This window comes from Falco cherrug, chromosome 13, assembly GCF_023634085.1.
Source record: "Falco cherrug isolate bFalChe1 chromosome 13, bFalChe1.pri, whole genome shotgun sequence".
In the NCBI taxonomy this organism is placed as follows: Eukaryota; Metazoa; Chordata; class Aves; order Falconiformes; family Falconidae; genus Falco; species Falco cherrug.
The window spans coordinates 8,236,905-8,297,852 of NC_073709.1; the positions used below are offsets into that span (position 1 = coordinate 8,236,905).

A 60,948-nucleotide genomic window follows, 5' to 3' on the forward strand; every position below is an offset into this window, starting at 1 on the left:
TTAAAGGAAATATGGTCCTGCATATTTTATGGGTCAGAACCCTTTAGCACTTTATTTTGAGGCTAGGTAAGCAAATAGACAAAAACCCTCTCACAAAGATTATTCACTACACCACAGACAAACAGGCTCCAGTTCTGATTCATTTGCCCTACAGAGCAGAAAACTTTTAAACTTGAATTCGTCCTTGTATGAAGTTCAGATGCAATGTCTTGCTATTACGGAGGGAATAAATGCCTTAAAGAGAATAAGTCTGAGAGAGCGAGGGTTTCTAATAAATGTCATTTGATTCTTCCTCAAGAATATTTCTTGGAAAATACTTTACTTGCTTTGCTTCTAAGAAAGTAATTAGCTAATGTTTGCCTGATCATCAAATTGATTTGACCTTCTGCAAATAATCTGACATCACAGCATGTTGCTGAGCCTTTTGAAGTGCATTAGGTTGTTCATGTAACAAGGCTTTCTCCTATTTATTCTGGATGGCTTCTTCACATAACCGATGGAGATGTTTCCAAAGTTCTAAAAATAACTTCACGCAGTTGATAAAAAAATTCCCATGGAATTGGTAATAACATATTTCAATGGACCTGGGGAGGAATAACTGTCTTCTGACAATACTTCCAATACTGTAAGTCTTGCAAACTATGGCCTCCTTCCCCCGCAGCGTGGATGGCTACTATAGAGCACATTACATTCGGGTTTTTCATTAGAATGAGTTGCAAGTGGCAATATTTCATCTGTACCCATTATGTCTTTGGAGAAACATCATGATGTAATTCAAGACTGAGCTGAACAAGTTAACTTAGCTCATACCTTGTTAATTTGGCAGGCATGTATGGACCAATGAAGAAGCCATCAATCCTGATATGGGAAGAAGAGGAATCAGACATAGACAGGTTACCCAAGCGAAAAACCTCTCATAAATGGAAGAAGGTTTTCAAGGCTCCAGGTAGGAACCGCTTACTGCAGTCAGATACAATTGCATGTATTGCATTTCTCTGACAATGTCTAGATGAGGGGGAAAATGTCTTTAAAATGTTGTAGCCAATAAGTTTTTTTTCTTCAACATAAGTTTTCAAAACTTCAAAAACAAAGTCCTTGTTCATTGCCACTCCTCACTGAGATTAGTCACCAACAGCTTAAAATGCGTGTTCAAAGTGTTAGCTCATATTCTGAAAAACTCTTACTCTCCAGGGCTGGGCTTGTAATTACAACCACCTGGGTAGGACTGAGCCAACACGTGCAGAACCAGCTCTGCAAAGCCACCACTGCCCCAGGGACTACCTGAGCTCCCTCCTCCTGGCATGGAAAAATTAAAACGCCACAGGCCCTGTCAATAAAATACAGTTCAGTAGCTGCCAGCACTGGGCCTTTATCAGACAGCAGAATTTCTCCTCCTGGTTAGCTCTTCACACAGAAGATACTGCTGCCTCAGCGTTCACTCAAAGAGGTTTGTTGTCAGGGCTAGCTGTTTATAGGAAGGAAGACTTCCTGATTAGAAATAACCTGCTAATTAAAGCATGACTTTATTTACATGCCACATTCATTTATAATTACTTATTTGCATTATAAATGTGTTGGCATTACAAACAATGTTATTTCAATTTAGACGCATGCTAAATCTCCTCTGCAAGGCTTGTCACTATCTGAAGGTGTTCTTCAGGCGTGCAAGAGCCTCGGCACTGGAGGCAGGCGCTGGCCCCAGGGGGGGATGGCTCTGGCTGCAGAGTCCCAGTGCACTGCACTTTCTTAGTAACTAGAGCAACGACAAAAAAAAAAAAAAAAAAAAAGCCATAAGAACTGAAAAAGTGGACATGTTCTCCTCCTTTTCCAAGTGACATGTATCAGGTGTGGAGTATATCATAGAAACAGAGAGGGTAAATAACAGACATCTGCCACCCACCTCCCCAGATCACCACCTCTACCATTACCCTCCACAAGCCCCCTGCTCCAGACCCCAGGCAGCCAGCACCGGGGGTCCAGCATTCATGGCCACCTGCCAACCGCCTGCTGCTGGCTACCATTCCTCTGTTTACGTTTGAGGGGTTCAGTGCTCACTCACACAGTGCAGAGGGAGCTCAGCTTGTGAGCTGCCCCTTCCCCACCCAGGCCCTCCTCCTGTTCCTACAGCCCCTGCACCAAGGGCACTGGTAGGGGTGGGACAGGGGAGCAGTGCCTCTGGGTTGTTCACTGTGGGAATCCAAAGCCCATAAATTATGCTAAAGATGTTTCTGGGTTTTTTTGGTTTGGTTTTTTTTTGTTTTGTTTTTTTGTTGTTGGGTTTTTTTTGTTTGTTTGGGGTTTTTTTTTTTTACACATTAAAGCTCTCTTTTGCTATCGGGTTAGTCGTTGAAACAGCTGCACTTTTCTGTTTGCAGCCCTCTGTGTCACAGTCCTCTTTAGCCCACTGAACTGTGCCCTGACTTCCCTGAAGAGAAGCCTGCAGCTCCTTGTGCCTCTGCTGAAGTCCAAAAACTGAGAGGTGAGATAGCACGCTCACAGCTCAGTGACACGCACCTGACAGAGCTAACCAGCATCTCCTGCAACGGCAGCTTTTCTTCTGCTGGGACACGGAAGGGTGACCCAGCCAGTAGGAGGAGGGCTGGGGGCGCAGCCCCGTGCCCCCTGCAGCACTGACACCTGAAGGACGCTGCCATCCTGCACCAGTCTGGCCCCGAGGAGTCCAGCCCGGGGCACAGACACATGCAACCAGCTGCCTGAGGGGCAAAGGCAGCCACGTTTGGCTTGTGGTCCCTTTACTGGTAAATGCTGCCCTATGCTATCCTAAACAGCTGTAAAACCACAGCTGTTAGCATTGGTGTGTTCAAGTACATAGAAATCTTATATCAGGTGATGTGACCCAAATGTGCATTAAATAACTAACAAATACCAACACAAAACCTTTTGCAGGGTCCGTCATTGGCTTCAGTGGTGGGTGTTTACCCAAAGCTCACTTCTGCCCTGTAAGCACGGCCACCAAAATCCCTGGAGAGCAAAAGGACGCGCGCTCCCAGCAAGGGGGCACAGGCAGTGCTTTAGAGCCTGCTGCTACGCGAGCAAATCTTCCGCTGAGCTCTGCGGCCAGAGCTGCAGTAGGTTTAGATTGGCAGCAAACAGAAGACCAGCCAGCTCAGCCTCCGGCGCTGAGGCAGAGCGTTAACTGCTCACCGGAATTTAAGATGCACGGTAGTTGCTTTTAAAGGGCAAAACCAAATATATCCTGTAGCTTGTTCATTGCTGGATCATCTCTCCCCCATTCCTGTATTCTCACTGCTTCAGGCTGTGATGGCTCTTGAATTATGTTTACTCCAGCCCATACTAGGAGAAAAACCAAAACAGTGTATTCCTCAGCATCCTTGCTTGAGACAAAGAATCCAGAGCCTTTAGGATTCTTTGATCCAGGCTTGGGGAGGTGGGGGAGGGGGTAAGATGGCAAATGAGATGGATCTCAAGGTATCCCCACTGCCTGGTCTAATCTTTTCTTGCTAAAGGGGAGAGGGTCCCTGGCTCTCCATCTAACACTACCTTCAGGTGTCTAGTTCTCAGTAGCAGCTTTGCTTTGACCTCTTGGAGTTTTGCATCAGGGCCATATAGCATGCTGTAGATGCTATGCTGAACATATAGTCACAGCATGGCCAGGGTTGGAAGGGAGCTCTGGAGATCACCCAGTCCAACCCCCTGCTAGAGCAGGTTCTCCCAGAACAGGTTGCACAGTCAGGTCCAGGCGGGTTTTGAATGTCCCCAGGGAAGGAGACCCCACAGCCTCTCTGTGCCAGTGCTCCATCATCCTCAAGGTAGAGAAGTTCTTCCTCTTACTCAGGTGGAACCTCCTGTGCTGCAGTTTGTGCCCGTTGCCCCTCATCCTGTCACTGGGCACCACTGAGAAGAGCCTGGCCCCATCTACTTGACACTTGCCCTTAAGCTATACGTAGACACCGATAAGATCCCCTTCAGTCTTCCCTTCTCCAGGCTCAACAGGCCCAGTTCAGTCTGTTCCCCCCACTGCAACGTGCGCACCGGCGGCTGCTGTAGCAGCAGTGATACAGGGCGGGTGTGATGAGTAGAGGAATGCAGTAAAATGGCAGTAGGAATGAGGTCAGATGAAATGATCGATCAGCACTGAAAAGCTAAACCTCTCCCAATGTCTTTCAGCCGGGAAGGAAACCCATAGAGCGCTACACGTTAATGCTGTCATGCCACAATGGAAAAACGCTACGAGAAGGAGCATAGCTGGGATCAGAAGTGACAAGCTCCTGGCAGGGGAGGATTACGAGCAGTGACTTCAATTGCAAGACAATGGAAAACTGTGGATGAAGACAGAAAGCACCTGCTGAACCATGAGACAGGTCTCCACTCCCTTGTAAGTCTAATCTGTAAGGAAGAGAACACAGAGACATTGAAACTGTGGGTTGTACAGTACAATGCTGTGCTGTACACACTGGGATGCGCACAGAGAAGAAAAACATCTGAGGTGAAAGGAAGCGAAGGAAGAACTCTGCTGGGAAGAAAAATGCTAGGGCTTGGTTTTCATTATCTAAAGCCACAACTCAGAACTGCCCAATTGATGATAAGAGATGTCACCCACCCAGGCAGCTGGATCCAGAGAGGAAAAGGAAAGCTTTCAAAACAGCTTCTATAAAGACATTAAACCAGCTTAATATCAACCCAGACTGAAAACAAACATTTTAATTCCAGAACATCAAAGCACTGGGAGAGAACATGCTAAAGCCGAAAATTCATTAAAAGCTTGGGGGTTTAGTTTTTACATATTTGGCAAGTAACCAGTTATATGAATAATGCTAAACCCATATATTCTGCAGAATGTCCCGGGAAAGGTTTCCTGTAGCCAGAACCCCATTTTGAGCCAAAGTTGGCAACTCCCTCAATGCATAATCCTATTCTGTGCACATAACCTTGTGCAATTTCAGCTGATAACCATTGTTTTCTCCTTCAAACTATTGCAGAGGATGTGTATGGGCTGCTACATGCCTACTGCCTTTCCCTCAAAGTGACCTTCACTCAAAGGATGACGCCTGCTTGAACACACAGTTGTACTCATGGTCTGAAATTAGAGACATCATGTGAGCAAAGCTTCTGAAGACTTCAGTGGAAGTTTTCCTTGCCCGAGGACTTGGGGATGGCCTACATTTGTTTATAAAGCTTTCCAGTCCATGGGGATACACAGAACTACTGTGTACAAGCATAAAATTATGGCTGTGAGGCAACACCACCATGAGATAAATTATATCTGTACTTAAAAGTGTGTTTAACATAAATTAGCTATATCAAACTAGCACTGAAGTTATAGACTGCTGAAGCTGACTAAGGGATCTGAATGCCCAGTTGCTTTTAATTTGAGTAGGAATGAGGGATTTGAATTCTTTAAATAGTCTTGAATGTTTCATCACTAATGTATAACCAAAAAACCATATATTTTTTAAAGTAACTTGCTCTTAAAGCCGACAAACCTAGCCAAAAGATTTTGCCAACATCTTTTGGAACACATTCCCCCAACTATACTTCCATTAAAATTAGAAATTTTCAGAAATCCCTGAAAATATTCCAAGTTTTGATGAAAAACTTGATGTTTTCAGAAAAAAACAATCCCAACAAGTGTTTTTCAATAGATAACTTGAATAATAAAAATGTAATTGGGCTACAAGTCTATTTAAAGAAAACAAACTTTAGCACCAAACCCTCTGTCCTCCAACTTAGAAACAACTGATCACCCAAGACCTGTTCCTCCTCCCTGACTCCAGCTGCAATACTTCATTATTTAACTTTTTTTAAGAAAGCACAGAATTGGACTTCAAATATAACAGGCAAACCCATAAAATTATTTTGCCCAGGCAAAACTGTGAAATTATTTCCCAACAGAACCAAAACGTTAGTGGCTATGGAAAAAACAGATAAGCTGGTTACACAAACACATCTTTTCACCATTTGAAAATACGTTAATAATGAATCTACAAGCCCATACTATTCCTTCCTCGGTGTCTGCATGCCTGTCAAAAGACACTAAGAGCATCCCCCTGGGTTAAATACTTTTCCGCATTGTCATTCTCTTACTAGCAGTCTCTCCCCATTTCGGGGACACTTTTCTCCAGACGTCCCTCTCCGGAGCAGAGGTTAGCTACACAGGCAGCTCCGCTGAAGCCAGAGCCCAGTGTGCAGGTACTATCCACCTCCACAGCGAACACTGGGAAGTGTTTCAGACAGCCAGGGCCCCTGAGGTGCAAAATTTCCCTGTATGTGTTTATTGTGTTCTAGGAGAAACATTCAGGCGAAGAGAAAGAGGGAAGAGAGGGCAGGAAAGCAATATAATAATGATTAGTGTAATAGGATTTGCTATTCTTGTTAATAGTTTAATCAATATAAACATTCACTGAACCCTCTTATGCACTTGTCTCAATCAAGTTGCTTTATATTTAGCTTTGCGCTCATAAGCCATGGTTAGCATTGTCTGCATCTCTACCACCTGCTTATTTCTGCACCAAAGCAAGCCAGGACTGGGATTTTCCACACCTAAAACCCCAGCCATCTACAAGTGACCTCCTCAGCCACGTGCCATGGCGTGTGTTCTGGTTGTGCTGGAGACACCAGACACGTGCTATGGAGATGACGGGTCCCAGGATACATGAGACTTGCTCTGTATGAGCAAGTTAATTGCATAGGTGCCGTGCTCCAAGGCACCACTTGTATCACACTCAAATGGAGCCACAGGTGCTTCTCACCTCCCCTGGAAACAGCCCAGCACTTCCAAAGCTTTGCAGTTCACACACAGTTGGATCCCACACTTCTCACACAATTTTTCCTTGAAGGAATGATTTATTAGCAGCCTCTGTTTTGAGAATTCATCAATTAGATACTGAAGATATGTAAAAGATATAAAAGCATACATATACAGAGGGACAAGGCATAACTGGTGGCAGGGTGGGACAGCACTAGTCCCACAGAGGTGACACAGAGTGCTGCAGTGGCTTTGCCTTAGAGCAGTTGTATTTGTTATTCCATACCATGGCATTATGATACGTTATTGGCATCACACCACAGGACTTAGCATATGTTCTAAGGAGCCACAGGCCTTTCTCACAAACTTTATTCTTTAGCTTGATTTTAGGCAGAAGGAGAGAAATATTGCCTAAAGTTTCGGTTTAATCTGTCTAAATAGATAGCGCTAAAAGCATGTAAAAACATCCTATTGGTGTATCAGCATAAAGCTAATTTAAAGGGCTTAAACTGGCTTTGAAATAAGCTGAGAGAATCTCCAAATTAACAACTGCAAAGGCAGATCTCCCTGCAGAATGCACCCCCCCCCAGCTGCAGAGCTCGAAGGGAGGGGGGGCACTTTCCCCCATCCTGTCCCCACGATCTCGCAACAGGGCAAGTTATGCCATTTATAGATGCTAGTCTGTGAGCAGACACGCATCGCTGTAACAGCAAATGCCACAGGCAGCAGCTGTCCAAGGAGCCCAGATACCATGTTCCAGAACACTGGAACCCTGAAACGCGTAGTCACAAGATTGGTTGCTATAATGCATCTAATTTATTTCGGCATTTCCTTGGGGGGGGTGGGGGTGGAAAAAGTAAAAACCAAGTATGGGCAATGCTGTTGTATCAGCTCTGAGAAGCATAAAAACATATCACTGCAAGAAACATGCCTTTTGGGTGGGTGGGTTTATTTTTGCCTTTTTTCTTTTTTTTTTTTTTTTTAAATAAGAAACAACCCACAACTTTCCATTGTGCCACTTGGATGCACTTTGCACTTGTGTGGTATCACAGGTCAACTCACGCCCAAGGCAAAGCCTGAAATACTGTTTCCCATTGGAATGTCAAGCCCGTCATCCCACAAACATATTCCAACAGCCGCAAATACTGATAACTGAGCAATACAGAAAGTTATATGCTTCTAACTAGGATGTGAATTAGAATAATCCTATCCTGCCTAGGGCCATACCAGAGCAACAAGCCTCAAACACTGATGAAAACCTTAAATGCCCACTGCTATGGCTGAGCCTTTGCTTTGGGAGCAGAGGTCTCCAACTCCTTTGCCTCTTTTCCAGTTGATGCAAGAACCTGCCCCCCCTGTACAGACAGCACAGTTAGACCGATAGGAGCATTACAGAGTGTGACACAGGGAAAAGAGAAAACTGAGGGGTCTGAAGTCCTAATCTAGTGTTCTGGGAGCCGTTTACGTGCCAGACAGGCTGTGTGTGACTCTGCTGACCCATCATCTCACAGTATTTGAACTCAAATTCTCTGTCAAGGCTCACATGCAAACCTGAACCTTTTCAAGAGTCTGGATTCAGGAAACTGAGGCCAAGCCAATGAGATGTGGGTTCTTCCACCAATTAGTCAGTTCTCCTAATGAGCAGGATTCAATAGAACTGCTTTCTTGGGAACTTGCCCATAAAGTGAGTTTAGAAGCTGAGCAAAAAGCCAGTGTGTTCTTCTGTACTTGTACTACTCTTCTTGAATGCATAAATGCATTTTCTTAGTTGAAAGACTAGTAAGTGCTCTTATGACAGATAAATAAAGGAATGAAGCAAGAAGTAGCCGACTTAAAAGGTCCTGGTAGATTTTAAAATCTCTTTTCTTAAAAATAATCAAGTGACTAGATGAAGAGAATTCCTGATACCTGCAGGTAACAGGAATGGAGCTTTCAAAGAGAACACAATCACAACGATTACAGTATCATGTGTGAAGTGAAGCAACTACCAGTTTCCTACTTGCACATTTAATGGAGCTGTTATGTGCAGACAGCTGTAAGAAAGAAATTGCCATTGAGTAAAAATAAAAAGGGAGTTTGAGAATCCAGAAATTAACTACAGGACGAGAACAAAAATTAAAAAAAAAAAAAAAAAAGATGCAAAATATTAAGCAGACTCTATGAAGAAGTGTAGATGAAATGAAGAAAAGCTGAAGTGCTGGCAATACTAATAGCATCTGGTGGACCATTAAATGCTGAAAATAACTGTACAGTCAACTTGTCTGTAGTATAGAAGGTTGTCATCTTCTGATGTTTAGAGAGCTGTAAGCAGCCTGCTCTGCATTAGTCTCTGAAACCACCAGCATTCAGGGTCTGAGGCAAAGTGGGATGAAATCAACAATTTTTAGTTAACACAGTAATTAACAAGTGAGTTTCAAGTTAGATCCTGTGATTTACTAGTTGCTTCGTAAACTCTCGTACCCTGTTCCTCCCCTACACATATAATACTTCTCAGTCCCAAAGTAGAAAACCTCTGGATATCTATTGCTGAGAAGTCAAGATTTCATTTCCATCAATATGAGATTATTGGCACTGACTTAGTTAAATTCACCTCAGTTTATATTGGTAGATTAGCGTAAGGTAACCCTGGTAGAATCAGAGGTCATTTACTCCATCCACCTGTGTAAGGCAGGACTTGCATAGGTCATTCCTGACAGACAGGGGTCTAGCTTATTTTCAAGGTGTCACAGACTCACCTCTCCCAGGGAGTCTGCTCCAGTCCTTCACACTCCCTTAGTATCAGATTAATTACTAAAAATAAAGTGCCCTGATTTTCCCTTGAAGCAGTTTAGCCCACAGCTTCTTGTCTTAATTGCCAGCTAACAATGTTTTGAAAGAAATTTAGTCTCCCCCCTCAGTCTCCCTCTCCTGAAGGATGAAACCCCCTCAGATCTCCCCTGGTAGATCAAGTCTTCTAGACCTTTGATCGGTCCTACTGCTTTCCTTTTCATACTCGGCTATTGGACCAGCTCAGTTTTGAAGTATGCTGGCCAAAAGCGAACTCTGTGCTCCTGCTTGCTGGCACAGAGCTGGCTCTGAGGATTATAGCACTCGCCATAGTGGCAACATACATTTGATGTGCCTTTGCTGCCACAGCAAGGCATTGTTTACTGACAATCAGCTTGTGAGCCATCAAAATCTTTCATCCTTATTGATAAATCAACTACACACTAGTTGTTGCTCCCCAACCTGTTGTAACTATATAATAACATATTAAGAGTTCATTGCAATACATAAATCTATATTCAGTGGAGAGACAATATACTGTCCCAGCTGAATGGCAAGCTGCTTTTGTTTTTTTTAACTGCATCTCTAGTTTGCGGAGATCATACTGAATTCTAATCCTGCCCAGCATGCTCATGGCCTTCTCCAACACCGCATCAGCTGCAAATTTAAACTTTGTACTCTCTGTTACATCAGCCAGATTACACATGGAAAAAAAGACATGCACACAAAACAGCCCCCTCAGAATCTCCCTCAGGAACATCCTTCTATCAGTTTTCCAATGAATTTTAGACTCGGATATTTTCATCCATGCCATCCTTAAAGAGTGCACGTCAAACAGCTCCAAAATTCAAACCAATCTCGGAGCGTTGCCCTGTTTTAGTGGGAAATTAGATTGGTTTGGATCTCTTGCATCTCCCCCTCATTTTCTTCTAGGTGCTCACAAATTGTTTGTTTGGTTATTTGTTCCAGTGTTTTTCCAGGAACCGAAGCTAAGCTGACAGGTCTATAATTCTAGACCCGCTTGTTAGCGCCACTTTTGTACTGATGAGCTCAAACCTGCACACAGTACTGCTGGGCTCTGCTCCAACAGACCACTTTAGCACATATTTAATTGCAGGAGCGAGATACATCTGTGGCTGTAGAGGGGATGAGTCACATGCTTAATGTTACACATGTGCTTATGCATTGGTTTATCTAGTTCCTAAGAATGGATCCATAAAACAAAATACCAGACAAAACGCACACCAAACCTAAGGAGAACAGAGATGTGTTTTCATACAATTCTTATGTCTTTAAGAATGCAAATGCCAACAAATGTTAAACATCGATCTGCATGGATGAATGGAAAGTAGGAATCATTCTCTGTTACCCTGTGATCATCTCTGCTGTGATGACTTCTTTTGCTACTGTGCTGCTTTATTATTTAATTTCATTAGATCTTTCTCAAATGTCCCTTAATACCTGTTACATTATGCCTCCAGCAAGTTTTTCAGCTCATTAGTCCTTTCTTCTAGAGAGTTAATGAATTGATTAGATGTCACTTCATCTGTCATGAACTGCTATTGACACCTCTCATAGCAGCTTTCTGTGCATTTCAACTGTATTTTTATGCTTTTGAAAGACAAGGTACTGACAGCTCTGGAGAGAAAGACTAATACCACTCTTAGATCAAGTCTGCCCAGACCAGTTCAAACCAACAAAGCTAATAAACTCCACGCTTCACCCCCCAACTTTAGGATTACCTGTAGCAATATCCCAGCAGGATGCAGCATATCAAAAAAGGTGAAACACACAATGGAGTCAGCACACAACAGTGGAGCTCAACAGGAATCCTCTGCTGCTCTGCAGCCTCTCCTCCAACTTCAGGAAGCCTTTCCTGCTGCCCATATCAGGCATTTAGCGTAAACGCAGCCCTGGATCTGATTGAGGCTGCTTTAGCAAATGAAGCACCTACACCTGCTGTGTTGCCTGTGGGCTTGACTCTCCGCACTGCTGGTCACTCAGCTCTGCTCCCCGGGAGCACCAGTCCTAGAGCTAATTGCCGTTTGAACAGTCACCTGGATAAGCAGGGGCTGAGCCCCAGCACCCAACCCCCGTCTATGCTTCGCTCTGCTAGGTTTCCCCTGGTTCTGTTCCTGCTTGTTGCTTGCTTCTGAGCCCAGGATGGACATGGCTACTCAGACTTTCTTCCACACCTCTTCTAGCTAATTTCTTCGTTCTCTCCACATAAATCATTTCCCCAGATCAGCGAAGAGACCTCAAAGCACACTGCTTACCCCAGACCAAATTTATCTTATGCATACAGAACTGGGGAGGAATTCCAGCTACCACAGCTCTCTTGCAAGCTAATTATTCTTCAGAGAAGTTCTAGGCAGTCCCAGGAAACATCTAACTACTGATTTTCTACTCTTTATAATTTCCCTGAAAAATTTAATCATTCTCCTCCCATCTTGCACTGTCACTTTCTCCCAGAACAACCTGGGAACAATAAAAGAATGGAATACAGGGCACCACAAAGAGCACTGTCAAAAAACCCCCAACCAACTCTCTATACAAGCAGAGTCTGTAAAAGCAAACCCAAGAAATGTATGTAGACCTTGTTTAATATTCATCAGCCAGGGTACTGTATAACTGAAACTCAAATGTAACTGTTATGAAAATTCAGGCTAGGAAGAGATCAAATAGAGACAGCATGCTATGGACTCTGGCATTTCAGAGCTTCTCATTTCTGGATTTCTAGCATAAAAGTACCACAGAGGGAAATGTTATTGAATACATTTGTTGCTTACAAATGGCTATATTTGTATGTAAATCCACCTCTTTAAAAAAAAAAAAAAGTGAAAAGGAGTTGGCAATGACAGACTCCAAGGAACTGGCCTAGTATAAATCTTAAGGCTAACATGTGATTTTATGGAAGAACAAAATAAAATTGGAATTGAGACCAGCAAATCTAAAGCCCCTGGTTTTTTGTGCAACATTAAGCTGGAGTTTTTTTCTTTGGCTCCCTGCACAACAAAGTGCCTGACGCGTGATTAACTTCACGAACATTAAGAACGCCTTTTGACTTCAAAAAGCTAGCACATTTAAATTTACCTGCATTCTGAACACTGAGTATTTAAGCAGATGCTGACTTCTGTGCTGGTGCTTGATTCCTCTGTGTTTGCTCTACAATCCAGCCTGCTTAAAGACACTGTTGAATAATTCTTCATCTCTGCCTAGTGAATTTGCCTGGTGAGGGACATGAAGCCTCTAGAGGGGCCAGAACCACTTTTATTATAATCACAAGACACAGTAAGGAAGATAAGGGCTTGTTAGGAGAGAACAAGGAGAGCAGGTTGGGCACAGAGTGATACCGCTTTGCTCACTTCTGTGCTGACAAAACTCTGATGTAACTTAAAGCCGCTCCCTGAGTGTTTTTAATCAGGAGAGGGCTGCACCAAGCCAGTTCAAGAAGCTGCATCTGGGTCTCTGCTTGACCTCTGCCAAGTCTCTGCTCTTCCCTTGGAAGTATGGGCACAACAGGGTAAAGAACTGATTTTTATTTCTTCCATGTCTAGGATTAAAACCCTGCAAGACTAGGGATGAATGCTGGTTCTCAGGCTTTACTGCCCAAACTCGAGCCTGGTTTAATCAGATTTTGCCAGCCCCTTTCCTTTAGATGTCAAATGACAGTTCAGGAGGGGAAATTAAATGTTCTGGAAAGTAGAACACACAATTACAGTTCCTGGTAGGGTTTTTTTTCTCATTTTCTTCAGAAATTTTCAAGTCCTTCCTAAGGGAAAATAAATTCATAAGAGAAGCTATTTAATGAAAGACAAGAAAAAGCTATTATCAACTTGAAAAATGTGGCTGAGCACATTTAAGTAAACTGTGTTCCACTGCTGCTGTGAGGCAGAGAAGCTGGTGCTCAGAAGACAGCTTCTTTTGTATGTCAACACTTAGCTATGCAGCCTGGCATTCATTATTTAACAGCCTCCATGTGACATAGAGCTTTCAGAAACACGATATACTTTAGCAACCCAGATAAGAACTCGGCTTTGAAATGTTCCCATTGCTAACTAAGCAATGGCTTCGATCCTCACTGATCTGAAACAGGACTGTGTGGCCATCCCTGTGCGCTGTCAGGGCAGTGCCAGCGGGCTCTGCTGGAGAGGACGCTGGTTTCAGAGGCAGAAACATCATCACAGAACTGAGCTGCTCTGCGGCACGTTGTCTGAATTTGAGTCAAATTCCTGTTCCCTGTTCGTCTGGTACTCTTGGAAATCTGCCAAAAATAATAAATCACCCAAACACCAGAGGAAGGGAACGGCCAAATCCACATGCAAAGTTTATCATTAAAACCTTAAATCCGAACTTCCAAATCCAAGTGCTTAAAGCTATGCCTTGAGCCCCCTGTGAGGAGCATTAAAAATGACCTGGTTTAGAGTGACTGAGCAGCTGGAGTCGTGTCAGCAGACCTTGAACATCCACCGCGCAGCTCCAGAGCATCTCCTTTTCATTTGAGGGCCCATTCAAAAAGTGGGCACTTGCACGATGGCAAGTATGAAGCAAAAGGACCTAAGCAAAACCAGCCCTTTCAGAATTTAAAATACATCTATTTTCACTTCCCTAGCATTAACAAGAGCACTGTCTTCTACACCTTTGGGCATCTGTGTGCCAAGAGACGAGGGCAAGACACACAGATGCTGCAAGCCAAAGGAAAAGATAAGCTGGGAAGAATCTAGGCTTCACCCAGGAGCAGAATGACATTTCAGTGCATTACGCTTGGGAGGGTGCCAGTCCAAATGATCTCCTACGCACTGCCTAGGCTGGAAAAATGAGCCCCCATATTTCTCTAATAATGCAGTTACAGTTTCTCACCAGTGATGCAACCGTTAGAGGAGGCAAAGATCCTGAGTCAGGGAAACCGCTCAGCTGAGGGCTATAGGTAAACACACAGCTTCTGAAAAATGGCTCCCGTATTTCCTTGTAAAAGCAAGACTATATGAGGAGGCAGGGAAAAGGGGTCAGAAACTGCGCTGAAGAATAACTTTTACATCCTATTATCTACAAAGACCTGCTCCTGCCAACCCTGTACTCCCCCCGAGCCCAGAAGCTGGCCCTACATACTGTCCCACTTACTGAAGGGCCAAGAAGGTAACCCCATGCGGCTGCTCAGAGATGGCATTCATGGCAGCATTTCTGGCAGCTGGAGACTGAACTGTATCAGAGAAGCCAAGCCCTCTTTTTGTGGGCTTTTACATTCCAGGAGCCCAGACCTATTGATTAGTTCCTTCTGCATTGTGTAAGTGAGGTTCGGGACCAAGTGCAGGTGGGTGAGCAGTAGTTGCTGCCTCTTGAATCGTTCTCTGTGGGGCTCAAATTGCATCAGTGGGGTTAGCAGCAAATTTCAGTGTCTCTATTTCTTCTATTAAAAGCCCTTCCACCATTTACAATGCCTCTCCTTCTCTGGCACCCCTCCAACTCTACCATGGAGTTGACTTTTGACATCTATTTTACAAAATGCAAACCTTCCCATATTCCCATTCTCTGGGCTTTTCCTCTTTTTTTGGTGGGGGGAAGGTATTAAGCTTGTCCGGCACATGGAGCAACTCAGATTTGTAATTAAGGAAAGCAGGCTCCTCTGTCCTGCTCCGTCTCTGATTTGCTCTACGCCCTTAGGCCACTTCTCCTCCACTTACCCATCCCTGTGCCCTCACTACCAGCTGGCACACTGCTAAGAAGAGGCAAATGATACTCAATAAAAAATTGCAGAATAATTTCCATAGAGCTATTTCTAGTAGAAATCAGTGTCTAGACTCCTCCAGTCCAGACCAACTGGCAAATGATGTGTCACGTTCCGGGTTGTCCTTGAACAATTGAGCACAAGGGCCATAGGACCTTAAACCACCATCACTCTTTCTTACGCCCTTAGCTAGTGAGAGATGACAGTAAAATTATCCACACCCTCACCTGTACCAGCACTAAGTCCTTAGGACAGCATTTTGCAGGCTGACAGACCTAGATGCTTACCCAGCAGACCAATGGCTGTGGCTGGTCATTGCCTAAAAGCTCAACCTGCCCTTCAGGTGAATGTTGCTTTAGTCCAGGAAGATGTAGCCGTCCGGGGTTATTCAGTTGCTAGCCTCACCTAGGCCTTTGTCCAGGATGACCGAACACGTGTCCTGCTGAAGCCTGTAAGCTGATGGCACCAAGGAGCAGAGAAGAAAGATACGGCTTTACGCTAAGTCAGGGAAAGAGCAGCACCCTCCTGTGCTCATGCATATTTATTGCACTGCAAACTCAAGAGCTCTTCTGCCACTAATCAGCACGAAGTATTTTTTGGCCATCTGCCTCCTAGGTCTCTTTCATTGCATCCCCACTCCAGACTCTTTTTTTAGGAATGTAACTCCCCTGCTATCCCTCCAAAACATCCCAGCTTGTCTGGTTTTTCTGTGGCATTTCCATGCTTCTCAGCACATCTCACCTGCTTCCCACCCATCAGATCCTGCAGCGCGGGTGGGAGCTGGCACATCTGCAGGGCTTAAACCTTGCACAGTGTGCTGGCCAGGGCTACAGAGCAGGGGCCACTTTTGCCTGCAGAAGGAACACGGCACTTGTAGAGGGCAATCCTCTTTTCCTGCAGGTATAAACAAGGCCCATTTTTCTGCTGCACAGGCTGCCATCTCGTGGGCACGGTCTGGCATATGCATTTTCCTGGAAACAGCAACTCCCAAGTGCAAGGAACGCGGCACTGTCGATACTCGGCTCAGCTGATCTAAGCAAACCGCAAACTTTCAAATCCCTGGCTTTGGAAGATTATGGAGGGGCAGAGATGATGGAGTTGTTCAGCTTGTAATGTGGTCGGTGGGATAGATTTTCCACAAAACCAAGAGCTTTAACAGGCAAATCTATAGGTGTCATGTGGAATACTAAGGTCAGAAACAGCAAGATCAGCATACTTACATAAAAGCTAAAACCGGGCTGCCTATGTCCCCATACGAGCTCCGTGCTACTGCTGTTCTGTCACTGCTTCGATACGGTGCAGTCAGACATCCAAAATTTGTATTGACTTCGCTAATTTTGGCTCTGGTTCAGATGAGAGGCAATCAGAGCTAGGTGCAAAATTGCTAATGGACCTCGGTGCTTTCATGAGCGCTCTGTCCTTACAGGGGCGAGCTATGCCCTTGGACAGGAGGGAAGGCACTTGTTTTTTCTTGCCAGTCTTTTAGGGTACGGCAACTTGAGTCGTATTTCATGTTCCTACCTCTTGCACTGTGAGAATTTGCAGTCAAATTTGCAGTCAAATCAATGTAAATGTGTCATCTGCTTTTTCAGGCACTTATCATACAATATTAATCAAAAAAGATAATTCTGGGCAGATTTGGAGTGGGAGATTTAGGGCTTGGGTAAAATTCTTTTAAAATTTGCTAATGCTTACGCTGGATCAGTTTATTACCATTGAACTGATCTTGTATCTACTCTGACACCACTGGAATTTCCCAACAACCCAACAGTTAGGGCTTTTCATCATATGGAGATGCTCGGGAAGAGCCACTGTGTTCCAACATACACTCTTTCTCAAACTGTGTTAACTTTTAACCAGAGGTAAATCCTAAACTCATAATGTTGTGCGTGTTTTCCAGCAACCCTCAGGTTCAAAACAGTTTACCTGATGAATCTAACTATGTCTGCACTGCGTGGCTGAGGTGAAAATATGTGCTGGAGGAAACTGCTTTGATTTCAGCACTTTCTAGCTCTGGTCACCAGGAGGAGGAGACTTATCTCCCCTCACCCTTATCCTCCACCTCCACTTGAAGCTCTCAATTCGCTATGCTGCAGTAATCCTTCCATGATAGAAATGGGCATTAGTTTGTGTGGAGAAGCAGTCTAAGCATTTTTACTCCCTTAGGGTCATTTTGTGGTAACATTTCCAAGTCAGATTCATCCAACATTCGTCTTTCAAGTTAGAAATGAGACAAAACAGTGTTTAATTTTTTGCTTGTTTCTGGAATGTAATAATTGGAATGCATACGGTGTCTTTTCACTTTCCACACTGCCCATGCACAAGGACACACCAGCTGAACCTTGACATATCTGTCCCCAAGCCAAGGGAGTTCCAGTTTAAAGAGGATCACTCACTTCAGGTTAAAGAAGAAGGTGGATTTTCATGCTTCTAAGAGAATTTCCCTCCCGTTTCCCTTTCTTTGTTTGCTACTACTCCAATATTGCCAGAAAGGACTTAATCCTAGGGACTTAAAAACCTAACTTCTGACAAATGGAAGACGTCATCTCTGGAATAGACCAGACATTGTATGCAGTGACAAGGAGTTGAAAATATTTCATGGGTAGAGATATTTCTGCCTTGCCCTTTAAAAGGAAGCCATCTCCCTTTTATGACACACTAAGCAATACATGTGGCATCCTAAATCTGTTTTGTCAACTGAGTCCAGGGTTTTTAAAAATATGCAATAAGATTTTAATACAGCTCATCACATTATACAGAACCAGACATCCTGCTTAGTCTTCAAAGACTTGATATTCCCCATGCACAGCCCACATGCAACTGCTCCTATCTAATTACATGCAATGACAACCTTCACTTGGCTCCCTTCCTTTGACACCACAGCAGAGCATTCACTGGCTGAGTCCTGAACTAGGACGCACAGCTTGCCAGCTCTAAAAACTGCAAGCATTTATGTTCAGAATGTCTTTGGCTGTCTAACTGCACCAAAAATACACTACTTTAATTTTCTTCCTGGAAAGCTAGTTTTCTCAATCCTGAAATGCTTGCCTGCAGAAGCAGATTTGATTTCAGCTTTTGGATAGTTGCAGCAAGCAGTGTGTCATTTGCATGTTAGCATTAGAAGGCAGGAATGGATTTTGCTAAACTTCTATCCAGATGGGCTGGTCAAGATGAGTTTCACGTTTCTTTCTGTTAGATCAGCATCACTTTCACTGTACCAGTATCAAAAAGTCCCAGCTAAGGTGAGCAGCATGCTATGCTATTCACTGTACAATAGCAACAGTGAAGCTGAATGGTCTTGGGCCCGAGCCATCAAGACACCATGGATGGCAAAGAGAAGAGCCGCACTCTCCGTGGCTGTGTGTAACACAGCCAGCTCCTAAGGGTCAGAAATCCTGAGCCTGCACCCCAGAAATCATGAAACTGGTTTCAAAAGCACGAGAATGCTAAGCAAAAAAGGACTCTGTGTTTACTGTTTCCTAGATTTGCTTGGTTATTTGGAGCTTTTAGGAGGCATTCTGTCACACCCTCAGCATTTTTTTGAAGCTCTGACAAAGAGACACTTTGCAGCAAGTGACTCTTGTGAAACCAAGGATGGCTCTGCAGTTACCTGAAAAGACATCAGGGTTCCATCTTTGCTTCAGAAAATAAAAATAATAATGACTTCCATGTGATGCTGGAGAGTTCAAGCTGTAAGGAAGACATCAAATATCATTACTCCTCCTACCCACTACTGAGAGTGGGTACCACTGAGCATGACAGATGGCAAATTTTGAGACAGCTCCAATTCGTGGTAAGACTGCCAGGAGGGGTAGAGGGATGGGCGGCTGAGGGAACAGGAACCAGAGAATGGGTAAAATAAACACAGGTGAGTAGACATGAGAAGAGTCAAAAGGAAAAGATTAAGGGCAGAGGAAAGCTACACTGCCTCCTCCCCTCCCTTGTATCTTGATTTCTGCTGGAGATATGCTGGACAAAGATCTGTGGTATTATTTAAATGTCCCATAGTAAGCTCTGCTCCTCACAACCAGCCTCCCTTTGCTCAAGAACTAGGTAAAAAGCAGATATTTCTTCCCTGAAGTCAAGCGGGAAGTCCTGGGGTGCACAGGAGGAGCAAAGGCCATCTCAGCTCTCCTTTGTTGTAGTCTTTTCCCAGTCATTGCCTGAGAACAGACTGACAGTCCTTCAAAAATGCACTCTGTGCTTTGAGGGTAGGGATTACATGGCAAGTTGCCTGCTCAACAAAAAAGTTATAGCATTGTTTTTTCCATCTACTTTGCTTTGGACCAAGAACTAATAGAGCTAGTAAGATCCAAGTAGTATTTTTCCCAAGAGAAACCTAATCTTAAATGCCTTAAATCTATAGTTTGGCACTTCTGGAAATGGCTCAATTTTCCAAGGTGTGGAAGAACTGCAGCCACTTTGGTCCTCAGGAAAGCAGCACTTCTGAATATCTGCTTGTCTAATCACTCAGGAAGAGGTTACGATGCCTCTGGGAAGCTTGTTCTCCACTTTTTTAACTGCAGCAACTTGTTATTTCACACTGTGAAAGGTAGTGGCTGACCTAGAGGAAAGCTTTAAGCATAAGCTTCACAGGTTCAGGTTGCTGTTCTCAGAAAAGCTCTCAGGAGGAGTGGAAGATCCCTGGGCGTATTCTAACTGCAGACTTGTCCAAATCCTCATCAGTACCAGCCTCTAAGCATCTTCCATTTCCTCATCTACTTCCTCAAAATCCAGACTTCTGCTTCAACTTGCTACAGGTAAACCACAACTGACTTGAATTACTTAAGAGGTAGAACAGATTAAGATAGAGATAAAAACTTAAAGAGCTTTTAATGAAAGTGAGTTCTAAAGATGAAAAAGGGATTTCAGAAACTAGACAAAACATGAGTCATAAATTCAATACCAATGTTAACACGTATGCATGTGTATGTGTGTGTGTGTATATATTGGAGTTAGGAACAGAATAATATAAACCAGAGGAAAATAATTCCAACAAATAGAGAAATGCCACTGCAAATACTGCACTGTGGACCTAAGTGGCCTCATTTACTGGCCTAGGTAGTCATGAAGTTGTTTCTGTGAAGGATGCAGTTCTAATCCAGAACTTTCAGCCTAAATTATTCTGTTGCTCTGACAACATACTGCCTCTGTTCTCAGATGGCAGCATGCCACATTTTTAATATCGTTTGAAGTTTATTTGGAATAGAGACAGCATAAGATTTCAGAGGTTAGTTGGGTCACCTTTTATTCTTTGGGAGAATGGTTTTGTCACTGTCTGTGATCTTCATGTCATTAACGGGACTCAAAAGCTGAGAGAGTAGAGACTGGCAGACGCAGAGGAAGAGGTGGGTAGGAGGCAGGGGGGAGGTGAATCTGGAATCCCTCCCTATCTTTTTATGCTGGAGGGAAGCAGACAGGGAAACTGAGTGGAGGACAGGCTGTTATCAACTCTCATGATTTTAAGGGTTGCGTAATATTTTTTAAATGTAAAGACAAAGCTTTGTGACTCATGTAGTTGCAGGAGACCAAGTGATCTTTTGAAGGCTAAAAAAGGGCAGCATCTCCCAGTGTGATGGAGCACAACCAGATAAATCCTACTGAGGACAAGTATCTGGGTATCTTTGTTTAGGTTTAACCATCCTGCTTCCTACTTTGTCTCCCAGCAGCAATGCATAACCCCCTTTTCCAAGCCACTTGAGGCTTTAGTCCTATTACACGATGCCTACAGGAGACCTGTGCCATGCAGAAGTCCTGCTGCTTCCTCTGCTGCTGTGCATATGTCAACGAATGACTCTGGCCCCATTGTATTTTCACAAGCCAACTTTAAATCGCAATTAATAAAGGCATCTGGTCCTTTCAACCACTTCATTTTACCCAAAGAGGCAGATATGACATGCTATCCCTTCCAACAGCTGCTTGGAGAGTTTCTCAGATGAAAGAAAGGGCAGCGAAAACACCACCTAATCAAATTTCTCCTCCAACCGCAGCTCCCGGGGATGGTTGTTCAGCAATGCATAACTGTCATGTTAGCCGACAAGAAGCAGGCATTCTCCATCATGGAGCGTCTAACAGGCGCCCCAGATACAGCAAAGCAGAAACAGACCCGGGCGATACGAACACCTGTGTAAATTCAATACTATAACACATACAGAACAACCATAACGCAACACTGCAGCGGGCTGCGGAGTGCTCACGGCACGGCCGCGGCCACACGCGGGATGCTCTCGCATCGACGGCTCCGCTGCAGCGCCGGCCGCAGGCACCAGAGCCCCGCCGGGCACAGCCCGCCCCCCCGGGGCTCGGTGCCCCCCCGCCGGGCACAGCCCGCCCCCCCGGGGCTCGGTGCCCCCCCGCCGGACACAGCCCACTGCCGAGCCCCGCCGCCCCGGGGGCCGCCCCTCCTCCCCGCGGCCGGTGCGGGGCGAGGGCGGTGCGTGCGGGCCGCCGCCGCCCGGGGAGGGGATGGCGGGGCGCTGCTCTCCCTCCCGCCCACACGGCGCGGCGACGGCGCGGGCGGCATGTGGGCCGCGGCCCCTCTGCTGCTGCTGCTGCTGCTGCTGCTCCTGCTCCTGCTCCTGCCGCGGCTGTGGCGGCGCGGAGCGGCGCCGCTGGAGCCGGCCGGCCGGGCCGTGCTCATCACCGGCTGCGACAGCGGCTTCGGGCACCTGCTGGCGCTCCGCCTGCACCGCCTCGGCTTCACGGTCTTCGCCGGCTGCCTGTGCCCCGGCGGCGAGGGGGCGCGGCGCCTGCAGCGGGAGGCCGGCCCCGGTCGCCTGCGCGTCCTGCGGCTCGATGTCACCCGCGCCCGCGACGTGCTGGCCGCCAAGGAGCTGGTGCTCAGCCACCTGCCCGAGCGAGGTGAGGCGAGGCGAGGGGCTGCTCGCCCCAGAGGGGCGGCTGGACGGGCACGGCGTGTGGCGGGGGAGCACTGGCACTGGCTGTGCTAATCCAGGACCGCTAGTGGTAGTATCACCGGTATTTTATATTAAATAAATGCTCCGGTGCTTGGTTGAGCGGTACCAAAGCGGGGCCTATCCAAAGATGCTGACGGGGGAAGTGGGTGCACATCCCTGCACCACAGGTGAGCACCTTTAGCACCTGGCTAAGAGAAGAGGGAATCCCCATGTGCCTGGGGGGTCCCTAGAAGCCCGTCCGGCTGGAGGAGCAGCAGGGAAAGCAGGGAACAACTGTGCACGCCGTGGAGGCGGCGGGAAAGTGATGTATTTCTGGGCACGATTTGTGAACAAGGGAATAAATAAAGGAAACGCAGTGAGGGCAGCGGCCACGCTGTACCAGACCAGCTACTTCTCCGTACAGCTTGAGGTTTGTCCAGCTAATCCCGAGAGGGGTTAAAAGGAAACCCGTCAGTTACACACCCTACAGAGAGCATACGCCTAGGGGAACAGGCAGACTTCAGGTTGCAATGAATAACTGCAGACAAGGTAAATCCTGGGTTATCCCCTCAGAGCACGTGACACAGGGCAGGTAATGGGGCCACGGTGACCTCCTTTCCCACGTCGGCTGCAGGGCAGGAGCCACCCGGTGACACAGGGGGATGCACCTGGCGCAGAGCACGCTTGCCTAGGCTCAGAAGTGAGATCCCCTCAGAATTACAAAGAAACGCTTCATGCTCGCACGGGGAATGTAAGCGGAGGATAAAGCAGGCGGAACGTTAATGCAGTGTATGGCCTCTGCCTGCCTGGTTCATTAGCACATTGGGAAGGGGGCGAAACAAGAAGCAAAGGAAGAAAAAGCCTAGGCACCGCTCATTAAGTATGTGTATTTATGGTTGATCTTGATGTTATCTGATTAGGAGGCAGAGCCTTCCCCTCTCAGGCTCCTTCCCAAGCTGCAGAGACAATGCAGGTGACTTACAAGAACCCTTATAGGCTCGATGGGGACGGGATCCCCTGAAACTCTGTGTTACTGATAATTTATCCCGTAATTCTGGCAGTTTACGCAATGGTTGTGTTCATGCTGTCATGTAGACTCGAGTCCACAGTTCAGCACGAGGTGGCTGGCCGTCCTCGCTGCTCACAGATGTGTGGACATGCCTTTAGATCAAGGCAAATCACGCTGGAGACATCGGGGCTTGCTGGAGAGGCCAGGGAAAACACTTGAGCACAGCTGGTGTTGAAATGGAGCACGCACACAGCCTGTGCACGGTGGATTTCCTGGGTTGTCAGTCAGGCCGTTACACCTGTATCACGGCTGGGCATGCACTGACAGAGCACGCATTTTATGAAACCTTTTTCCATTGGTCAGCTCTGCTGCTGCAGCATTTTGAGGGTACTCGGCAAAGGCAGAAAAGAAATTTTATAGGTCCAGATAGCACTCACGCCATTTGGGAAAATGGCAATTATCAAGTAATCTTTCTCCTAAGTTTATTAAATAAAAAGGACCACAGGAGTTATTTTAATGTCTGATGTTAATGGAGTAAATGCCACAAGTCGTCTTCATAATTTATACTATACAGGGGCATAAATATTTTTATCTCAAATGTAAAGAAACTGTGAGGATACTCTACTTACGTAGAGTCTTTAAGCAAAAGACTTCAGTAGGAGTGTTCCTTCTTGGCACCTCTGAAAATAGATGTGTTGTTTTCTTTGGTATTTTAACTTTATAAAAACAGTTTAAATTTAATGATTCAGTTGAAGGTTAGCTCTCATATTAACCAATTTTTTTTGTTAAAGATAGGAATTGTATTTTTTTTAATTTGAGTCAAAGGTTGTTTTTAATGAATTTTTTTTCTATTAGGAAAGAGGCTGCAGTTCTACACTGCAAAGCCTGTATTTTTTGCCTAGAGTCCCAATGAAAACTTAACCACCTAATTGCAGACTCCACTGGTGGCAGGAGTCACACTCTCCCACTGGCCCAGTTCACTGCATGGAAAGGCGTAAGAAATTCCTGGTTCTGGGGAGAATGAGTCCAAGGAGTCTCACTCAGTGATTGCTGGTGGCAAGGGGAATCATGGAGGAATATGGTGCTCTGGCATTTCCGGGATAAGCAGACTTACAGAAGACTGAAAGATAAAAGACCTTCTGCTTTAAGTAGACTATTCAGTATAAAATGTAGAAAAAATGCGTAAAATCTCAGGAATAAAACACAGCTCTTCCTACACCTTCTAGTTATGCCGTAACCATGAGATAACTAGCCACAGCTCCGCCTTGTCTTGTCTCTCTCTGTTAACGCAAGAGTAGAAAATCCAAAGTACTGGTAACACACCTGCCTGGATATTCTGCCACTTCATCGTTTATTCCCATGTAAATACTTGCTCAGTGCTAGACTGTGAAATTACACCAATCTGAAAAGGATGGCAAATCAATTTCCCATGGTACCTGGCTCATTCTCTAGGGCTAACTAACTTCCCTCCATGAAAATCTGATGGCTCTGATGCCTTTCTTTTTCTTTGTTTTGTGGCTTGTACACCCATTAAGGTGACTTTATTTAGAGTCCTTTCTTGCTTAGAAAGAAGAAATGTCTTGCACTTGCGCATTAAAGCCAATATGAAGTAGACTGGGACTTTGTAGCATGTAAATTTGCAACTCTTTTTAGGCTCTACAGCAAACCTCAGTATTTTTCTGATTTTCTTCTGCTTAAAACAGGAATTTCTCTTCTTTTTCTTGCCTCTTGTGAGTGGGTGACATGGAACTAGCTGGAAGGGAGGGATATTAGTTTTAGTCCTGCCTCCTACGCCATTGAGTACTCTCCTCCACTTAAGATTTCCTATTCACGTAATCCACCCATAGGCCCATGGTACCATATTTTAGCCCAGACTTCCTATACAAATGGAGTCATCCTTGCAATGAAGACAGCCACAGCATAATATTCCAAGCAAAGGATGGTGACTCATGAATGTGCGTACCTAAAACTCAGGAGTCCCATCTGGCCTGCTACCACGGACACCCTGCATTGCCACAGACAGATTGGTTTGTTCCCTTCTTCATTTTTCAATAGAAATATGGCGAATCACACTCCTTCCTTTGGCTAGTTTCCTTTGGTATTGAATTGGAATCTTTCAGGAAAGAGCCTGACATTTTTGCATGGGCTCAGGTTTATATGAGAAACTCCACAGATCACTGATACCAAGAGTACACGTTTGAGTTCAGAAAATCTGGCGGAATTCAGATATTATCTGTGTCTAGGTACCTACACAGAAACGGCCTGATTTTCAAAAGGTTTTGCAAGCACACATCTTGATTGACTTGAATAGGAAGAGGACTTCTTAAGAGTTTCTGGAAAAACACCAGGCATCTTTTGGGGCTAATAGGGACTGTGGATATGTGCCTTTCAGTCAACATGTCTTGAAGCAGAAATTATCTGGGAAGTTATGTGAGAGCTAGTGTTCTCCTGAAAGCCTCACTAATCTTGTTAGGCTTCCTAAAGTGACTTTGTAGATCCCTGGCTGTATCTTTTATTTATATATTTATATTTTATATATTTTATAATTTATTTATATTTATTTATGGTTTTTAATCTTTGTCCTCAGGATCCATTTTCCCAACACAGAGATCAGTGAAAATCTCTCTGATTCCCAGTTCTGCTTTCCAGTTTATTTATTCTTGCCCACTGTAGCATAGTTCTAACACCCTTTTTCCTAAAACGTGCTTGGGCTCGGTTCTGTTTGGGCAGTCTGAGTAATTTTTCCCTTCCAGATCCAACATCAGCTGCTTTTTCTTAATGTGTCTGTGCACAGACAGTCCAAGGAAATGCAGTGTCTCTCCACTTCAGCTCTTCGATTCTTACGGGTGCCTTGTCCTTCTAGATTTCCATGTAAGGACTGTATTTCTCACGTTACCTGAGCTGCATTTCTCTAAGCAAATATACAATAGATTTTGTATGCACATTTATGACATTAGTTTTTGCCACAAAAATTTCAGGAAAGCAAGATCAAAGCAGATTTGAGGTCCCCGAGTACATAGCTGGGCAGGTTGTTTCTCAGGGGGTAAGAAGTTTTCTGAAAAAGTGACATAAGGGAATAATGAACTGTTTGTTATTTGGGGGAACTTTGTGAATTGATTCAGCCAAAGCGGCAGGAAAATTTTTGGAAAATATCAGAATGTTTCCCATTTGAGAATGCTAAAATGTTCTAAGAAACAGTTATGTTTTGCTTGAGGGCAAACAAAATACTTTGAGCTGACACTGAGCAAAATCTCTTTCTATGTTTTACTTAATCTTCTCTTCAGAGAAGTCTGTTTCAGTTTAACTCAAGCCAGTTTTCCCTTTCTTGACCTTTGATTTGGCCACTGCACAGAAAGAAGGAGCCATTATTCTGGGAGCTCTGGCTGTTTACACACACAGGCTGGCCTCACCGCTAACAACCTGGAGTCTTTGAAGTGCATGAGACAAATGACTAGAGATAAAATTTAAGCCTTGCAAGCTAAATTCTGTTTCACATTTTAGAGAAAGAGGAAGAAAATCAATTGTCTGAAGTCTAATGACTGTATTTTTGAAGCCCTAATGAATTCAGGGATATGTGGAGCAAACGTTCTTGCTGTGCAGGATGCAGTGGCAGAAGCAAAATGACATATTATTTTTAATTAGAAAAGGTGAAACTGAGAAGATCAGGGAACAAATTTTTTACAGTGGTGCCAGTCTTTAGTTGGTGGTGTGTTAAGAGTTGGGTTATGTAAAAGCAAACCTGAATTCAGAGACCTCCAGCCTTAAGCAGAAACAGATGGGATGTGCAGCGACTCAGCCCACCTGCAGATCAGATCATGTGCAAGTACAAAAGTATTGATAATTAGCTTTTACAAAGGACTCTCTAATCCATTGATCTTGAAGCATTTTATTGGGAGGTCAGTCCTATGGGGCCAGTTCCATTTTAAGAAGGAGAAATAAAGCCACAGAATGATAGAAGGCCCTGGAACAACAGGGCAGTGGCAGGGGGAAGAAGAGAGTCTAGGATGGCCAATTCCAGCAGGCAGTTTTTTGGGCTGTTTCCTCTCCTCTGTCTGCTAATATTTAGGGCAGTGGAAAAGAGGCAAGTAGACAGGAATTACTCCATTACTAGGACAGCAGTCAGTCTGCATCCAAAGTTACAAGACATCCAGTGTCAAGGATTGTTGTGTGACAGACTGCTCAATAATGATTTATCCTCTTTGGAGGACAGAGTTATCCAAGTTCAGTGTAGTAAATTCCTGATTTTAAGTGTTTTGCTCTGCAAATGAGACATTCACTGAAAGAACTTTTGTTTCTTTCTCTGTTTAAACACCAGTTTCATTATGTAATACAAGTAGTGTGTATATATGTTAGGAAAGCATATAGAGATCTGTTTTACAAAATAATTTAAAAAGTCGTCTGTTTCAGCTTTAACTATTGTTATGAATGAAATCTGGTATTAGCAGTTCTTGGTACGGCTCTGGAAGGACCAAGATACCATGAAATCATCACAGTGGCTTTGTCAGAGAAGATCAGAAAGAAAAGTGTTCAGCCCAAGGGTTTCTGCAGGGCCTTCACCAGGGTGACCGCAGGGCCTCTGAGTAGGTCTTTGCCACCATGGGTACAGGAGGCTACAGCTGGGGCAGCATCACACCCATGCCCCAGACTCTGTGTCCAAAGGAAGGAAGAGAGGCATTGTTACCTGCTGTGTTTCATCAGAAACCTAGGCCTGGAGATCCTGTAGAAGGCATGACAAAACAATCATTTGCTTCAGACGTGTACAAGAATTCTTTTAAAAAAATGCATAAACAAAACTGTCAAAGCTGGCAGAACCAGGCTGCAAACTTAGCTATTTCAATGCAAGGCAGGCTACCCTATGTGCTTCGCTACACTGCTGGTCACCCTAGAAATAAATCTCAGTCAGGATTTGAGGACAGAAACAGAAATGTTTTCAAAAGCACTGTGTCACTCACTGCTTCACTGTACATCTACAGATATGTGCCACGAAGGCAAGAACAAGTCAGCATGGCTTAATCAGCATTTAGTCAGCATGTCAGCTCCAAACTGCGCGCACTCTACACTTCAACAAAAAAAGCATTTCCCTCGGCTGAGGTTTTTAGCACTGTGCAGTGCTCAAACGAAGCGTTCTGTGGCTTTGGGCTAAAGGGCTTGCACTTTCTGGCAGAGAGTTGTGTCAGAACAAGCTTTGCTGCTGATAAATTTCTGCTTGTAAACACTGGAATCTTACTGCATTTCAGGGGGCTGGGCTCCTTAACCCCAAAACCTGTTGTTATGTGAGGAATAGACTTGTACAGGAGTACAAAATCAAAGAAAATACTGTAGCCACTGACCTTACTTGGTTACTTTACCCAGTGCTACACCCGTGTACCCGATTTTGGCAGATGTCAGAAGGAATCAAAGCTCAAATCCTGGAAAAGGATCCAAGACTTAGGCTCCTAAATTAGTTGGGCACTTTGGAAATATTACCCCCTTAGCCTTTAGACTGCTTAATATAATTGTCACAAAGCTGCTCATAGCACACAGTGGGATTAAAGTAATTAAAATATCATGGTACACGACATTGCAAGTAAGATGTAGTCTCCCAGATCATATTATTCATAAATAACTTAAGACGACTATAAAGTGAGTGATTATCAAATAGCACTGAGACTTACATAGTCCAGATAATGGCCCCAGTTACATACCTTCATTAAACAAAACATGCCTGCACTTGTAAGTAGAAAAGACAAAAAGGTAACACAACTAAAAAATTGTTTCCAAGGGTCCAAATCCCTAGAGGTTTTTGTGTCGCCTAATGGTAGTTGTTTTGCAGTGAAATATGCTTACTAAGACATTTCTCTTCCATAGGTTTCTGGGGGCTTGTCAACAATGCAGGAATATCAACATTTGGTGAGACAGGGTGGCTGTCTATGGAGAAATATGAAAAATTTGCAGATGTGAATCTCCTTGGGAGCATCAGGACAACCCTGGCATTTCTTCCCCTTCTAAGGAAATACAAGGGTAATGCTAATCCACTGTTACTTAGAGTTGTAGAATAATTAGCTTACTATAATCAGGGTAACGTAGCATCTATAAAAGAAGCCTTAATTGTCTCTCATTGAACTGAAATGACAGCCTCCTTCTGTGTGGCCTGAAAGAGCAACTTGATCCTGAACAGAGGGTAAAGTCGTGATGGGAAAAAATAACCTTAAAGATTCTGTCTTTACAGAGAAATACATAGAAAAAAGTATTCCCAAATAATGAATTAACTCACTGTTTGACTCAAAAAAGAGGAAAAAATGCTTACAGCAGATCATTAAGCCCAGGCAGCACTTTATAAGCACTGCCAATCAGAAAACATGAAGATCCAATGAACTCCTGCTTACCTTTATTACTTAGACTCTACTATTTTACTGTTTGGCAATTAGGAAAGGAGGGATGACCCTACAGAGGTGAACTAGAGACATCCAGCTTCCAGTTCCAGGCCTAGCAAGATCCTCTCTATGACGTTGGGCAGGAAACTTCAAGTATGTGAAACAGTGCCGTACAGAGATGCATGAATATCCAATGGGATAAACACATTTGCATGGACAGCCGTACGCGTGGGCTTTATCCTTTCTTCTGAGAAGAAATGGTTCAAATAGCCCTCTGCGGCATCGCAGCATGCCTCAGTTGCTTTGTAGTTTGTTCCCTACCTGTCCCCGTCTGTATTTTGGAAAGGAAGATCCCCTTTTCCTTTCTCCCCCTTTTGCTTAGCTTGTCTACTTAAGTTCATTAAGGTGAGGATTTCTTCTGTGTGCATACAGCACCAAGCACAGTAAGGGCTGTGTTTCATCTGGAAGCCCCCAAAGTCACTGTAGCATGTTGGCCAGATACAAGCATCCCCTTTTTGACTGCTCTGCTTCTTGCTGCTTGGTTGCCTTTGGTTGATGATATTCTGATGCAAGAAAAAAGAAAACTTTTAAATACTGCAAGCCAGATGTGTTTTTGTAAAAGAATGTGCTATTGCATATATCCAGTGAGTGTGTTATGTGGCCCTTCGATGGGGAGACATCACTTCGTTTCTGTGATGTCCTACTTACTGCTAAAACTCTGTAATGCTTATCCACCAGAGGCATTTGTCTGACTTCATGAACTGCAGGGCGTTACTTTGAAGTGAAAGGGTCTAATTGTGTGTATGGTATTAAGCACATGCATAAACTTTTAGAAGATTTGGGCCTGGATAGCTGCACTTACATAGTACCTTAGCTCAAAAGAGCATGCTTCATCTCACACCTGGTTGTCAGTGGTGTCTATTAACTGCCTGCACTCATATTTTCAAGTCCTGCCTGTGTAGGAGAGGAGGCCAGGGCACTTTGAGGAAGAATTCTAGGTTTTCTGTCCTTCCTTGCAGGAACAGCCAGGACAGCTAAAGCTCATGTTTTTGGGGTCAGCAAGTGGCCTCTCCAAAGGAAAAGCTCGAATTGTGAATGTTAGAGCATTCTCCTAGGAAAGCTGAGTTTCAATTACCTTAGGCAAAGAGAGAAGTCAAATGACATCCCACATCCTGGGTGTGCACCCCAAATCCCTTAGCTACTGGATAAAGGCAGCAGAGGTCATCCTACCATCACTTACCCAGTAGCTGTGTTCTGAAGGAAAGGGCTTACTGCCATTTTAGGATGAGCACCTGTTCCAAGAAAAACTTCGAGATTATTAATACTTGTGAAGGGAGGTACTGCCCTCCTGCCTAGAATTTAGACATCCTACTCTGAGTAGAGCAACATTTCCTCATAACTTTTCCAGCTGGCCAGGCTAGCCAATGTAGCATCTTGGTCAGCAAGCTGGTAGTTGTTCCCTGTTATTGTATAAAAGACTTACTCCAGACGCTGTGTAGGAAGACAGGGAACCTAATTCCAAATGACAGATTTCACCGCATTCCCATGATATCCTTTTGATATGCCACAAGCCTATACAATTTGGTCAGATCCGGGGCCCAGACATTATCTGCATCTGTGGCAGCAACAGGCATGTGTTCTCTGTGTTCTCTGCATTGTTAGCAACGAGGCCATCTTCTCTCTCACTTCTCGCATTTATGTATCCATGTTCAAACATTTCTTACCCTATGGTATGACTTTGTGATGGAAGTTTACAAGTAAACAATGGAAATGAACCACAGCCCAGCGCCTCAAATCAGAAATTTCTTGCTATTTAAGGCATGCCTGCACTAGGAAAATATATTCCCTTATAAAAGGGAAAAAAGCAGCACAGATCAGGAAGATTACAGCAAGGCAGCATAAGGCTGCACACATTTTGCCAAGTCATCGTTCTCTGGTGAAGCTTATCACTGTACAGTCTGGGTTCGACTTTATATGCACAGGTGCAAGGCAGGTCTCGGTGCAGAGACATCATTAGCACAGAAAAAACTGTGTTAGTGGTCATATATCCACCACAGGGAAAATGACCTGCTCCACTCGTCTGCAGTCCTTCTCCTATTACTAGCATAGTCTCTTATTACTATTTTCCAGTTTAAAGTTTTTAGGGGACTGCTTTGATTGCTGTCTCTTTCATGCTGTCTCAGACTCAGAAGGAATAAGAAGCATGCTAGGAATGTGTTATACTTTGTCTAGTCCAGCATCTGTCACTAGATGGAAGAAAGATTTTTTTGCGTGAAGTTCTCTGCTTAACAGGGCTGAGTACACTTCTGTGCTGGGACTGTACGCTTACGCAGCCCAGCTTTGGCATACTATGTAGTAAACCAGCATCATGCTAAATACCACGTTAGCAGCAGTTCAGAAGACTCAGGTAAATCGATTCTATGTTGAAGATTGAGAGTGAAGTTATGTTATTTGTGCTATTTTCTTTCCAGGCCGTATTGTTTTCATGTCCAGCATTATCGCCTATTTTTCTTTGGGAAATGGCATTTATTCTATGACTAAGGCAGCTATTGAAAAGTTTTGTGATGCTCTAAGACTGGAAATGAAGAAGTTCGGCGTCCAGGTAAGTGATGTAACAAGTAGCTGTTGTGTGAAACTCCCTGCTATTTCTAACATTGATTTTCCTATGAGAAAAAGAGAAGTTTCACTCCTGAAACTTCCTACAGAGCTGAAATGCATGTTTTTGTCGGGAAAGAAGCAAGTGACTTGCACAAAGAATACCTGACAACAATGTGAGGTGTCATGGTTTAACCCCATCCAGCAACTAAACCCCATACAGCTGCTTGCTCACTCCCCCCACAGTGGGATGGGGGAGAGAATTGGAAGAGTAAAAGTGAGAAAACTGATGGGTTGAGATAAAAACAGTTTAATAAGTAAAGCAAAAGCTGCATGTGCAGGCAAAGCAAAACAAGGAATTCATTCAGTACTGCCCATCGGCAGGCAGGTGTTCAGCTATCCCCAAGAAATCAGGGCTCCATCACGTGTAACGGTTACTTGGGAAGACAAATGCCATCACTCCCAACATTGCCTCTTCCTCCTTCCCCCAGCTTTATAAGCTAAGCATGATGTCATATGGCCTGGGATATCCCTTTGGTCAGCTGGGGTCACCTGTCCCAGCTGTGTCCCCTCCCAACTTCTTGTGCACCCCCAGCTCGCTCCCCGGTGGGGTGAGAAGCAGAAAAGGCCTTTGGCTTCCTGTAAGCCCTGCTCAGCGATGACGGGAACATGTACTATCAACAAGGTTTTCAGCCAAATCCAAAACATGTCCCCATGCTAGCTCCTATGAAGAAAATTAACTCTACCCCACCCAAAACCAACGCAACATTGAAATTTTGGCCAAGAGAGTAAGTACAAGCATATTCAAAATAGTATCTAATCTTGCTGAAAGTAAGCTCCATGATCCAAATGACAAAGATCAAGATCAGAGCTGAATCCATGCATGCAGCTTCCCCTTGGAAAGAGGTGGTTTCTCTGTGGCTAATCAGCCAGCTGCGAATTGCTGAGAACAGTGGACCTGGGTGATGCCTGCCGTTCTGAGCAGCTGTGGGACAGCATGCCTTCTCTTTGTACCAACACTGACATTTCCACCCTTTCTCCATATCCTCTACAGTGGAGAGAGTTTCTGAGAGAGACCTGCCTGAGCAGTGCCATGCTCTGTGAAATGCTTGTAACAGTACCAAGAATCCAAAACTTTCTCCGAGGTGGCTGTGGGAGCAGAGTCCAGATGTTGAGTGCTGTGTAGCGAGAAGGAAGGCTCGTCACCTACCTGGGGGGTTCTTTCTCCCTCTTTTCTCCCAAGATCAGTACTTAAACGCTTGCTTTTTGTGGGAATAGCTACGCCGCAAGCGACAGTATTGTGCACAGTAATTATGTTTTCATTCTCTTAACCTAAGAGGCTCTAAGAGTGCTCTTAGTGTCCTGTCTAAGCAACACTGATAGTCAAACGTGGAGCTTAGATCACTAAGTAGCTTCACTAGGCTTTTTCCTTGGAGTCACTTCACTGGTGAAACACTGTTCTCAAACACTAGAAGTCTTCCCTAGAGGATTTACATTGGTGTACTCTTTCTCTACACAGATTTACAGCACTGTTCATAAGCTTTGTGTTGGAAGAAGTTACAGCTATGCATCTATTAACTACCCCTCCCAGATAAATATAAAATGCTATAAAATGCAAGTGATTTTACACATCCTAATACCACACAGCATGATGAGGATTTCAACCGATTAGCTGAGGATAATCTCAAATGCATGGAAGAGCTTAGTTTAACAGGTTAGCTACTCTGGTCGTTTTGGTTTTTTTACTGTTCCCCCACCCCCAGAGCAGCCCCAGCACACAGTACAGTAAGCCAGGCTGACAAACGTTTTTGGAATGTCTACGAGAATTATTTTTCTGTTTCTCACTGTACGCAAGACACTGGCTGGCATTTACCTGAGAACCTACCCTGCAAAGAGCTTGCAGAATAGATGGTCCCTCTTCCCTGTTCTTCCCTCCCCTCCTCTGTTGTTACCTTTGTCCTTTCAGGAGAAAGTAACCCAGAGGTGGCAAGGAACAGATGGAGCTATGGCTCTGTACTCCCACTGTACTGTGGCCAGGCAAGCTGGCTGCCTGCAGGAGACAAAGTATGTATCTTCCATTGGAAAGGTTACAGAAAAACAAGAAGGGGGCAGGGGTGGAAGGTATTATCTCTCCTTCCCTCCTAGCCAGCTCCAAAAATCTCCAAAACACAAAGTCTTCAAAACCCTTTTGTTTAAAATAAATGTGGGAAGTTTACTATGGGCATTGGTTTGGCTAATACTAAACACTTTTGAAAATAGCACCCAAAGGGAGGGCTCCCAAAGATGCCCTGTGACAAACGTACCGAAGGCAGCATAAGATGCCCCAGCTATGCACACCGTCTCTCTGCAGGAGCTTGCCTGCATCCCGTCCTTCTCCCCACCTCTCTTGACCCCTCCGGTGTGCAGTGTAATGACTGCTGTGCAGGCCAAAAGGCAGGCATGTGCAGGTACTGACATAGACGTGGTAGCATCTGGTAGGTGGGCTGGGTGGCAGATGAAGGTTTTATACTACCACAGACTTTCCAGAGAACATCTGGCAGATCCCCAAGTGTCTTACGCAGCTCAGCACCTTTTTTCCTCACCTTATGTTGTAGTCTTTAGATACCTGGTCAGTTAAATGCCACGGAGCTTTTAATGTTGCATATCTACAAATCGTTTGAACAAGCCCGCTGCTAACTGAGGAAAAGCATGCATGCTGTGAGTGCTCAGCCTGCTTGGAAATCCCCCAGAAGCTCAGAAGCTAGCAGAACAGCAGCAATAACACATGCAAAGAAAACAGGCAGAGCAGCAAAGGATTTGCGTGCTTTCAATATAAGCCTACATACAGAGAAATGTACAGAAATTTGCTAATGACTTCAGTGAGAGCTAGTCCAGGACCTTTGGTCCACTCTGAACTTGGCTGACAAAACCTGTTCTACTTTTAGTTGCACCTGCTTGGGGAAAACAGCACTTCTTTCCCCAGGACCTTCTAATTTTCGTTGACATCTCCTTTTGTCTCAAACTGGGGCAAAAAACTACCAATTGCAAGATTTGGCACTGACGGAAGAATCCAAAGTATTCCACTTTGGAGACATCAAAGTCATACTGAAATGTTTTGTCTCAGTATTGTCAAAACATTTATACCATTAAGCATTCTATAAAAATCAAAGATGCACTATTGCATTCTGTGAAGGTATGCTGAATAGTCAAAACAAGAACATTAACATCAGAGAGAAACGAGGAAGTCAGAATAAAGCACCTCTGCAATCTTAAAGGTTTCATGGGAGTATATTTTATTTCAGTCAGGTTTTCAAGGTTAAAATTTCCACAAAGCAGCATTTTCTGGAAGAAATCTGTCTGCAGAAATCTTTTGATCTGCTTTACTGACTATAGTATTTAATTGAATTCAGAAAGACTGATTGTATCTTGATAAGTTTTACATCTTGCTTTTAGGTCTGTATTATTCAGCCAGGAAATTATGCACGCTCTACAAAAATTCAGCCACCAGTCAGTGCTGAAGAGATTTGGAATGAACTCAGCGAAGAGGAAAAGGCAGTTTACAACAAGGAGTACGTTCAAGAACGAGCAAACTTTTTCAACAGCATTCTCCGAGAAGGAAGCACTAACGGCAACGAAGTTGTAGATGCTATGGTAGATGCTTTAATGTCTCCTGCACCCAAGGCACGTTACATGGTAGCGAAGCTGAAGGAAAAAGCACTGGTGTTTGTGTGTGCTTTATTCCCGACCATTGTGATGGATTCCGTTTTGTCTTATGCTCTGAGTAAAGTAAAACTTGCATAGCCTATGTTGGTACTACTGTGACTCAGGTGGGGCAGGTTTTTTTAAATGTGAAAGCCAGGGCTGAATCTAATGCCCCCAGAAATCAGTATAATGACAGCAATTATCTGATACAAACTTTGGAGGGTCTCCCTTGTCAGAACTGTCAGTTATTCATGGGGAAAAACATACAGGACTCCATGTAAAATGAATACGTTTGTCTAGGTAACTTTATTTCTCCCATGTGGAAAAAAAAATATGGCCACTTGGGCTGCTTTAGGTATCACCTAGAAAATTTAATGCAGCTTTTCCTGATATTGGGTTACTGTGTTACAGGCATGATGGAGACAAAATGGAGCATATCCTCGAGGGCAACAGCCCACCTGAAATCATTACAGCACAGAGGAAGATACCTTATTTGTAGGAACCTGAATAGTAATGTATTAGGGGTGATGGGAAAAGGTTAATGGAAAAGTTAGGAATGAGCAACAGACCTTGAAATACTTTGAATGAAGTTAAGTGACTGTGGAAAGGTAGGAAGTGCCGAATAATAAAGTTGTAATATGGAAATAGTGTCTTCACTAACTACAGTTCAGTACTTTGTCAGGTATTCTATATAAATCTGTGACAAAGACAATATTTCATGGACTTCGAAAAAGAAGTAGCATATTCCATTTATGAATGAATATTCAATCCTAAATAAAATCTATCTTTTAACTAATGTCTGGATTAATCAATGTGTTAACCTAAAGCACAGTCAGAGAGCTAAACACCAGGGTGACTGATACTACTATGCAGTAGCAACCTGTAGCTTAGAAAGAACATATTCCACCTGGAGCTCTGGTTTTGCTACTATTACAAGGAGTAAGGTCTGACGAAAACATGCCTATTATCATGAACAGGAAAACTTTGGTAACATGTATCTATGAGAGTAATTGAGCACAGTGGCTTCATTGGGAGCCTCCTACTAACTGCTTGGAAAAGGTTGCTGGTTTACACATAACACGGCTTTAAATTTGGCTTGGTTGTGGCATGGCACAAAATCCAAGACATCTGGGACCCAAAGATCCTGGAATAGCTGGGATTAACTGTGGTGACACTGGTAGATAGAGGGCAGCAACATGGGGCATCAGCCTTGCACATGCCAGGTCTCCCATATCAAACCAAAGACACTGCTGTAAGTTGACCTAGTTAACTTTTTGGTCTGTACCAGAAATTGCATCCTATTCATGGGAAGCCTTTCCTAATATGTTTCATTCATTACTGAGAAAAGTTACCTTCTCTCTTGGTGGTTAATTAGGCAGTCTGAGTCAGGAACATGGGCAAGATGAGCACACAGACTATTCCAGGTCCTCTCCTGGTACACTTCAGCAGTGGAACAGCCATCTTACTGCACCTGTTTCAGATTGCGGAACATCTTAGTTCCCTTCCCAAATGCTGGACCCATCCCTGGAACTGGCATTGGCAAGAGGACAAGCCAGGGCTCCCACCTGCTGCACAGCCCATCAACAGCAAGATAATCAGATGATTATCATCTACTCTCCTCATTTAACCACAACAGAGCAAGGCCAAGCAAGGGAACGGGAACAAGGCTTATTCCAACTGAACCAATTGATTTCTTGTATAGGAATTCCCCCTGCTTGACCTCAGGGATTTCAGCAGCCTTCCATTGCTTTGGAAGAGTTGCTTTCATGCTCTTAGCCGTTCTTTGTGCAGATTACCCTTCCTTACAGTAAGTAGCTCTGAACTCAACAAGCAGCTTTGACACCCAGATGTTTCTCTACTAGGCCCAGGCTACATGTGCTTCTCTCTGCCTCAAAGACAACGTCACTTTCCATTACATGGTCTCCCTTCTATTTCTGTTTGTAAAGCTACTGCAATGTCGTTGCTGAGAGCCAGTACCATTGGAAGACCTGCTTCCCAGGCACCGATGACATGAAATAACTTCCAACTGAAAATTCCTCCTTTATTTGCTCTGTGTGTGGTGAAGCATGTGATCAATATTTCAGTAGCCTCATGTGACAGATGAACAACAGAACATTTATTCCTTTGTCTTGAAAACTAAGAACTTGCAATGCATAGTATCTCACACAGGGTACAGTGACAGGCTGGATGAGAACAGATGGGACAATTGAAGGCAGTTTGTATTTTCATTGCTGCCTAACCTGTCAGTGTGGAAGCTAACTGAAAAACAGCTACAAAATCATTATCTTTCATCTTCCCCCTCAGCTTTTTAGTATTATGATCTGCATATAAAGAACTAATCAAGACAGAGTCAGAGCTTCAGTTATTAACAGGCCTGATGCCTCCCACTGAAAGTCATCTGGAATCCTCCCACTGAGTTATATGCATTCCAAGGCACTGCGTTAGACAAGTACACGTAAAAAAATGCAACGGGAATGACTTCAGAGTCCTTGGTCTTCATAGGAAAGAGACCCTCATAAGAGACAGTGATGAAAGAGGTATAGCACTCCCTCCTCTGCAGGTCTCGTAGGGTACAGAAATTGTGAGATTAGTAACAGAAGCTTTTAGTGAACACTGGTAACCAAGCCAGTGACAAATCCTGAGGATCCCCAGAGCTGTCATCTCCTCAGCCAAACTCCTGCTCACCTACGTGTTGCTGGAAAGTTCACCCAACTCTAGGGATCCTACCCCTCTTCCTGGGCCACACGACACCTGGGAGAACATGCTGGGAAGTGCACAATTCCTGGACTGCTCCACCTTCCCTTTTGTTACTTTGCCACCTTGCTGGGCAAGGCGTGCCTCCCTCTTACCCTGTAATGATGAAATCACCTTTACCTCAAGTCAGGTTAAAGTGCAGAGGCGTACAAGAAGCCTGTATTTACAACATCCAAAATAAACAACAGTTACAGTGTTCTAGGAAAAACCCAGGCGACAACACTAAAAGAGAAAAAAATAATTGACATTACTCTTAAATCTGAAATGCTTCTCTCCTAATATGCAGCTAACCTGCTGCAGATGCTTTCCTGGGATTGTTTTTCTATATAGCATTCATGTCAGCTTGCATTCAACGAAGAACTTCTTGGCAGAAGACATTAGCTTTTATCACTACTCATCTTTTATAGGCCCTGCTGACAGTTTGGGAAAAATTTAATTTTTCCCTTGAAAACAACCATCACAAAAGAGACGCAGCTTTCCTCCCAGGTCTCTTCTCCAAGGACACAATATCAGGGACCTAACAAAGCATGTAAGCAGACATGATACCGCCATAGGTTATGGAGCACCCTACTAGATATTTGAGCATGCGTGTGGATTTTTAATATTTTTTTAATTTACAATGGTTTGGTCAGGAGGTAAATTCCAGGCGTTGCGGGGCTTTCTTACTATGCACTTACATCAGTTATTTCATGGATTTTCTCTTCTATGCGAGGGCTCATTCCTAAAAGTGCATATTAATTGGCAGAAAGAATGAGCACTGGTTTTGACAGTAAGCAATTACACAAAAAGTATAAAGAAAAGCAAAAACAATTAAGCTAAATCAGTTTAGTAAGTTGTGCACTGATCTGAGTGATGCTAACAGCTTCATACGGTGTCATCAAAAAAGAAATAAAGCAGACCCAAGGAAATACAGATCTAACACAAGGAGTCACAGGTTATTTACCTACCAGCTCAATTTTGAGGTGGTTGTGCTGTGGTTTAAAACAAAGATTGTCTCCAGAAGTTATTGTTCCTTCCAGAGGGAGACTATTCCCCTAACTTGAGAGGGTTCAGTTTGAGAAATATCCCCATGGTGACTCCCCAGCCTGGGCCACAGGCTGTTTCAGCGGGTAGAAGAGGTGCACCTCTGCACTCAGTGGCAGCGTTGCTGTGGGCATCACACCCACCCACCCTGAGCAGCAGCAGCAGCAGCAGCAGCAGCAGCAGCAGCACTTTGCTCCCACTGCAGGGCAATGGATGGGCTAGGCAGAGTTTTATTGATGCTTAGCAATATTAACACCGTGGTTGGATCTCATGCTTAGTGTAACTCACAGCTAGCTGAAACAGTCCAGATGACCTTCAGAATTAGCCAAATGTTTAAGTTTGTGTCATTCTCCCAAGCTTGCAAATCTGAACAAGGAGGTTTTGGGTGTATTGCGCCATGCAGCAGATTTTTTTGCAGTAGCATCAGAATCCAGAGAGACGAGCAACAGTATTAATAACTTGCAAAGTGAAAGGCTTAAGTAAAAACCATGCAATCCCCAAGCACGCCTTGCAGCTGAAGTCAAGCTATGATCTAGCCCAGTTCCCACTGATGTTAGCAGGACTGTGTCAACCAACATGAGTGTCTTTACAGTGCACAGCCTCCTTCCAGAGGTCAGCTGTGGGACATATGTAGCACCCTTGTGCTTTTACAGATAAAACCCAGCACAATACAAAGATCGCAAGCGATACTGAGGATGACAGCTATATTATTCCACTTGTTTCATGCAGGGACTATGTAGTACTGTCAGTCTGGCACCTTCTGACAGCACCAAACAAAACTTCACAGCCTTTGTATTTCAAGTGCTTTGAAGGAGCTGTTCAGCAGTGAAGTCTTTTCATGTGTAATTAGACTATTCTGGAACTGTAAAGTGAGCATATCGGTAATGGGAGCTTTACCTATCATGATGAAGCATGTATGTTGTAGGAGCAATTGAGGTTAATGTTTAAGAGTGTGCAAAACAAGGGGAAAACATACATGCCTCTCAGTAATAAATGTTCTTTGGAACAGTCCTGGTTAGGAAATTATTTACTACTGACTATCTCATTATTGGATGCTGACACGGTGGGCAAAACCTATTTGCTATGGGCTCCATTAATCCAGGTAACCATGAAGCCAGTGGAGCACCTCTGGGATTGTCCCAGGAGCAGACATGGCTTTCCTGACTGTGAGCTGCGAAAGATGTGAGCTCCCTTTGTGGGAGGGGAGGGCACATGCTTGGAGCATGCAGGGCAGAGCAACCTCAAGGCCACCCTTAGTTTATAGCATGTCAAGCCTCTGGTCAGCACTGCTCCCAGATGGAGACTCGGGTGGTGTGTGCAGACACCTTGCGCTGTACCAAACCATGCCAGAACTGTGTCCGGATTTGTGCTGTGACAGTTTCCCAGGTGTGGCTCTGGGAGCTGTAACCTCCAGCTCTCTAGGCTATGTTCAAACCTCTGGGCAGTTTACACCTTTCTTTCCTTAGTGCAGTCAGTTACATTTTTACCACCACCCATCCCACTTGTATTCCTGCATTAGCTCGGCACTCCTCCAAAATGAGCTGTCAGCCAAAAAAAGCCCAACAGCTTGAGGCTTCAGACCTTGGAATAATTTTCTCTGGTGAGCTTTATTTCTCTCTAAAGGCAGGGAATACTGTGAATTTCTCTAACAGGATTTTGATCTACTTATTTTGGAGATCCTGCAGTACCCTAATACCAGAGCAGCAGCCAGCAAGGCAGAGATGCTCTGCTCTTGAAGCCACATTGCTCTGAAATATCCAGTATGATGCTCAGCTGTCAAAAAAAGGATGTTTTGCTTCTTGAATCACAAGTCCTCATTATACTCTCAAAAAGCTCATGGAAAGATGATCACCATGAGAAAATAAATGAAGCATAAATACCTGAATATCCCCCCACCCCACCCACACATGCACTTATATACACATCTGCACTTGGGGTGGAATACCAAGTACTCACACTTGTTATGATCTAGTTCCAAAGTTTCCAAAATTTCCAGAGTGTTTCATGCAAGTGTTTCAGACAGGACCTTCAGTTATTTTCATGTTGAAATAAATTTCAGAATACATGTGCTAGCTTTTCTAATGTGCATTCAGCGGGTGCTACTCTATAAAGTGAAAAGGGAAATTCACCTAGGCCTTAGGCCAAGGTGAGATGTGTCTCCTTGTTTGTGGCAACAGCAAAAGCAAAATATCTTACACAGAACGGGCAGGGAAACATCTTCTGCTGTGCCATGTCTGCACCATCTATTTAGTGTGACTAAGGGGAAAGTGAAGGGCTTGGATGATATATTTTCCAAAGAGGAAAGCAACCCATGAAGGCAGAACAGTGCAAGATGAATAAATCCAGCCAATTCACACTACAAAGTGCTAGCATGAAACAGCTGCTGTACAAATGGCACTCCTTGCAGAGGAAATAATGAAATACTTTTTGCTAAAATGATGATATCTATTGTTGTGACTCACCACAGTCCCAAGCCTTGCATCACTCGCCTTTCTGTGCTGTTGGACGTGCATCCAGCCACGCATCGCCGCTTCCCTGGCAGAAGAGGTTTCACATCAAAAACCAACTCTGTTGTTGAACTTCCTAGTGCTAGAGGTGTTCTGTGAATAACTCAGCAGCCACCCTTGGCTGGGTACCAGACAAACAGCCTCCCCGCAGTGGCCGGCCCCTCTGCCATTACCCTGCACGGGACCGGGGAGCCCAGCAGGAGGATGAAGGGCCAGCCGGCCTGTGCCACTCGGGGGCTGAAAGCAGACACTAAAGGAAACGGACAGAAAAGAAATAACGGGGAGCTTGGGAAGTCCCAGTGTCCATGGTGCTGGCCTTCTAGAAAGACTCGTGCTACGACTCACAGAAACAGTTTGGAGTGTTTTTCCTCCTGTGTTGGCACTGACATTTTCCCACTGTTAATAAATAGGTTTCTCCTTCCAGTCAGGTCTATGAGCAATTACGATTCGATCCAAGCCCAACACACCTCATTTATAGCACTGTGCCACGCAGACCCTGCGGGGACGGCTCGGCGGTTGGGTTAGGCCCAGACCTTGTCCTTCCGTTTTTGCGGCCAGCGATTCTAATAAAGTTTAGAGGTGAAACAACGACGTGGTATGGCGTTCCCGGGAGGAAAAGAAGGTTTGGGCGGGAAGCTGAGCGGCCAGCAAGAAATACACAAGGCCACGACTGGCAGCGGCCTGCCCGCGGCGCAGCACCCTCCCCTCCCGGGGCCGGAGGCACGGCGGGCAGCCGCCACAGCCAGCCCGGCCTGCCCCGCTCCCCGCCGCGCTGGGGGAGCCGCCGCCTCAGGCGCGCCCCGCTCCCGCCCGCCGCGCCGTTACCGGGGCAGCGCCCGGCGGCGCCCCGTGGCCAAGGCGGCGGCGGGCGGCAATGGCGGGCGCGGCGCCGGGGCGGGGGGCTCCTGCCGCCGCCGGCGGGTTCCCCCGGTCCCGCCGCCCGGCAGGTGAGCGGCCGGCGCTGGGCGCGGCGGGCCGGCGGGAGGGGGCTGCCGCGGGGCGGGCCGGCGGCGAGCGGCCGGGTTGGCAGGGGCGCGGGGCACGGCGGGGCACGGCGGGGCACGGCGGGGCACGGCGGGGCACGGCGGGGCACGGCGGGGCACGGCGGGGCACGGCGGGGCACGGCGGGGCACGGCGGGGCACGGCGCCGCCGGGCTCCCCGCTTCACCGCGCGAGCGGAGCTCCTTCACGGCAGCCATCGGCGCCCCTCCCGCCTGGCTCCCGGCTCGGCGGGGCGCGGGCTGGAATTCACCTCAGGTTGCCGCTCTGCGCGGTCAGACGGGGGAGGCCCGGCGGCCCGAGCGCCCCGTGGGCCGACGCCAGCGCTGCACCATGCTCCCGCTGCAGCAGCTTCCCGGCCGCTAAAGCCGGCCTGCTCTCCAGGCCGCCCTCCTCTGAGCGGCAACCCAACAAACATCGGCCAGCACCGGATTTACCCCTCACCTGGCTTCCCAGGGCCCGCAGCGCTCCAGGCTTCGCGGGAGCCACCGCTCGCCCTGTGCCATGCCCCTGGGTGCCACAGCACCCCACCGCCAGCTGCCCAGGGGCTCCCCTCCACGCCCCGGCCCAGCCTCCCCTCGGCCTGTGCCCACCGTGGCTCCCGCAGCCGGTGCCGGTGCTGGCTGGCCCCGGGGCTGCAGGCTGCGGGCCACGGAGCGCAGCGGTTTGGGTGAGGGCTCACGCGCTGGAAGTCACCAGGCAAACCAAAGGCAGAAGAAGGCACGTGTAACCCCGCCGTAACGTCGGGACTGCCTACAGCCCTCGGGACCGGGCACAGGTTCCCAGAGGGCTGAACCTGGGCCGAGATCACAACGTGGGATCCAAACCTGTTCGTTTCAGACGGGGAGCGCCAGGGGAGCGCCCGTCACTCGGCAATAAGCTATGCCTCAGCCCAAGGCAAAGCATCTATTGAGAGCTGACAGCAAGGAGGGCTCCAAGAGAAAACCCAGCATTATAGGCTATTCATTATACTGCCTTTCAGTTTTAGGAGGATTTTGCTGCATCACTCCTACTAAACATCAGTCACAGCCAAAAATCCAGTGCAGTTATTTGTATAAAGCTGTAAATATAGCGTGGCACTGTTACCATATTCATTTCTTTTATACCAGCGTATAGGCTCATGCTTATCTCTATGGCCAGCATGCAAATGGATTAAATTTAGAAAGTGCTAAGCTATTTTCTTTCGCTAAAGATAAAACACATAAAAAATTTGTTTACTGGTTTGTGAATAGTGATAATTAAAGAGGCATTTTCAACTTGAAATGTTGAAACTGAAAAATGCTGAAAACTTTAAAAAAGGAGTCATAAGTGCTTCCAGCAGCAGTCAGGGCATCGACGGAGTCAGCAAGTGAGAGCACTGGCCGCCAGACCTGCCCCCTCTGTCAGTGTACCTCGACCACAGCTTGGAATGCTTTGTGAGAGAAGAATCTGATCAACATTATTTTCTTAATACTGGGTGTACTGGGAAAAGGATTAATCTGAATTTGAAATGAGTTCATGCTCTCCATGAAAACAATGATACAAGCTGGCAGAGTCAAGGTAGCGATTCTGTTGATGTTTGTCAACAGATAAAATTGTAGCTCAGCAGATGTTACAAGCTTTGGATTTATGAATAGCTTCATGAAGCCCTCACCCGAGCACAACTGTCTCAAAGCCATGTTAACAATCCTTCATTTTCCATTAAACTGTTAGAGGTTAAGTGATAAAAACTCCATGAAGTATGTACTGTTGGTAGTATTTACTTAATGAAAATTTGCAAGGTTTTCTACAGAAGCATGTTTTGCTTGCTTGTAATTTTACCTGACTCTGGGGTAGGGTTTTCTATCCCACCTGTCTTTGATTCTGTTTCTGTGGAAGCTTCTATTAAAACTTAATCCAGTCACTTTAAAGAAATACAGCAAAGAAATATTGACTGTCACGGTTAAAATGTTATGGTTATTTTCGTGTAAATTGTTGGTTTTTAATGCTTTGAAGCAAAGACTTTAGACTGGGTAGGATCTCGCTGGTGGTTAAATTGCAATAACCACCAAACTAAAAAAAAGCCTAAAAAAAAAAATCAGAATTGAGGCATATGCAAAGCTGGTTTACTGTACCACATTTTTCTCAAGAAGCGCGTGTTGCATCATCTGGGGGCACCTTTTTCCAGGCCAGTGCCCCACTGTCCACATCTTTTTTTCCCCAAGGGTTTTACTGCAGGGAAATGCAATCGACTCTTATGTACAATGGCACAGCAGGAAGTTCATGCAACAGCTACCAGAGAAAAGAAGGTGCTTGGGTACTGATAAGGTGATGCTAGTATCAGTTTTATATTTCAGCAGGTGCAGAGGGCACTGTGACTTCTTTTCCTTTTGAAGTACTAAAGTGACGGATGATAACCTCCCCCTAGGCTTCCAAGTAATTGTAGATTATAAAGGTTCCTTGAATGGAAAGCAGTTACTGTACAGTTTCTTCAGTTAATTTTCACTCAGAATGAAACTTCTTCAGAACAGTTTGAAGACTAGAACACTTTTTCAAGGTGCTGCATGTGTTTATGTAGTCTATATGTATGCTGTATATACTAAATGAGATAAATTCATTCAAAGCTTAATGCTCTGCCAAGTTAAAGTGGATATTTTCATGCCTTGAACATAGTTTGATTCCTGTTCTTACTGGCATGTAATTATAATCTCATCTCTGAGTTTACATGTTTTCTTGTCTCCCCATGCAGAAATCACTTCCTCAAAAGAAGCCATTTTTTCTTATTCCAAGATGTTGCCGGTAGATAACAGACTTCTAAACTTACAGATCTACAAACTTCTTCAGTGCATCCACCAGAAAGACAAGAAGCAAATAAAAAAGCTGGTCCAGAACGGATTCCCAAATCTCATTAATTTCACAGAGCCTGTGGAAGGATATAGCGCCCTTCATCTGGCCTGCATTAAAAATGACACTGACATGTGTGGCTTCTTGCTGGAACAGGGAGCTCATCCAGATGTCCAGGACAAAATGGGACATACTCCAGCAATGAAGGCAGCTGAGCTAGGCCATGAATTGGTTTTGGATTTATTGGGAAAAGCTAAAGCGGACATGGCTGCTGTGGATAACGAAGGGAAAGGTAAATAAAAAGGAACTTTATCAGACCAGAAATACCATAAAATGACCCCTTAATGTGTTACACACTTGCTACATATGTTGCGTCCCAGCTGTAGAGAGGAACTGTCGTGGAGGGCAATCCTTACAGCTCAATGGAAGCTGTTGGCCACAAGAGCTTGGGTGAAAAGGAAAATAATTGTCCCTAAACAGTCTAGACATTTAAATAAAAGGTCTATCCAGTACATTGTTGAAAGATAACTTGCGATTGAGAATCAGGTTCCTCCCATGACCTGTCACATTATAAATTCAGGTTAACTCCCCAAGTTCAAAGGCACTAAGCTAGAAGGGGTTTTTTGCATCCCTATACCCTAAGAGAAGTGAATGGGTCTCTGTTGAAGGAGTTGGTCCGTTCAGCTGTGAAGCTTACATGCTAAGTAACCTTTCCAACATTTTAGTATTGCACCATAATCCCTGCTGGTTTTCTCTGCAGGTGTTTTGTTTTACTGCATTTTACCTACAAGACAGCACTACCGCTGCATGCAGCTTGCCCTGGATTATGGCGCAGATGTTAACAACTGTACTACTGATGGGAAGCCTGTATTTCTACAAGCCTGTGAGCAAGCTGATGATATTAAAGAAATATGTCTGAATTTCTTGGAAAGAGGAGCAAATCCCAATGCAAGAAACCCAGTATGGATATTTCTGTAACTAAGAACGTATAAACTGGAGTATAGGAGAGTTACCAGCTGGCTAGAGTATATGACCTTAAATCCTCACGTTAAAATAATAAAGCACTGCAAGTGCTTAACTCTGTGGCCACACCTATCCCCTTCTTTTGTACCATCCTTTTTTGCAGGGGCAAGAATTTAAGTCTTTTGCTTAAATCACATATCCTGATTTAGATTTTTGTAGATTAGAGTGCAAATATTTTACAAAAACAAAATTTAACTGGGCCAGCTCTTAGAAGTTTCAGTGCACTGTACATCAGTGGAGCAGTGCTGATTTGTACTTTGCCTCATATGCCCTAAGGTTTTCAGAGTTGAAATAATACTCACTACAAGGTGAGTCCACCATGCAAAACCTGATGGGGAATCAAGGCAGGGATGAGGCATAAGAAACTCTTTTCTATGTCTTAGTCATTTATTTCTTTACTTCCTTAATTTAACAAAGACTTAGAGGACTGAAGCTCCATGCTGTTGATCAAGTCAAGGAGCTCAGGCTTTCCCTTAAAGCTGCCTCTGGCTTTTGCTTTGGTCTTAGTTTTGCAGTATCCTCCCTAGCTTGTAGCTACAGCAAACCCAGTGTTTGAACATCCCTATCCCATCCTCTTATGCACATCTCCACTTCAGGCACTCAGTCTACCTGCAGTATGAGAAAACTGCATTTTTCTGGTCACGTAACAGGAATGGTTTTGCTAGGCCCAGAGAAAGATATTGGGGAAGGATGTATGGTTCGGTGGAACAATATCCATAGCTCATTGGTCTTTACCTCTCTGTAGAGTGGCAAGACAGGTATTCTAAGTGTTGCTGTGGGCCAACCTGTTAATAGCAGGCAATCCCTGATCCAAGATGCACTCTGTTCTTGGGAAGGTCACCAGATCTACCAGTCAGCCATTACAAAGAAAATAGGCACTGCTAATCAGTAGTATCTAGAAAAAGACATAGCATTAATGTATTAGAATGTGACCTTTTCCTCACAGAACAATAGTGAAATTCCCCAGCTGCTCTGCTTTCCCCATAGCACTCCTCCAGCCATAGCTCCTTATGCTGTTTCATGATAGAGGTGGTTTTTTTGTTAAATTTTGTAAACATGCATGAGAGCATGCACACAGAATAAAGGATTCCTTCACTAAGGAATTGGTTTTCATGGGGACTGTTCAAGGGACTCAAGCTGCTAATGTACTTGAGTCACTAGGATTTGGCTACCCATAATTTAGGAGCATTATGACTAGATTCTTAAAGTTTACCTACAGGTATCTTTGAAAATATTAAGACTTGCCTCCTTTTTTTTGGTAGTACCTGAAAGAAGACCTTCAGTTTTATGCCACCTTGCAACAATCAGAACATATTGTTCCAACCTGAATTAGCATACAAAACGAATTCTGAGTTGTTTCCTTGCTGCCTTGCAGGCTACGGGTCGTACAGCCTTAATGGAAGCCGCAAGAGAGGGTGTTCTTGAGCTGGTGCGTGGTCTACTTGAGAGAGGCGTCGATGTTAATCTATTTGACCTCGAAAGACACAGTGCTGCACATTTCGCAGCCAAAGGAGGCTTTTTTGAGGTATCTTCATTTGTGATGTTAAAGCATTGCTGCAAAGCTAAACCTGGGGTGGCTTTTTGTTTGCTTTTTTGGGGTTGGATGGTGGGTTTTGGGTGGTTTTTTGAGAGCAGTACCTCAGCTGATCAGCATAATAATCAGCAATTAAGAGCCGCTTCTTTTTAAGTATCAAAGGGAATCCAGCAGTGATAGAATTTCTCTCATAATTGCAGAGCCTTTTTTGCCAAGGTACCTCTGAGTGTGTGTGCTAGTGTGACTGGTGCGAAGAGCTCTCCATTGGAGAGCTTGTTTCTCTCAATGTGTAGCATGTCACAGCTGTGTAACTTGGGTGAAACATTACCGTTATAACAAGGGCAGATGCAAGCAGTTACAGGTAGGCACTTTCTTCCTGCTCCCCTGTATCATCTTTAAAGTACATAAAATTATGCAGTTTTGATTGTGCATGCAATGTCAGAATTTCTTTACGACAGTGGCCTGCAGCATACTGGCAGGAATGAAGATTGTCCTTGGTGTCTACAACTGAACAAAGTTTCTGTGTCCTATGTTAAGTAAGCATAGTACTATAGAAAACATGAACGGTATGTGTGCATCCATCAGCTGGGCATGGGAGAGAACTTCACAAGACAAGCTGGGAGTATATGATATCACATTTATTTGTAAATCATTCTCACACTTGCCCCTCTTAAGAAACAGAGAAGATTTTTGTTTTTCTGTCAAACTGTCTTTGTTTTTCTAGATTCTTAGAATTATTTCAGCTTATAACGGAGACTTGGGCCTGATTGCTATGAATGGTAACACGCCGCTTCATTATGCTGCAGAGGGAGGATTTGCAGATTGCTGCAAGTTTATAGGACAAAGAGGTACATTAAAAACAAGTTACTTTGCAACTATCATATCTATTCTATTTCTGTGCTAAAGGAAAGATCTTATTTGGGTATCTATGAAGGATTTGACTCACGGGTATCGTGTGGCAAACGTAAATCTCATTAGGAAGTGCCTTAACATAGGCTATTATGAGTTATTTCTATTCATGTGGCTGAGATAAAATATTTCTCAAAGAAAGCAGCAGAAACATCATGGGTTTGTATAATTTGGAATTGGACTGTATTAAGTGGTTCTGGTTTGAATTGGTTTTAGACATATTGCATTGAAGCTTCCAACAAAAAATTAATTTTTGGTTTGCTGATCCCTTAAAAAAAGGATCTCTGTGTCGTCATGGGGAAAACTTCATGCCCGTGGGTATTGAAACATACTCCAAAGCTGCTGCGATCATTTTCTGACTTAATCAAATGATCATAGCCCTTCAAGCTTGGATTCAAGGGGACCATGCAAAATCTAGCCTTTTGTTCTTGTGACTGAAACATTTAACTAGTGATCCATTGCCAAATGGCAAGGTTGGGATATAGAACATTGAGCTGTATTTTAATCTTAGCTTGTTTCTTCTTTACATTTTTACTTAATGGTGGGAAAGGTTAAGTTTCCACTGAACTTCTGCCTTTCTATACATATTCATGAGTGGATAGATAAACAGAGCATGGGTTGCCCAATGAATCTCCCTTTGGGGAGCAAACATGAATGCGTGGCTGACCTTCCAGTTGGGGATCGATGATGTGATTCCATTTACTATCACAGTTTATAGTTAAGGCAGAGTAAAATTGTAGACCTGTGGCAGTTAGTTGCACGTATGTTACAAGTCTCTAATATTACATAATTAGGAATGCCACTGCAGTATCAGAGAAACTGTGTCCATCTTTTTAGGCTGTGATCCTACATGGACAAACTTGTTAAAAAAGACTCCAAGAGCCGTTGCCAAGGAAGGTGGTTTTAAAGCAGCAGCAGCAGCATTGCGTAAAATTGAAAAATCCTTTATAAAACAGTCCAAGCCTGGGGCTGAGGAGGACAACCCCCGCTGGGCACTGAGGCTGTATGACTGGTCCTTAGAGCACCAGGCTGCCCTCCGCAAGGCATTTGAGGCTGTTGACCAAGGAGATGGGACAGTAGCTAAAGATGATTTTGTATCAGTTATTCAGAAGCAGTGTGCCTTTGTGGACGTTGAACAAATACAAACTATTGCTGAAATGCATGAAGGATCTTACCCCGAGGGAATTAACACCGAAGAATTTTTTAAAGGTTCTAAATACTTGCAGAAAAGTTGTCTTATAACAGCCTTTGGACCCAAAGGGAAGAAGGGGAAGAAAAGGAAAAAACGAAGACAAAAAAGAGGAATCTCCATCCCCGTGCCAATTTGTGTTATTCCAAAGAGTGCATGTCAGCGTAGGGACGATGGCTTCCCTGCGTACATGATTGAGGCTACTCAGTACACTGCTGATAGCTACCATTTTAACCGAGACCACCCATCTGCCCATCCTGTGCATGATGACCGTGCCTGGTATATGGATGAGCCAAGGAAAATGTACATGAATATTAACTACCTTGTCAGAGCAGGAGATGTTCTGTCTCTACAGAAAGCATTTGAGGAGGGTGTGGAAGTAGACGTAAAAGATAAATATTACAAAACACCTTTGATGACTGCATGTGCAAGTGGGAACATGGATGTTGTGCAGTATCTTCTGGAAAAGGGGTAAGATCATTTCAGAGATTTTTTTCAGTTTGGTACTCTGAAAAAGCTTTCAAAAGCATAAATTTCCAGTTAAAAGCTGGATGCAACAGACTATGGTTTGGTTTTGTATTTACATAACATGTAATATTAAGGTTAGTTCCATAAGAGTTAATAAGACCCCATAAGATTTTAATATTACTTCCTGAGTTGCAGAGGGTTAGTTTATGATTTTTCACATTTTAGGAACAATGAAATAGAAACATGCAAGAGGTAAGTTCCCCTGTCTGAAATTTGTGGTGTCTGGGCTGTTGACACTTTAGTCAGTGTGTCTACAAATCCAGCCTGTTGGAAATGCAGTTAGTTCATACCCATGTCTCCCGTAGTGCATCCTCAAAACAGAACCCTCAAAATCTGATGAATGATTTTGGGGAAATCTGGCTTAAGTGACTTTTTCTGAAATCATCAAGGCAATCCTGGACTTCCCTGTTCCACATACCAGGGCCTTTGCACACAAATATCTTAAGGGGTTAAGCCTTATAATCACTTTCCTCTGCAGCCTCAGCAGGCTGAGGCAGCAGCACTTACACCAGAATCATGTGCTGCTATTTAGTTTGCTCCTCACTTTAGAAGTGTTTCAGCAATTTTGTAGCCTACAGACACACCTGTGAAAAATTTCAATGACAGCTTAAAAATGAAAGCAGTTTAAGAAAGATTCAGTCATACTTGTGGAATACCATAATCTTGCCTTTTTTACTGTCAGACTACTGCAGTCCTGTACAGTCATTCACATCAACTCTTAAATGAACATTGTTCAAAGATGTTTGCATTAGCTTTGTTCTCTACCTATACCTAGAATTCATTTTAAGTCATTACTCAGGGTAAGTGGCTGTAGTTGTTGCTCGGGTTCCTGCGAAGACTTAACGGTACATGGATCTTTGCACACCCTGTTAATTGCACTGACGTTCCTGGACCATATACAAAGTTGTGTAAATGTGTATATTCGGGTCTTCCAGAGATAAATATGCAAGAGTTAGCAAATTTATCTAGCAGATTAGTCTCCACTGCTTTTGTCAAGCTTCATTAGACAGCACTGGAGTCACGTCATCATATTTAACACTTAGACCTAGAAAAGTAATAACTTAGTTTAAAAAAATAGTACCTATTGAGATTTTAAACTGACAGAGATCAGAAAATAGAAAGTTATCAGTACAGCGTTTAGCTTTGCATCTTTCGGCAGCATGGACTTTCAGATGCTTTCAGTTTGGCATGAGAGTTCAAATACTTTTTATAGTACAACCTTTTCAATACAGTATCACAAACCTATATTGAGTAGAAAACAAAACATTGGATTTACCCTGAGCTATAGAAAATGCTGAGGTTTAAACATAAACTGATGGTATCTACTTTCTATCTTGTCCCCAAGAGACTCAGAAGTAAATTAAATTTGGGCTAAATGCAAATTCAATGCTTTATCAGGAGAAAATGCTGAAAAACTTTTTAAGTCTGTGCTACGTTGTCCCTGTTCCCTTCGACTGGTTTGTTTCTGATAGAACAAAGTTAGCAAAAAGGGTTCAGGGACAGACAGAGTATCAGTACAGGCACAGAGGTTGGGTTGTGAAAGTGGAATAACTGGAACTGCTTATTTTAATGAGAAATATAAAGGAAATGAAAACTGCATACAAATAAACCATAATGGCTGAGCAACTGAAAGATAACAAAGGTAAAACCAGTAGGTCAGGGGAATTTACTGTAGTAACATCTCACCAAAGGTAGAATTCTGAAAAAAAAAGATTAAAAATTTAAAAGAGGAAAAGAGCAAATAAATCTGTTCTTTTGATCTAGAGTTAAATTATTAACAATCTGACCTGAAAAGCAAAAAGCTATCCCTGGAAACAGCTTCCTTCATAATTTTTCTTCCTTCTCTCTTTCCTTCCCTGACTTTTTGGAAGATGAGCTCTTTGTCCTTAGAGTATGTGAGACAGTGACCCTAACTCAGTTCAGGACCTCTAGGCTGTCTTTAATACAATGCGACATAATTCACTCTGAGTACTGGGGAACCCCCTCATGAGGGTTTGACCCCTCCCGAACCCGTGCATGGCACAGGTGGGAGATCACAGATCTGGGCATGGACTGTGCTTTCTTCAAAGATACGAGGGAACCATATTTCTTCCCTTTTAACACTGTGAAGGGGCTCTAGTGGCTCTTGTTCCCCAAGCCTTGCTTTTGCATGACCCCAGCCAAAATGCTCCCAAGGCAACCAGTTGCTAAAGGGCTGATAATGCTTTTCCCCTCAGCTTTGTCCAAAGGCAGCATATTGCAAGCATCTCTTCCAAACTAGCCCTTGCATCCTCCATAGCATGCCACTTTTTAACCTGGGAGCAGAAACAGATCTAGTTTAGCGACACAGTGGCTGAAAGTTTTAAATCCTCAGCTTTTTGAGACAGAGCTGCTCTGACTCATTTGTCAATTGGCCAGTAGTCAATTCTGCCACATGTTTTTAAGCACCTGTTCTTGGCCCAGAAGCATTCTTTTTTTGAATTCCTTAATCTGCTTTTTGCCATTCTCAGTGAAGCTGGAGCACAAACGTTAGCAGTGTTTTATAGGACTAAGCTGTTTGAATGCCTGTTTTATTACGTACCTTTGAAAACCTCCATGTAGAGGACACTGTGTTAGCTTACAGAGGGATATGATCACCACCCAGGCACACTTACAATCAATATTTCATGATAAGCTATGTGTCATTCACTAAAATGGGTTCAGAGTAGCAGTAGCAATATGAAAATATCTATATCGAATATGCCATTGCAGTGGGCAGCGAACACTGATTGTACTTGGAGCTGCAGACGTTATTGTATCTAGTAGCTAGCTTCATCTGCCACAACTTCTGTTACTCTTGTAGGGCTGATATAAATGCAACAGACAATTTCATGTGGACTCCCCTCCATCACGCCTGCTATAACGGACACCTAGATACTGCTGAACTGCTAGTAAAGGCTGGAGCAGCAGTGGATGCACCTGCAATAGGCAATGCGACCCCGCTAATGAGAGCCATTGAGATCTGCAGATTGGATATAGTCTATTTTTTAATCAGTGCAGGTGCTAACATCCAGACTACAAACAGCAATGGTAAATATCAGCATCTCCAAAAAGGCCTGTTTCCTTATGTGTATACATATTTTATTTTTAAAAACCCACAAACACCTTGGAACACTTCGAGAAGTGTTCTGAATTTGTGATTGCTATCAGGATCAGGATGAAGGTAAGAGTTATGTTCAATCAGTTTTCTACATGTGGAATCACTATTGTAAGTATTCAACTTTCTTGGGGTTTATGCATCTAGAAAATAAAGTAACATGCTTAATTACGTGGGTAGGATGACTGTTGCTCCTCACAAGATATAGACAGTTATAAGTGGCTTTAATGGAAACAACTATCTAGTTATTAATATTATTTGATGAAAAATTAGATTTTTGTTGTGGCCAGTGTATACTCTGTCACCCATTTACATCACTTATTTTTATACATAGGCAGCTCTGGTTAGAAAAAATTCTTGCTGCTTCACGTGTAAACATTACTCCCTAAGAAAAAAAACACTGAACAGAAAATGAAATCTGAACTGTTACTGAAGTGTTACCTCCCCACAGCAGATCCCTCATTCAGTATTATATCCTCTGTTTTCAGAGTAATTTAAACAGTTAACATCTATCACATGTTAAGCTCTTGCTCTGACATAGCAAGCAACATTGCTACACAATGAGACTTTCCTTACCCAAATGCCTAGTAGGTGAAACCCTGTGTGTAGGAGGGATGTGTAGTCCTTATTTCTGTTAGCATGTGAAATTCTAGTTCACACTGCAGTTTAGTTTTGCAACTACTTTACAGCCACAGGGTCTCATCTCATAAGATCCAGGAGAGTTTTTCCTTTATTAAGCACTGAAGGTGTTCAGCCCCATTTAAATGGCTTTCCCTTGACTCCTTGCCAGCCACAGACCAAATATTGGGAGAGGTAGATACCTACGGTAACTTGGCCTATATTCCTAACCTTGTGCTGTGCTAGCCATCTCCTAGTGCTAAGTGCTCTCAGACCTCAAAGATCAAAATTACAACCTGCAGGACCAGCATATTAAGCTTCAAATGTCAGAGCATTAAGAGCAAAGCAACCACTCCAAGAATTCCTGCAATATTTGGTTTCAAGGCTCATTTCTGCATGGCCTTGTTCTGCAAGCAGTGCTGGTGACTACCAGTCCTACGCCTATGTCAAACATGTTGCTGGCACATGAGTGGTTAATAAATAGAGGCCTAATTCAATTCATGTCATTATCCAGTTGCAATAACAAGTGTCAAATGTCGTGTCATTTTCATGGCTTATACAGGTATTCATTTTTTTTTAAATACAGGAAAAAATGCTCTTGATATTGCTAAAGTATTTGCAGATTCTAGTATAACTGACCTGCTCCAAAATAAACTGGAAAATTTGCCGCAAGTACCAGGAAAAAAAGCAGCAGAGAAAGAAAAAAGTGTGAAGCCAAAGTCACCTTTTGCACTGATGCCTGTAGAGGTACAAGCTGTGAAAAAAGAGGTATGAGACACGATAATGAAGGAGTGACTTGCTAGTAGTTAGTGGAGTGCTGCTTCCTTTCATTTATTCGCTATCCCTGTCTCTCTAAAGCTCTAAATCAGGCAGTTTTGTTAGAGTATTTTCAGAAGCCAGTACTTGTTCTTCCCAGTACTAGTACTTGTTCATTGGTTGAAATTTTGACTTGTTAATTATATGAATTTCATGGATTCCCCAGTCCCACTTAAGAATTATGTCCTATATCACTGACAGGACAGAGAAAAATATTTCCTTTTCTTTTCCTATTCCTCCCAAAGTTTATGATTATCCAGCTCTGTTGTGGTAAATACTGAACAACTGGTAACTAATTTCTTAAGGGGAACACCTGTTTCTTCACAGGATAAGCCCAAGGCCTTTCAAATTAGTAGAAACATCTTTCTATTCTGCTAATCAGACTCACCAAGGTGATGGTGCTATCAGGCTTGCTGACTTCTCATTTCCCATCTTGTCTCATATCCTTCCTTTCCTACTGTTGACCCGAGTCCTGCTTCTAAAATCCCACACTAATCTTTGGCTGTTGTACTTCTGAATGCTTTTCCTGCACCCCCTGGAGCCTTGAATACCTTACCATTGCCCCAGTTCCCAAGCTGACATCAGCCTCTGTGACTGCATCCTGGTTGTCTTAACATGGGTGAGATACTCCTGATTTACCAGTGGTACTTTTTAGCCACACACAAAATGCTGTTTAGAGAGAAAATGCAATTGTATCTCCATTGCTAGAAGTGTCCTTCAGCAGTCCTGCCCTGGATGGTATAGTAAATATATCCCAGTAGCCAAGTGTTGGTTTTTCCCCTTTCAAAAATGTTTTGAATGTCAGGGATAGTATAGGACTTTCATAGGCAGGAGGGTGACAACCTTAGGTGCTTATTTATTCATCACCCGGCACAGGATGGGCTCACCAGCAGTACTTAGTGATAGTCCTGTGAGACTTAATGAGCAGTTAATGTTTTAGTGTCCAAGAAGGAGAGTCATCCTCTACTTTTTAAAAGACTTCCCCTCACAATTTTTGGTTATTAAAAAAAAAAATAAATATCAGCTTTAAGAGAAAAAGATTCTGAATGGATTAAGAAAAATACACCCACAGCAGATAGACAGCAAAAGGAGTATCAGAAGATGCAGGATATGTGCCCTGCTTCCAAACATGCTGTATTTGTGTAACTGATAACTTCTCTTTCAGCCTTCACAGGTATCTCTGCCAGTTGTAGAAAAGTCCATTCTTGAAAAGTCAACACATTCCCTTAAGGACAGTGTTATGTATCCGAAGTCTTTGATAACCAGTAGTGCTACCAAGGAAGATTACATCGCATTCAAACCCAGAAAAGTACGTACAATAGCAAAACATGAGCACAGTTGCACGTTAAAGGCAGACCTTGCTGTAAATCAAAACTCAGAACAGTCCGATGAGATGACTTCACAATTCAGCTAGCTTATAGATGATATGGCACAGGCTAGAGAGAGTGCCACAAAAGACCAGTACACTAAAAAAGTTCATATATATGTGTATATGTATTATATATACACATATATATTTATATAAAACAAGTCATTGTGGAAATCAAGGTCTTACCAGGTTTTAAAATAGTATTAAAGTGGACCTGCAGTAAAATACAAGTGCAACTACTTTCATGGTACAGATTTTCCTGCACTTAAATGATAGGAGTCCTTGTGCATGGGACCAACACCAACTTCTAACTTGCCTTCTCAATTATTTATCACATGATTACTTATGTCGGTGACAGTTACTGAACGAAATGAATCACAGTACACTAAATATTTACTTCCTAAAGTTAGAGTACTAGAAATATAATTTCTGCATCAGGGACTTGTTAATACTCATTCACAAATAACCAAGAAACAGAAAGAGATAATCACAGAGAAGTAATTTTTAGAGTATTTTTTTCTCCTTAAAAAGGAAAAGAATACCATTGTTGACTGAGGAGTTTTGTTTGGCGTTTGTTTACCATTTCCCTAACCCTGACTTGTGGTCTCAGGGGAATAAGGCGTCATTGTCAGCGACTCTAACAGCTAATTACTATTTTCAACTCTGAGGATCTTGGGCCTGAGTCAGTCCTTCTAAACAATTAGCTTTGGATCATCTTTGTCACATTATCCCTAATCTGAGCCCACAGCGTTACAGACTGGAAGTAACAACAAGAGAGTGCCCTGCTTATACATACACAGATTGTTGTGTATCTTCTGCTGGGAGGCCACGCTAGTTTTCTTCTACATCTCAGGATGGAAAGGAGTGCTCTAAAATGGCTCCGTTTTGCTGACAGTATCTTCTTAATGCTTCAGTTACAGAAGTCACGTCCAAATTAACTACAAATAGCTTTGTTTTGTAGATTTGGGCCCCTGATGCCGCAACAGAAGAGCTAGCAAGAAAGCAAGAATTGCTCCATGAACGCTTTGCTCTCAGTGGCCACTCAGAAAGCCTCATGACCCCCTTTAATAGGAAAGTTATGGAATAAGCACACCAGTTGGAAGAACTACTTCAACACATACTCTGCAGTGACAAAGTTCTAAAAGGCTGCACCCTTTGTAAGGAAGGAATCATGCAGTGCTCAGTAAATGTATCTCAGTTATGAATAAAAAAATTGTAACAAGTTTTTCCTCTGTAAATTATGTTGATTACACACAATCTTTTACTAAGGGCTTAGTCTGGAAAAAAGTTTATCCTCATGTGATTCTGTCTTGGAGCTGGCTCAGCATACTTCATGGAATGGCCACTGTCATCACACATGCATGCCTTTTGTAAAGGTATGGCTTTGTGAGCTATTTTCCATTGCAACATAAAACTTCTTCCCGGAAGATAAGCTACTCTTTCTACTAAAAGGGTATTAAATACGAAGATGGCATTCAGTAATTAAGACAGCAATGTTCTTGGTTGTCTATAGAGGCAACAGAAAGGACAGAATTTACAACCAGGACAACTATCATATTCTCCCATACACTTGCAAGAGCGAACAAACCTTTCTTCTCACTCAGTGAGAACATATTCCCCAGCTGCAGCGTTGCAAAGCTGTTATCTAGCCCTTTAGATATTTTTGGAAAACTTGAAAAACATTTAGAGATTTTTGTGAATGTGGGTTCTTGTATTAACATCTCCATCCACAGCTAGTCCAAGTCAGTGCTTGCCCCCCCCAACAGTGAAGCCAACAGTTATTGTCCCTGCATTTTAATGAGTTCTTTGGTTGGGAAGGAATTGGTGTCTTAGATGTGAACTGACCAGGCTGCGGTAATTTACTATGAAGAATAGGTACTCAAAGTTCATTTTAGGAAGTGTGTAATGTTAAGATTCATGTGATAGGACCAGGCCAAAACAGCATGAGTTGAATGCTGATGGGTATGTCTGCAAAATAGTTGGCAGCACAAAAGTAAGCCCAGTTTGGAGCTTCGAAAAGGCAGCAACAGGTGATAAATTTGGGGTAAGCAGAGGCTGGATGTACTGGGAATGTTTAGCTTAGGGAGGAAGTAAGTGGGAGGGGATGCCATGAAAAAAAAATACCTAAAGAAGCATAAAGTGTGGAGAAGTAAACTGAAGCCTCCTATCTATTCCTTCATGGGATACAAGAACATTCAGACTACAGAGAAAAAAAAAAAAAAAGAAAGGAAAGCAGCACACATTAAATACTGTACAATGCATAAATAGCCTGTGGAATGCTCTAGCCCAATTATCCTTGGAAACCTGAGAAAATATTTACATAGATTGTGAGAAGAGTCTAGGTAGTTAATACATAAGAGATGAAAATCCCTTGTGTTTCAGGACCTCAGCAAATTACTATAGGGATATGATAGAGAAGGTTTTCTAGCATTGCAGTTCACTTCCCGATTGCCCAGTGTGGTGATGCATGTGTCCTTTAGAAGAGAAGATGACACTGGACTAGACAGACATGGTAAATTAAATCAGCTTGATAGTACGCATTCTTCAAATTTATTTTAATATTGTGAGACTCCAAGAGCTCTCTGGCACAAGAGTACAGCTACTTGGAAAGCTCATTTTTAAACGTACTTTTCTTCTTTTTTTACCTGCAAGTCTGGGTTCTTTCCCTCTGGTTCATCATTTCTTGTAATAAGAATTAAGTTTTGCCCTTGTTGATGCATGCGATAGAGCATTTCCATGCCTGGATTTGCCTAGGTATGAAGAGAGCAGAGTGGAAGATTGTTGGGCAAAGCCTGCACGGTCATGTTCTTAAAGACACCACCACTGCCTGCATGACACAGCGTGCAGTGAACCCTTTTTAACTCTGGCTGCGCATCCAAATGTAAATGTGATATTTAGTGATAACCAAGACAAATCCAAAGCAAGTAGATTAATCTAGTGAGCCACTATCTTCAAATACCACTACTGAACATATTGTTTGAATGAATAGGGCTGTACATGAGTATTTTATGGCAAGTTGCTGACATTAAGAAAATATCCTGATATGTCTAGCATTTTTATAGTTCAGTATAACTATATGTATATAAGTCTTTACAGGCAAGTGAGATACCATTTAAAGTTTCAGCTGTCTTGGAATACTTAATATCAGCATATCATCTTTGCCTGTCAGCATAAAACTTCTGCTGGTTGCAGATGATTATAAATAACAAAAATAACAGTATTAAAGTTAGTTGTAGAAGGTACGCAGGCAAGGAGGAGAATGCCTATGAACAATTGTAAAGAAAACTGCGGCTCTAAAAGAAGGAGAGGTGGGGGGGTCAATTTGCTGAACAGTAACCATTGAAATAAAATCAGGCAGCACAATCAGAAACTCCTAACTCATCCTGTAAGGTAAAACTGTGTTTCTGGCAGGATTATGTCATGGAGATTAGCTAGGAGAGTTCTCTGCTGTTAGAGCCAGTTGCTCAGCTCTCCTCTCTGCATGTACTGCAGAAGTACTCCTCACTTAGGTAACCACCGCCCCACCAAGGTACAGGATGTTTTCAGCTGGCTGCGTTCATTAGGGTTACTGTAAGCAAGTGGAAGAGAACTTGAATGCAACAGGAATGAGCTAAGCTGGCCAGCAGAAGGGCCTGTCTCCTGCATCAGTTTGGGACACAGTGTAGAATCAGGCTTGTTGGCAAGTAGCCTCTGAAAAGGTTGTTTGGAAGAGAAAGCACTGAGAGGGGGCTATTTTCTGTTCCCATAGGAAATCCATATGCACACCATCCTCATGCTTTCTTTTCTCAGCCCGAATGGGCTACAGGCCTTCACAGTCTTTACAAGTCCCACAAAAAGTAAGGGGGAAGAGTTGCACATCAGCTGTACACAACATGATGGCAGAATAGAAAGAAGTATTTGTGCTGCTTTGGCCTGCTGGCTTCTCTCTGGCTCCCTGGTCTTCTCCGTAACAGGCTGCCCAAACAGTTGGCAGACTCGTCTTGCAGGCTACGGTCCTGTCTCTCACCCAG

General features: G+C 43.8%; 2 protein-coding genes across 3 annotated transcripts; both read left to right on the forward strand.

Annotated features, from left to right (window-relative positions):
* Positions 1-21,646: 21,646 nt before the first annotated feature.
* Positions 21,647-36,536, forward strand: LOC114017671 (D-beta-hydroxybutyrate dehydrogenase, mitochondrial-like). Of its 2 annotated transcripts, XM_055726233.1 has the most exons (4): positions 21,650-22,079; positions 28,971-29,123; positions 31,948-32,078; positions 35,504-36,536. In XM_055726233.1, the coding sequence occupies exons 1-4, from the start codon at positions 21,740-21,742 to the stop codon at positions 35,849-35,851; spliced, it is 972 nt and encodes a 323-aa protein (XP_055582208.1). In that variant the 5' UTR covers positions 21,650-21,739; the 3' UTR covers positions 35,852-36,536. The 2 variants fall into 2 exon arrangements, with proteins under 2 accessions (XP_055582209.1, XP_055582208.1); XM_055726234.1 differs by lacking the exon at positions 28,971-29,123 and having other exon boundaries at positions 21,647-22,079.
* Positions 36,537-45,754: 9,218 nt separating this feature from the next.
* ANKEF1 (ankyrin repeat and EF-hand domain containing 1) lies at positions 45,755-58,025 on the forward strand. The gene is made up of 9 exons (XM_005445652.2): positions 45,755-46,129; positions 46,598-46,797; positions 48,236-48,385; positions 49,119-49,242; positions 50,141-50,963; positions 53,842-54,068; positions 55,340-55,521; positions 56,735-56,878; positions 57,900-58,025. The coding sequence occupies exons 1-9, from the start codon at positions 45,784-45,786 to the stop codon at positions 58,023-58,025; spliced, it is 2,322 nt and encodes a 773-aa protein (XP_005445709.2). The 5' UTR covers positions 45,755-45,783.
* The last annotated feature ends 2,923 nt before the right edge of the window (positions 58,026-60,948 follow it).

Excerpts from the sequence above, each read along its gene's own strand:
- LOC114017671 (XM_055726233.1), top strand. The coding sequence starts at position 21,740 with ATGTGGGCCGCGGCCCCTCTGCTGCTGCTGCTGCTGCTGCTGCTCCTG. Across the intron at positions 29,124-31,947 it reads CCTTCTAAGGAAATACAAGG|GCCGTATTGTTTTCATGTCC; the intron begins GTAATGCTAATC and ends TTTTCTTTCCAG. Across the intron at positions 32,079-35,503 it reads TGAAGAAGTTCGGCGTCCAG|GTCTGTATTATTCAGCCAGG; the intron begins GTAAGTGATGTA and ends TCTTGCTTTTAG.
- ANKEF1 (XM_005445652.2), top strand. The coding sequence starts at position 45,784 with ATGTTGCCGGTAGATAACAGACTTCTAAACTTACAGATCTACAAACTT. Across the intron at positions 46,130-46,597 it reads TGTGGATAACGAAGGGAAAG|GTGTTTTGTTTTACTGCATT; the intron begins GTAAATAAAAAG and ends TTTTCTCTGCAG. Across the intron at positions 54,069-55,339 it reads CCAGACTACAAACAGCAATG|GAAAAAATGCTCTTGATATT; the intron begins GTAAATATCAGC and ends TTTTAAATACAG.